Source organism: Schistocerca americana, chromosome 2 (assembly GCF_021461395.2).
Source record: "Schistocerca americana isolate TAMUIC-IGC-003095 chromosome 2, iqSchAmer2.1, whole genome shotgun sequence".
Classification (NCBI taxonomy): Eukaryota; Metazoa; Arthropoda; class Insecta; order Orthoptera; family Acrididae; genus Schistocerca; species Schistocerca americana.
Window position 1 is genome coordinate 523,297,906 of NC_060120.1, and position 51,491 is coordinate 523,349,396.

The 51,491-nt window shown below is 42.0% G+C and overlaps 1 protein-coding gene across 1 annotated transcript; it reads left to right on the plus strand.

Annotated features, from left to right (window-relative positions):
* Nucleotides 1-12,373: 12,373 nt before the first annotated feature.
* On the plus strand, nt 12,374-40,643 carry LOC124595006. Its single transcript, XM_047133554.1, has 3 exons — nt 12,374-12,518; nt 27,766-27,990; nt 40,369-40,643. Exons 1-3 carry the CDS (start codon nt 12,491-12,493, stop codon nt 40,428-40,430), a joined length of 315 nt encoding a protein of 104 aa, XP_046989510.1. The 5' UTR covers nt 12,374-12,490; the 3' UTR covers nt 40,431-40,643.
* The last annotated feature ends 10,848 nt before the right edge of the window (nt 40,644-51,491 follow it).

Below are 51,491 nucleotides of genomic sequence, written 5' to 3' on the forward strand. Positions count from 1 at the left end.
GATACCTGTACGTCCACAGACTGCAACGGACTGCGGCGCTTGCGTTAACAAGTGGGCCACGCGAACGTGACATTGAAGCGTGTCATCTAGTACCGCAGGTACAACTTGGCTACTTAACATTCAAATGTAGACAGGCCAAAATTATAATGAATATTTTTCGGTACATAATGCTAAAGAATACTAAATTGGTGATCCCTTGATGCCTCAGAACATGTCCTACCAACCGATCCCTTCTTCTGGTCAAGTTGTGCCACAAACTCCTCTTCTCCCCAATTCTGTTCAATACCTCCTCATTACTTATGTGATCTACCCATCTAATCTTCAGCATTCTTCTGCAGCACATTTCTAGAGCTTCTATTCTCTACTTGTCTAAACTATTTATCGTCCATGTTTCACTTCCATACATGGCTACACTCCATACAAATACTTTCAGAAACGACTTCCTAACAATTAAATCAATACTCGATGTTAACAAATTTCTCTTCTTCAGAAACGCTTTCCTTGCCATTGCCAGTCTACATTTTATATCCTCTCTACTTCGACCATCATCAGTTATTTTGCTCCCCAAATAGCAAAACCCCTTTACTATTTTAAGTGTCTCATTTCCTAATCTAATTCCTTCGGCATCAGCCGACTTAATTCTACTACATTCCATTATCCTCGTTTTGCTTTCGTTGATGCTCATCTTATAGCCTCCTTTCAAGATACTGTCCATTCATACTGTCCATTCCGTTCAACTGCTCTTCCAGGACCTTTGCTGTCGCTGACAGAATTACAGTGTCATCGGAAAACATCAAAGTTTTTATTGCTACTCCATGGATTTTAATTCATACTCCAGTTTTTTCTTTTGTTTCCTTTACTTCTTGCTCAATATGCAGATTGAACAACATCGGGGACATTCTACAACCCTATCTCACTCCCTTCCCAACCACTGCTTCCCTTTCATGTCCCTCCACTCTTATAACTGCCATCTGGTTTCTGTACAAATAGTATATAGCCTTTCGTTCCCCGTATTTTACCCCTCGACCTTCAGAATTTGAAAGAGAGTATTCCAGTCAACATTGTCAAAAGGTTTCTCTAAGTCTACAATCACTCCGAGTTAACACAAATTTATTAAAATAATACTATAAATACCTTTCTTCTTTAAAAGCCACGATTTTACGCACTGTTTCACTGTTCAGACCTATGACTGTAGTAGCACTTGTTCATCAGGTACAGACTGAAACGTACTCAACCGATACAACGCTACTCCTTATATGCCCGATTCACATCTTATTAGCATCGCAAAACAATTCAAGGTCAGCCGCTTTCCCACCGACTGATTACTTGCCAACGACCCCCAGCCACCCGCCGACCCTCGGCCGTGACGTTACGGCCGCCACATAGTGCTACTTTGTGCCTTTGGCAGCGGCGGCCGTGACGTCACGGCCGAGGGTCGGCGGGTGGCTGGGGGTCGTTGGCAAGATTTACCTTTACTTAATATGTCTTCTAAGATAAGTAGTAGGGTCAGTGTTCCAACATTTCTACGGAATCCAAACTGATCTTCCCCAAGGTCGGCTTCTACCAGTTTTTCCATTCGTCTGTAAAGCATTCGCGTTAGTATTTTGCAGCCGTGAATAATTAAACTGATAGTTCCGTTCCTTTCTCATCTGTCAACACCTGCTTTCTTTGGGATTGGAATTATTATATTCTTCTTAAAGTCTGAGGGAATTTCGTCTGTCTCATACATCTTGCTCACCATATGGTAGAGTTTTGTCAGGACTGGATCTCCCAAGGCTGTCAGTAGTTCCAATGGAATGTTGCCTACTCCCGGGGCCTTGTTTCGACTCAGGTCTTTCAGTGCTCTGTCAAACTCTTCACGCAGTATCGTATCTCCCATTTCATCTTCATCTACATCCTCTTTCATTTCCATAATTTTGTCCTCAAGTATATTGCCCTTGTATAGACCCTCTATATACTCTATCCAACTTTTTGCTTTCCATTCTTTGCTTAGAACTGGGTTTCCATCTGAGCTCTATATATTCATACAAGTGCTTCTCTTTTCTCCAAAGGTCTCTTTAATATTCCTGTGGGCAGTATCTGTCATACCCCTAGTGATATGCGCCTCTACATCTTTAAATTTTGTTCTCTAGCCATCCCTGCTTAGCCATTTTGCACTTCCTGTCGATCTCATTTTTGAGACGTTAGTATTCCTTTTTTCTGCTTCATTTACTGCATTTTTACATTTTCACCTTTCGTCGGTGAAATTAAATATGTCTTCTGTTACCCAAGGATATCTACTAGCCCTCGTCTTTTTACCTACTTGATCCGCTGCTGCCTTCACTATTTCATCCCGCAAAGCCACCTATTCTTCTTCTACTGTAATTCTTTCCCCCATTCCTGTCAATCGTTCCCTAATGCTCTCCCTGAAACTCTCTACAATCTCTATGTCTTTCAGTTTATCCAGGTCCCATCTCCTGTAATTCACCTTCTTGCAGTTTCTTCAATCTACAGAACCAGTAGATTGTGGTCAGAGTTCACCTGGAAATGTCTTACAATTTAAAACCTGGTTCCTAAATCTCTGTCTTATACCATTATATAATCTATTTGGAACCTTCCAGCATCTCCAGACCTTTTCCATGTATACAAACTTCTTTCATGGTTCGTGAACCAAGTGTTAACTATGATTAAGTTACGCTCTGTGCAAAATTCTACCCGGCGGCTTCCTCTTTCATTTCTCACACCCACTCCATATTCACCTACTACGTTTCCTTCTCTTCCTTTCCCTACTACGGAATTACAGTCACACATGACTATTAAATTTTCGCCTCCCTTCTCTATCTGAAGAAATTCTTTTATCTCATCACACATTCCATCAATCTCTTCGTCATCTGCAGAGCTAGTTTTCATATAAACTAGTACTACTGTGGTAGGCGTGGGCTTCGTGTTTATCTTGGCCACAGTAATGCGTTCACTATGCCGTTTGTAGTAGCTTACCCGTACTCCTAATTTTTTATTCATTATTAAATCTACTCTTGCATTACTTCTATTTAATTTCGTATTTATATCCCAATATTCACCTGACCAGAACTCTTGTTCTTCCTGTTAGCGAACTTCCCTAATTTCGACTTCATCAGACTTTAACCTATCCATTTCCCTTTTTAAAATTACTAACCTACCTTCCCGATTAAGAGATCGGTTATTCCACACTCCGATCCGTAGAACGGCAGTTTTCTTTCCCCTGAATACTACGTCCTCCTGAGTAGTCCACGCCGAGAGATTCCAATGGGGAACTATTTTACCTCCGTAATGGTTCAAATGGCTCTGAGCACTATGGCACTTAACTTCTGAGGCCATCAGTCCCCTAGAACTTAGAACTACTTAAACGAAACTAACCTAAGGACATCACACACATCCACGCCCGAGGCTGGATTGGAAACTGCGACCGTATCGGTCGCGTGGCTCCCGACTGTAACACCTACAAGCGCTCGGCCACTCCGGCCGGCTTATCTCAGTAATATTTTATCCGAGAGGACGCCATCATCATTTAACCATACAGTAAAGCTGCATGCACACGGGAAAAATTATGGCTGTAGTTTCCCCTTGCTTTCAGCCGTTCGCAGTACCAGAACAGCAAGGCCATTTTCGTTAGTGTTACAAGGCCAGATCTGTCAATCATCCCGACTGTTGCCCTTGCAACTACTGAAAAGGCTGCTGCCCCTCTTCAGGAACCACACGTTTCTCTGGCCTCTCAAGAGATACCGCTACGTTGTGGTTGCACTTCTGGTACACCTATCTGCGTCGCTGAGGCACGCAAGCCTCCCCTCCAACGGCACGGTCCATGGTTAATGGGGGGCTATAAATTATATAAATATAAATTATATAAGAATAACTTGAAAAGGAATTCATAATTTACTGCGATACCTGCTCTTCTTACTACATAGGACAAACAGGACATGCCTTTACTACCAGATATAAAGAACACCTTACTTCAAAAAATGGCATTGGCCCCAAAATTTCGTCTTTTGCTGACAATCTTCTGATTACTGGTCACACGCCTAGAGCTATTTCTGATATCAACATCTTGCACACCGTGAGGAAAGGGCGTAGATTAGATATACTTGGAGAATTGGAGATTTTTAACATATTTCTCATAATGATAGCCACATTCTCAAAGAGCAGCTGCCGTTGCGTAACAAAAATTTCTTTAACAGTATGAAGTCGTTACTTGAGATTTAATTTCGTTTCTCCTCGTGCAGTTCACTGAAATGTTTTTTTTTTTTCGTAAACGTCATCTCATATGTTTTCATGTATTAGAAGGTTTATTGCTGTATTTCATGTTATATAGTTTTCTACAGGCTGTGTCATCCAGCCCATTCTGTATTTTCTATAATGACGTTTTTATGCTGCAAACTGTATATCTATGATCTGTGTATACAAAATGTTACTTTACGTGTCACAGTTGAACAAAATATTGCCTTTTGCATTATGTACTGAACAATATTCATTATAATTTTGGCCTGTCTGCATTTGAACGTTAAGTAGCCAAGTTGTACCTGCGGCTACTAGATGGCGCTCTCGCTGCAATGTCATGTTCACCTGCCGTACTTGTTAACGCAAGCGCCTGAGTCCGTTGCAGCCTGTGGCTGTACAAGTATTTTAAATATTTTGTGGCTAAAGCCCTTGTGGCCTGTTATTTATTTTTTACGAGACATGTAAGTACTGTCTCTATCATATGTTAGTCAGTACTTACACATTTTCATATAAAAATTTTATTTTCCCAAAAATTGTTATTATGTTATACACCACATTAAATGCTTAAATTCTGACGAAGGCACTCTTAGAAGTGTTGAAACCTGGTTAGTAAGACTAAAAAATTGTGATCGACGGCTCATTTGTTTCAATTTTAATTTTAAACGGTCACTGAACCAAGCAGCCATGTTCAAAACATTACGATTTTTGCCAGCCCAGGCATCCTAGTCTGCTTCTAAATACAAAGATCTAAAGAAGAAACTACTAAGTAAAAGTATGGCCATTCAGTTTAATAAGCAATGTGAAAAAAGCGGACTAGTCCCTAATTACGCGAATGCCTTTGTTAATTTTGCTACTTGTAAGAAAGATCCCAAGTGCTTCAGATCTATCACTATAAATCTCATTTCTGATAATGTTTAAATGCTATATACTATAAACGATCTTCTTAATGAAGAAGCTTATTACCTGTATTTAATACTAACAAATATTTTTCGTATTAATTATAACTTCAACAGTGTCGATTTCTGGATACAGTTTAATGCACATTTGGAAATTTGTAAAGAAGGCATAATGCGTAAACACGAAGAGAAACTCAGTAAGCTTTTTAGTCTGTTTCCTGGTGAAAAATGTGCACTAATCACATTTAGAAGAAAACAGTCATGTCTCGTTATAAAAGAATTCTAAATAAAACAAACAGTTCTTCTACAGAGAACTAAACTGTCTTAGTGGTAAAAGGGCTGAAGTACAATGTCATGCCCAACTTGTCCGACAAAAAGGCGACTGAAAAAATGCTTGGCGATCTAAAAATTGGTCTTAATTGTAAAAAAAAGATAATGCGTGTTAAACTAGATTTGCACATGATGTAGCTAACTAACATTCTTACCAAAAACGCAGCCTTTCTTCATAACGTCACGCATAAAGATAGAAAATTGGTTAATTCCATTAATAACTTACTTAAAGTAGCAGATGCTCTTATAGCTAAGTCTGGCAAAGATTGCTTTAGTTATTGCTTAAAATTCTGAATAGATTTCGAATACCTTAGCTTTTTCTAGCGATAATAATATTTCGGAACTCCATGAGGAACCTACTCCTGAATTAGAAAAATAAGTCAGGTCAGCTATCAATAACGCCAAATTTATAATCAAACCTTTTCAGAAGAAATTGCTTATTAATATGAACCCTCAGTCCCAAAAACTTCAGTCTAAACTTAAAATTCATAAACCTAACCATCTGATACGCCCGTTATCTAATAGTACGAATAGCGCATACCATGATTTGGCCAGATTTCTACATGAAACTCTGAAAAAATCATTAGTTTTCAAGATCAATTATTGCATTCCCAATACTCATGCCTTAGTCAATAAAATGAAAGATTTAGACACAGTTCTGACACCAACCCGTTTTCATTACACATCAAAAATCTTTGTACCAATGTCCCTGTACAGAAACGCTTACAATCCTAGAAAACAATTTACGCCATTTCAAAAAATATTTGTCAGACAAACAAATCACTGATTTCATGGATCTCATCACAGTCGTCGTCAAGTACAATTATTTTGAATTTAATGAACAAATGTACCAACAATCCGACGGTCATGCTATGGGAAATCCTTTAGGTGGTATTCTTGCCTATATTTTCGCAAACCTCTGGAAGAAAAGGTTTTTAACTGTTTTTCAGCTACATCACTAGGCATTCTCTCATATCTAAGATACGACGAGGATATTTTAGTCATCTACAAGGGCGCTGCTGATGGCATTCACCATATTTATAATCTCCTCAATGTACTTCGTGAGAAAATATCTTTCACCAAAGAACTAGAAAACGAGGCCCCCCGTTAAACTTCCTGGACTTGACGATTGCAATAGAAGAAAATAAAATCTAGTTCAATATCTTTCGTAAACAACCATATAGTGATCAGATCTCTCCCTGCGTCTTCTTTCTATCCACAGTCTCATAAAAACGCATTCTTTCACTACTATTCGCCAAGATACTTCCATACCACTTTCGAAAGAAAAGTTATGCGACGAAATCAATTTACTCCAAACGATAGCAGTTTATAAATAGTATAAACCTGGCATAGTAGATGACATCCTCAGAAAGGAAACTGTTAAAAGAGTTACTACCCTCGGCACCTCTATCATTAAATCCTACCCAAAAAAATATTTTCGTATTGCTTTCTTGGGCCCCATCTCCTATCAGGTCCAACGTCTTCTGCGTAATAAATGCAATTGCAACGTTGCCTTTTCTATAGTTAATAACTCGAAAACATAAAAAATTCATTCATAATTTAAAATCGATTTGTTCCCCTTTAGAAAGTTCTGGAGTCAAAGATTTTCTGCGGTACTCGCTCTCTTTGCTACAATGGACAAACAGGACGTGCCTTTGCAACTAGATATAAGGAACAGGTTTTAGGAAAAAAATTGCAGTAGCTCCCAAAATTTGTCTTTTGCCGACTATCTTCTGATAACAGGTCACACGCCTAAGTCTATTTCCGATATCAACATCTTGCACACCGAGAAGAAAGTAATTAGTGATTATTAGTAATAAGATACTGTAAACAAACTGAACAACATAAATCATGTCAATATAAAACACTTTTTTAGCATACTTAACTTCGTCTGTCCATCTTCCAAAGCACAGGTGAACTTGAAACGTCTTATAACAAATAAAAGAATAAGAACTGCTAAAGTCATATTGCTTAAACAACCTCGTGAAATTTAAGTCACTCTGCAACACATTAAAACCTCTACCCTAAAAGCACTGCGATGGAGGACGCAGAGGGGCAAAGAACAAGGGCTAAAACTTAGATCAAATGATAAAACCCACCCTCACGGATAAAACATAAAACTAAATCAGCCGATGATGCGTCATCAGATAAAATTAGCGACAGCGAGTCTGGAAACTGAAGATCTCGTCGCAGGGCAGTCAAAGTGGGACAGTGCACCAGAATATGGGCCACTGTCAACCAGGTGCCATATCGACACTGAGGCGGGTCTTCGCGATGCAGGAGGTAGCCGTGGGTCACCGAAGCGTGGCAAATGCGGAGCCGGCAGAGAACCACAGAGTCCCTGCGAGAGGCCCGCATGGAGAACTGCCATACATTCGTAGTCTCCTTAGTGGCATGCAGTTTGTTGTGCATACTGAGCCTATACCATTCCGTCTCCCAAAGCCGAAAAACCTGGCGGCGTAAATACGAACGTAGGTCAGTTATTGGAATTCCAGTCTCCATAGGCGGTTTCCGTGTAGCCTGTTTGGTCAGCCTGTCAGCAAGTTCATTGCCTGGGATTCCGACGAGTCCGGGGGTCCACACAAACACCATTGAACCACCGGACCGTTCCAGGGCATACATGGATTCCTGGATGGTCGCTACCAAAGGATGGCGAGTGTAGCACTGGTCGATAGCTCGTAGGCTGCTCAAGGAGTCAGTACAAAGAAGGAACGACTCCCCAGCGCGTGAACAGATGTGCTCAAGAGCACGAGATATAGCCACCTGCTGTGAAGTGAGATCACTGCAGCCATCGGGCAAGGAATGCTGTTCAGTATGTCCTCCATAGACATACGCAAAGCCGACGTGACCATCAGCCACCGAGGCGTCGGTGTAAACCAGTTCAAGACCTCAGCACATGTCAAGAATCGAGATGATGTGGCAGCAGAGAGCCGCAGGGTGAACTGAATCCTTTGGGCCACGTGAAAGGTCCAGGCGAAGCCACGGAGTGGCTATACACCATGGAGGAGTACGCAAATGGGCCTTGAGTATGGGTGGTAAAGGCAAGGACTCCAGTTCAGATAGAAGGGATAGGACGCGAACTGCAATTGTGTGCCCTGACCTGGGCCACCGATGCTGGACATGAACCGCCGTTGGTGGGAAAAGTAGACGGTAATTTGGATGCGACGGAGAACTACGAACGTGTGCAACGTAGCTGGTGAGCAGTTGTGCACGCCTGACCTGCAGTGGAGGGACTCCAGCCTCCGACAGTACGCTGGTCACCGGACTCGTCCTTCAAACTCCCGACGCTAGTTGAACGCCACAGTGGTGCACTTCGTTTGATAAGCTGGCGAACGCGGGCACAGAGCCGTTTAAAGGCTATCAGGTGCTCCAGGGACGGGTGCCGCTTATGCCGCTGAAGAGCTCGCTGACGCTCCTTAATTTCCTCTGCGACTTCCGGCGACCAGCAAGCGACTGTCTCTCGCCACGGGCACCCTAAGGAACGAGGGATCGCGTTTTCTGCCTCAGAAACGATCGTCGTAGTTATCTGTTCAACCACCACATCGATGTTACCATGTGACGGAAATTCAACAGTGACAGCAGAGGTGAAAGCTTCCCAGTCTGCCTAGTTTAAAGTCCATCTGGGCAGGCGTCCATGGGCAAAACGCCAGGGCAGTGACAGGAAGATGGCGAGGTGGTCACTACCAAAAAGGTCGTCATGTGCTCCATTCAAATTTTGTTTCATTTTTATATGTATGTACGTCGATATTTTGAGTTGTTGAACTCGATATAATATCTAGTGTGAATGTCTTTGCACTTATTGTTATCTTTGATGCTGGTTTGTGACTGTTGGGGCGGAAGCGTACAGAGTAGTCAAGTTTTTTTTGTTGAATATGGACTGTCTGGCCTTATTGTTGGGAATGAAAAGATGAGTCTGAGTTGTGGACAATGAAAAATGTTGTGAGTTTTATTAAGAGCAGTAACAGCTGCGAAATTGTATGATGAAGAAATGTTTTGAACATGCGAAAGTATAAAAAGTTGAATAAATGTGAATTTTTGTGAAAAAGTGAGTGTCAAGAATTATTTTCAAGTGACCATTGCTTAAAAAAGTATGAAGCACATTGCAATGAAAGACATAAATCATCTAATTAATCCTGAAAGATTGTCTTCGTAAGTTCTCCAAGTCGGCGTAATTAACATCCGAGTGCCTTTCGCACCAACAGCGACAGTCATGCTACCTAGACAACATTTTTAATTACGAGCCAAAGCCAGAGCGAGATAGTCGTTGGATTGCAAATTCAAGATAAGTTATATTATTGTTAATTTTCTTCAGTCACTCTTAATCAATTGATGTAGCAATACCTGCCACATTAAAGACCTTTCAGTTGCGCAATAAAAATATCATACTTTGAGTGCGCGACGTGATAATTTTTCAAGTAATTAACTGGTAGTGGAGGTATTGTTACAGTATAAAGAAAGAAGTCCCCATCAGTTCTGCTACAGACTAAAAATCGAGGTGAATATGGCTCTCTCCGTTCTGTAACCCTACGTTCCTACCCTGGTGTAGTGTGGGAGGGAAACGATTTAGGGTCATAACTGTCAGCATTGTATTCGATCTTGCCCTTCTTACAGATTGCTGGTGCCGTACGGTCACCAGCAAGAGAGGACTTAGTCCGTTTCATTGCAGGTCATCTACCCTGATGCCACCCACTCCGATTAGTGGGTCTCCCTACGCGCGCCACCCAGCCACAGCAAAGGGCAATCGGCATGATGAACGTTGCCTGGAGTCCTGATGCCCCAGGAAGACAGGCATCTACTCCTTGGCGTACATTGGGAGTTTAGAGCTCAGGCATCAGCAGTGCGATACCTGTGCTGTCAGGGGACTACCACCAAATGGGTACATGAGGGCCCCACCACAACGGACTGGCTACCGTGCTGGATACTGCTCGCAGAGAAATCCAATATTATCATGGGGGCAAAGAGGACAGGAGACTACAGAAGAAGATGACATACCCGGGAAACTGTCCTCGCCCAAACAGTTAAAACGCAAGTGGAGATGCTAAGCTACGACAAGAGATACAGGAGATCGAATCTAAGGGCACTATAGATAACTTGTGCACCACATAAGGCGTCCTTCCCCATGCGGCCCGCACTTCTGTAGAATTTTGAAAGTGGCAGCTCAAACCATAGAATGGGACCTGAACTCATAGCGTCGAAAAGTGTGGGACTCCTATTAGTCGCCTCTTACGACAGGCACGAGTACCTCGGGCCTATTCTAACCCCCGGGCCCGCAGAGGGAGAAGAGAGGAGAGAACGGTCGAGTTATTCGTTATGATGATTTGTCGTCAGTACCAGTAAACAAAATGTTGTCTGTGCCATGGATACTTCCACATAACAGTCAGAATGTAAACAAACGGTTATATTTAGTCAATTTTTAATATGATTACTTTTGTCTTCTTTTTGAAGTCACTGAAAATAAATTAACTTACTTATGGAGAAAATATCTCCAAATATCGTTCTCAGACAACCGATAAAAGGATACTAGTATATAAGAATTCCAAAGAAGCGGTAGGAAAGTAAATAGTAGGAGGATACGTGAAACCATACAGTGATAACGGAGATTACTACTGCTTGCAAGATCCGAACGCTGTGAAGTGATGTGGATTGTTCTTAATATTTCTTCCCTAGTTATATGGTTGGTTCGCCTTTGGGGAAGTGCAGCGCAACTGAAAATGATCATGGACTTAGCTCTGTATGGGCCACAAGATTAAAGGCCATTAAAAATTATTTTAGTTTCTTTTTCTAAAGACATAATTTACTTCCTCGTGAAAGAATTTACTTCATATATAACTGAAACGCCATTTATACTAAAAACCAAACCAAATAAAAATTGGTCGTGTTACGTGCGTATACCTCTAGCGAGCAAGCTGTTAGATGTGAATCATCGGCACTATATCTGAAAGCCGTTCCTTGTGTGGCTTCCGCTCTATGTAATTGATAGCGGACAGGATTGTAATTCGAAAAAAAAATTACACAATTACTCTTCTAGCCAGCTGGATATTTTGTGTTTAAAATACTTCCTTATTTCTTATCCACTTTTTATGTGCTACAGTCTTTTTCTGAATTACAAAATTTGCTCCGTCAGGTTAAGGTTTTCTTATTTTCCAACTCACAACACGCTCTTCTGTTAAATTATTACTTATTATGGCGCACGACCGACGCAGTATTTCATACGTTATACCGGATGTCTCTCCTAAGCGTCGTTACCTGCTCTTTCTCTAGAGTTACAGAAGATATCAGCAATTTCCGTTTTGCATTGTGTACCTGGACTCAATCCTAACAAATGATGCTCGGCTGGTCTTTCATATGACGGCTAGTGTCTACAGTAGGCGTGGGTTTGTTACCCTTTACAAGCAGAATTATTTTTAAACGAACGATAGAACGATCCCAAATTTAGTCCAGTGCGATATATGTCTATATTATACACGACTTAAACGTGTAGAACGCGAAACAATTATAACTGCAGCACAAAACAGAACCTTGCGTCTACAAACAATAAAAAATTCAGAATTGAGTTTTATTAATACTAAACAGCATTATTAGCAATTTCCAGAAACTCACTTTAGCAAAAATTTCTCTTCTCACTGCGGACATGGCGAGTGCTGCCCCTAACACGTGTATGAAATATCAACTCAATTGTGTTGCTGAGCCGTGGCAGTTGATTTCCGTGGACACGTGCCTTTTCGTTTGCTCGTCTCTACTACAGCGATACGTAGGTCAAAAGAAAGGAAAAAGAGCAAAAACACGACCAGTATGTTCATCAGTGTTTCTGACCCCTGTTAATGTAGTGGTGATAATTTTGACACAGCGAACGATAACAGACCCTTTCAAGTACAAGGAAAGTCAATGTGCTGCTAGTTGCTGCAACCACAGTTCATGGAACGGAAAATCAGAAGGGAACTTACGATAACAATCGATGATGCCATCGGGTGCTTAAACATATATAAATGAAAATATAACGCAGAGAGCAGTTATAGCTCTTGTCGAGTACAATGAAGGCTGCTCTGTTGCTTGTTGCTGGTAAGTATCGGCAGAATTTATAAACTTTCGATCAACGTAAACCTCTTTTCTCTTACCTACATTTTACATAATCTAAGGTGTATTAATCCACTTGAAAAAACTTCTACAGTCGACAAAGAACAGTTAATTGCCGTAATTCACGAAGTAAAGTTCAGAATGCAAGACAGCTTAGAGTGTTGAGAGTGCTCCAGGAAGATTTTTCATTTCCTTGCGCTCGCGAACAATGGTAGTTCACAGATACGTGACGAAAGGTGTTCGTGTTGTCTATTTGAAAATTTCAGTGGTTGAGAGTAAGACCCAAGCAGTTACAAGTGTTAAGGTTCGCTGACTAGTTTTTATATACCCATGAGAAGCAAACTGGGAATTCTAGTGAGCAATCGAAGCGAAGATTTGTAGTGCCACTTGCAGATGAAAATAATGCGAAGCATACTACAAAGGATGGTGGATTTTACAAGTTCGCAAACGAAGAGGGTAACGAAAGTTAGGAAGGGATGAAAAATGTCAAACCAGTGGAATGACTGACCCGTGAATATGGAATATAACTACGACTATTAGACAATGTGAGTAGTATTCTCTTATTGTATGCTGAGGGATTAGTAGTTTGTAACAAAGAATACCTGTAGATAATATACTATTGACATAAACAATTCGCTTTCTGGAAGAACTAGCACCTTGCCTTAAAAACTGGTAAGCAGAAAGCAGTTGTGGAAAACGAAACTGTCTGGAACCACGTGGCGGCTACGGCCGCAGGATCGAATCCTGCCTCGGGCATGGATGTGTGTGATGTCTTTAGGCTAGTTAGGTTTAAGTAGTTCTAAGTCTAGGGTACTGATGACCTCAGATGTTAAATCCCATAGTGCGTAGAGCCATTTGAATCATTTTTGGAAAACGAAACGCATCATATATTATAACAATGTTTTATCTTACACTGTAAATGAGAAGTTCCAGTAAGCCCAGACTCTTCCTTGCATGATGTTATAGGCTCTGCAAAACCTGATGGCCCGTTTCTAGTGATTATGTATTATTTACCTAATGGTGTATTTTTCCGTTCAGTGTTTCACATAATTTCTTCGTTGAAAGTAAGTTAGTAAGGTGTGTTAGCCCCTCCGTAGGATGTTACATTTTTCTTAGATCAGCTAGATGGTTCTTAACAGGCCTCCCAACAGGGCAACAGACGTCTTTCATAGCCGACCACTTTGGTAACAGACGCTGCTCATTTTTGCAGCCGTCGTCAGCATGTAGAGAGTCGCTGACTACGTTGCCGCTTGTTACAAGTCAAGCACGACGTGAATTTTTTCTGCTTGGTGGGTTGCCTGTTCCGCTAGATCCGCCGTACTGAGGTATGTCCGCTCCAGTTTTACTAACGTTGAGGTGTCACTGTCGGTGAAAATGACACGTCCGCCTTTTTTTTGCCCTTGAGAACAACATCTTCATTCGCCCCAGAAACCGCTGACTATCTTCACCTCAGCTCCCACGTTGCTGACGAATTGGGTGCCTCTATCCTATTACCAAGCGACCAGCTATTAGAATTGGACTGTACTGCATTTGTAGTCTGGATCTTTGAATGATGAGCCCCACTCCAGGTCAAGGCATAATTGTTGGGGGCACAGACAATGTTCCTAACAATGGAAGAAGATGATATCGGCAATACCACCAGACAATTAAAAAATGGCTCTAACAAAGGAACCTCCCCATCGCACCTCCCCCCCCCCCCCCCTCCCGTCCCAGATTTAGTTATAAGTTGGCACAGTGGATACACCTTGAAAACTGAACACAGATCAATCGAGAAAACAGGAAGAAGTTGTGTGGAACTATGAAAAAAATAGCAAAATATACCATCTGAGTTGTCTATGACCAAGATGGGCAACATCAAGGATAGTGAGAGCTGAGGAGCGCCGTGGTCCTGCGGTTAGCGTGAGTAGCTGCGAAATGAGAGGTCCTTGGTTCCAGTCTTCTCTCGAGTGAAGAGTTTAATTTTTTGTTTTCAGACAGTTATTACCTGTCCGTCCGTCCGTCTCCAAAATTCCAGGACATGTTCAGATTTGCTTGGACATATGCAGGATGTGACGGTCTACACACTGAAAAATTTGAAAACGTTAAAAACATATGTTTTGACAGAGCACAGGGAAAACTGCGCGACTGTGAAACTGATGCATTCATTTGTTGCAGTTTATGTGACACTCTTATGTTTTCATCACTTTTTGGAGAGTGATTATCACATCCACAAGAAAACCTAAATCGGGCAAGGTAGAAGAATCTTTTTACCCATTCACCAAGTGTACAAGTTAGGTGGGTCGACAACATATTTCTGTCATGTGACGCACATGCTGTCACCAGCGTCGTATAGATTATATCAGACGTGTTTTCCTGTGGAGGAATCGGTTGACCTATGACCTTGCGATCTAATGTTTTCGGTTCCCATTTGAGAGGAACGTCCTTTCGTCCATTAATCGCGCGGATTTGTGGTGCGGTCGCAAAACACAGAAACTAAACTTATTACAGTCAACAGAGACGTCAATGAACGAACGGACAGATGATAACTTTGCGAAAATAAAGAAAGTACACTTTTCACTGGGGTGAAGACTTGAACCAAGGACCTCTCATCCCGCAGCTGCTCAAGCTAACCACGGGACCACGGCGCTCCTGAGTACAGATTATCCTTGATGTTGCCTATCTTGTGCATGGACTACTCAGTTTGTATATTTTGCTTACTTTTTTCATAGTTCCACACAACTTTTTCTCGATTGATCTGTGTTCAGTTTTTCAAGGCCTATCCACTGTGCCAACTGATATCTAAATCTGAAGGGGGTGCGATTGGGAGGTTCCCTTGTAAGCACTATGGGACTTAACATCTGAGGTCATCAGTCTCCTAGACTTCAAACTACGTAAACCTAACTAACCTAAGGGCCGCACACACATCCATGCCCGAGGCAGGATTCAAACCTGCGAACGTAGCAGCAGCGTGTTTCCGGACTGAAGCGCCTAGAACCGCTCGGCCACATGGGCGGCCCAAACAGTTACTCAGACAGACAGACACACACAGACACAACTTCGGTAGTGAAATTTGTAGAATTAACACAGGAGTCCGGCAAGACGATGGTTTCTCACAGATTGACTTCAGTCTGGTCTTAGACAAGGTATCAGGGAGTGGGATTAAGAACGGCAAGAGAAAAACATGGAAGGAGTCCATCTAGGACATGTCAGAGAAAGTTTTGAGATTAAATATCTCTCTTTTGCTGACGATGTTTCAAAGGAGAAAACAGATGCAAAGATAATGAGGGAAACACTTCACAAAATTGCAGATTATACCTGGTAACTAATATCGTATCAGAAAACGGAGTACATTGAACATAGACACAGCATAGAAAAATAAGTACAAACACAACACGGAAACATCAAAGTAGCTGATATGTTTCAGTATTTGTGAGAATGGACACAATCGAATGGGTCGGTAAGACAAAAGGTAAAGGAAGATTAAAGAAAATGGAGTTTGCGTACATTCACCCAAAACTGGTATCATAAAAGATCAGTATCATTCCAGGCAAAAATTAAAAGCTACGCTACATCAATTATACTGTAAGAACTTTACGAATCTGAATGCCGGATATGAACAGAGAGAAATCTTTTAGGAACACGCAAGAACAAGGATAACAACCGGACGAAGACGATAAGATGAATACAGAAACATTGAAACATTCACACATACACTCCTGGAAATTGAAATAAGAACACCGTGAATTCATTGTCCCAGGAAGGGGAAATTTTATTGACACATTCCTGGGGTCAGATACATCACATGATCACACTGACAGAACCACAGGCACATAGACACAGGTAACAGAGCATGCACAATGTCGGCACTAGTACAGTGTATATCCACCTTTCGCAGCAATGCAGGCTGCTATTCTCCCATGGAGACGATCGTAGAGATGCTGGATGTAGTCCTGTGGAACGGCTTGCCATGCCATTTCCACCTGGCGCCTCAGTTGGACCAGCGTTCGTGCTGGACGTGCAGACCGCGTGAGACGACGCTTCATCCAGTCCCAAACATGCTCAATGGGGGACAGATCCGGAGATCTTGCTGGCCAGGGTAGTGGACTTACACCTTCTAGAGCACGTTGGGTGGCACGGGATACATGCGGACGTGCATTGTCCTGTTGGAACAGCAAGTTCCCTTGCCGGTCTAGGAATGGTAGAACGATGGGTTCGATGACGGTTTGGATCTACCGTGCACTATTCAGTGTCCCCTCGACGATCACCAGTGGTGTACGGCCAGTGTAGGAGATCGCTCCCCACACCATGATGCCGGGTGTTGGCCCTGTGTGCCTCGGTCGTATGCAGTCCTGATTGTGGCGCTCACCTGCACGGCGCCAATCACGCAGACGACCATCATTGGCACCAAGGCAGAAGCGACTCTCATCGCTGAAGACTACACGTCTCCATTCGTCCCTCCATTCACGCCTGTCGCGACACCACTGGAGGCGGGCTGCACGATGTTGGGGCGTGAGCGGAAGACGGCCTAACGGTGTGCGGGACCGTAGCCGAGCTTCATGGAGACGGTTGCGAATGGTCCTCGCCGATACCCCAGGAGCAACAGTGTCCCTAATTTGCTGGGAAGTGGCGGTGCGGTCCCCTACGGCACTGCGTAGGATCCTACGGTCTTGGCGTGCATCCGCGCGTCGCTGCGGTCCGGTCCCAGGACGACGGGCACGTGCACCTTCCGCCGACCACTGGCGACAACATCGATGTACTGTGGAGACCTCACGCCCCACGTGTTGAGCAATTCGGCGGTACGTCCACCCGGCCTCCCGCATGCCCACTATACGCCCTCGCTCAAAGTCCGTCAACTGCACATACGGTTCACGTCCACGCTGTCGCGGCTTGCTACCAGTGTTAAAGACTGCGATGGAGCTCCGTATGCCACGGCAAACTGGCTGGCACTGATGGCGGCGGTGCACAGATGCTGCGCAGCTAGCGCCATTCGACGGCCAACACCGCGGTTCCTGGTGTGTCCGCTGTGCCGTGCGTGTGATCATTGCTTGTACAGCCCTCTCGCAGTGTCCGGAGCAAGTATGGTGGGTCTGACACACCGGTGTCAATGTGTTCTTTTTTCCATTTCCAGGAGTGTACAATAAGAAGACGGAGATCAGGGCCGTAATGAACGCGCACGCTGAGCAGCGCATGCGCAATGTCACCTCAGAAGGCTTCAAATAGCGGAGCTCAGCGCGTACTCGCCAGTACTACTACAGTGGCATTCACCTGAAGATGACCAGAAGACTCTGCGCCGAAATATCGTGGCAGAACGTTACTGATATCCGGCAGTTCTCCCGTGTTTTTATGGAAAAGGAGATTAAAGTCTTGCGATCATATTTAGAGAATGAATGAAAATACGATAGCGAAAAAGGCTTTTATTTCATTTACAAATTAAAAGACACCACAAGATGGTTGGAGGAGATAAGAAAGGTCTCTAGAAGTTACCATACAGACTACGGAAAGTTCCAGACTCCTAATCAATACTGCAAAATATCCTGTCCAACGACGAAATTCACTACCTCAAAGGATCATGTCAAATAAACAGAGGCAGGACATCATCGAATGCACGAAGAAGTTCTGGGGACATAAAAAGACAAAGATTTTACCCTCGACTTGGGTTCTAAACGGTCTATAATTCACCAAACTTCAATAAAAAAAATATATCAGTGTTAGGCACAGCCGTAGCAATTTTGTTACTGTTGCTAAATATTGATTTGACGATAAGCAGGCTGATCTCGTCCAGCACCTTCGTAAAACTCTCGCATCTCACTGAACAAAAGGAACACTCTTCATTGTAATTTCTCTATCTTCTCAGTCTGGCGGGCGAGCAGTACACAGGAACCTACAGAATATTAGCCATCTCTTTCATGGACGAATTTTATTCCTTAGGAACTTTCCAATAAATCTCAAGACTTGCAACTGCTTATCCTGCAGTCTGTTTTGTGCAGTTGTTCCACTTATCGCTTCGGACAATTACTCCTTGGTATTTCCTCGTTCCAGTGAATCTTCGCCAACAGTTTAACTTGACTGTTGTGGTTTTCCTCACGTGTTTAAGCGCAGTGCTTTGTAATTAATTACGTTCAGGGTAGACTTCCAGCACCCCCACCTATCAACGATCCTCTGCAGATTTCCAATTTCCTACAGTCTTCTGACGTAGCAACCTCGCTACAGACAACAGTGTCGTCCGCGATATATCTTATGGACCTTCCGTCGCCATCACAAGATCATCTATATACAGAGTGTTAAAGAAAGTATTCCATGTTTTGAGAAACTATTGTATGGTTCGAAACAAAGAAAGGAAAAGATACCGTAACTATCTAAAATGCATACCTCATTAGGAATGAACACTTGTTCATCTCCGCTATTCTGAAGCTTATCTCGTCTACTGTAAGCTGTTTGTTAAATCGCATCATTCACAGAATGCAGTAAACATTTGGGTAAACAAATGGGACCACCTTACATTGTTGTTGAGTAACAACACACAACTGACATATACTCACCTATGTGTAATAACTGTTCCACAATTAACAGGAACAAGACATCTAATGCGAAGACTAATGCATACCGATAACGCATACCGATAGAATTTAGACAGTTACAGACCAATTGTTACCGGACTAATGTCTACTGTGTCCAATAACGATAGAAATGAAAAAAAAATGGCGAAAAGTTATAGTCTTACTATAGTTAGCAGTAATTATGTATCCCAGAATTGTTTCAATGAATGTAGAAATCAGAAGAAAAGTTTCTCCTACTCCAAAAGGAGTGAAAGTTACATTTGGTAAATAGCTAATGTCACTGAATTCACACAAATACTCGACATGAAAGTTAATGCGGTAAATAAACAAAATACACTTGCGCGAACTTAGATGTAGAAAACACCCGTAAAGTGAACACTAAAGACGTTCATTTGTGGCGCAATTATTTTAATAGTAAACTTAATTAGGACTTGCAACACTTCATAGAAACTATACTGTGTCACGGCAATGCTGTCTATCTGAAAATGTGGTGAACAGAAGTGATTATTACTGTTTGTCAGTTACTGTTACAATAAGTATTTGCGAATACTGATGTTACGGAGAGTTACGTCATTAGAGAAAACCAAATAAAATCATAAAATTTCATTGGCTGCAAGATGGCCAGGCAAGCATACTTTCGTCACCGAAACATGTATTGCACTTGTATCACTTTTAGTTTGAACTGAGTGTCTGCGTTACCATAGCAGTGCTGCATTATATGGACAACTATAGTTACTACAGCTTTCTATTACAATATTACTTGATTGAAAATGAGTTGTTAATTTAACGGGTTCTTTTTTCATTTCACTATATTTTTCGCTTATGACTTTCTCGGAAGTTACGGTGAGGGGATAGGACGACTTTGATGGTTAATGGGTTGGATCAATAGGGTTTGCTTTGACTAGACCAGTCTAATGTTCCAAAAAAAACTATTACAATGGCATGCCTATCACACTACAATAAAAATACTGTCCAGATCTTACTTTGCTATGAGCTGCTTGTGGCACGATGTAATTCTTATAATGAATATCAGTATTGACGGTAGGCTCTTCTTGATTAGCGATGAGCATGGATAAACGTGGGCCACACTACTCTCTTCATTAATTCTAAAAGCCCTCTTGCGTCCATGTACTATGCTTGTACATGTCCTCGCTCACTTATTATAACGCTATTTACACCACAATATGCATTTGCCATTTGCGCGCCAACACACGCGTCTGCAACACAGGACAGATGCTTCACAAGTGATCTCTGCCGGCTCTCTCATCCAACGATATTATTGTTACATGAAATGTATGCCTTGTTTCGTGCAAATATAATATCCCTGATATTGCCAAGTATATACTACAACGACTTGACATAATTATTTCTTATTTATTCTTCCAACATGTATTACATTTCCATACCATCTGATTTATGATAAAATACATAAACACATATTGTTTCAGAAATGGTTTTTCAAGTCATGAAATAAAGTAGCTGCCAAATACGTGAGGCAATGTGTTGTAGTTTGTCAAGCTATTACGTACGACCTGCATTAGTGTCCCATCTATAAAGGAGGTGATTAGAACGAAGTTTGGTATTTTCCTTGTGAAATAGTAGGCTTCCATTCTCTCGCTGATGCACCTACCCTAAAATGTGTATTCGGCTTATAGTGTCAAGAAGTGGTCGAGCTGAAAGTATACTTCTTAGAGCCCATGTCTTCCGGACATTTTGCTTACGTTTTCATGCAAACTATTACCTCCCAGAGTATGGAATCCTAATTTTACATCGTGTATATTGTGAACAGATACAGGCTCGCTGTGGTTCCCTTGAAGTTATCTTCCTGACTATAAATTTTCTTTTATTGAGAGAGATGTGTTGAGTTATATCGGCAGTGAATTAGCGAATAAAATCATAAATCTGGTCCGATACACAGTATTCTCGTAAATTATCCGCTAAATGCCATTTCGGAACCGTATCGAATTACGTTCGGAATAATTCATGGAACAAGGCATCGATGTGGGCTACATTGGGCACACTATGATTCAGAGCTGATGAGTATCGCAAGATTTCTGTTTGCAGAATCCATTTGGTTTTTAGTGGATGAGACGTTCCTCCTTTAAAAATGTCATCATCCGTGTGTATAAAGGGGGTTCATTTATTCTGCAAAGTCAACGAGCAGGCTTTCAATCATGTGTGCTATTTTTTTTAAATCGTCTTCAATGCTTCGTCGCTACTTTGACCTACAATTAACTACTGCTAGAAGGGGAGAAAGACAGGAACTTATCGACATCTTCTCGAATCCAGATACCTTTCAACTACTGAATAATTTTAGTTTACATTGTTCTGCCAGTTACATCAATGTCGACCAGCTGGGTATTCTGAAACAACTGAGCGAAACATCCTACCGTGGTGAAACAGTTTCGCAAAGCTATATCAGTAATTCGACCTTCTCTCCATGATCTGTCTTGATGGTGCCAGTGCGGTGAATGAGTGACTGAATAAGTGTTATAGATTTATATACTGTACCAATAAATGTTACGATTTTTGGTAAGATCGGCTAGTGATTGTAATCTCATGGCTCCTTTTATCTCTTGTTTTTTAACAAGGCACCGAAGTCACATAAATGTGTATCGAAGCTCTTATTGTATTGACAGAAACTTAGTGACATTTCACTCGAACCATGACGGGTCTTTGCATTTCACTGAAACCTTACTCGGCACGTACAGTTCTACGATACCGTTTCCAATGGTTGTAGAGTTGACCATTTTGTGTCTTACATCTCTGTAAATAGTGAAGCTGAATATTCGATCTTGAGAGCCGAAACACTCTGCAGTTTATTTCCTGATATTATTGCTCCAGTAACGTTCTTTTGAAACCAATTTTCATTGAATTAGTAACAGCCGTATGTTCACTGATCTTCTCTTCCATGTTAACCGATTCGCGAACTTTAGGTCTGTTACCAGATCATGTAAGAATTTCCCTATGAATCGCTTCTGTTAACTAAACTGCTGGAGGTATTTCTCAGAAACGTCGTCCAGAACAGTCTCATGCAAACCCTGCCTGTAGCAACTGTTTTAATCGCATGACTCAACCATTTAATAGCCATATGAATTTTGATAGTTAGTGACCGGCGTTGCAATTCTTTTACACTTGAGAAGTATGTAAAAATTGCGCTGAGTGATACACACTGAGACGCGAACGCTACACCTCTTGTAGAATTGGTAAAAAGAGTAATCCCGCTTTAATTACTATGAATAAAGTTACTACACCAATTACGTTTTGCTGACGTAGCACTACATATTTCGGGATTTTTTTCCGCCTTAGGCTGTTGTAGGAAGGAACGTAAGTTTTCGATCATCTGTCTTCGTGTGTGTTATTCTGTGGCTTTTCCCATGCGGTCGTCTTTTTATGTCTACATTGCAATCAAATAATTTTCGAATGTATGGTCTGCGGTTCTAGATTAATGTTTTCGGAATATCTTCTTATGCATATCATGTCACATTCAAAATCCAGAGATTGAAACGTACCTAACTCTGCATTCACAGTGTTTGTGTAACTTAAATAGTAACATAAGACTACGAGTTCTTCGTTGCCACTATGAAATGTTTTGATGTGTTGATTGACAAATTTTTTTATGTGTTACGCTTCACATGTTTTTTAAAAACTATAAGAGTCACTTAGAAACGTAATAGGTACTGCAATAATGAATAATGCATTTCAAGTCACTAAATAAAGTGCTTCCAAAAGAATTAAAGAAATGCGGAGATAACCGCAGGCAGGACCATACAAAACTATGATAAACAATAAGTAGCATAAACGAAAGGACTAAGGAGAATCATGCAACAATTACAAAGTCAAATGCAGACCACATAATAGACGCTGTGGTAGAAAGCGAGCACAATGAAAAAACTGTTATATATATTACAGAATACAACGTAATGTAATTGACAATAAGTATTGAAAGAAACAGTTGCGAAATAAAATCAAGCTGCATTTACGCGGAACACATTTCTTGATCACAGTGTATAAAGAGACGTACATGAGCCCTAAAGCTACCATATTAAGTTCTCATCGCAAAAAACACGAGGATTCATGTCCAGTCGTATCAAGAACAAGCTACAGATCCAACCGTGAAAGGTTGCATTGCCTTTTTGGTAGACGCTATCATGCCAAAGAGGAATAAAATGTGTGGAGGGGTGGACATGGTCGCCAAGCAACAAAACATGCTAGTGCTGATAATTATTCCTTCCAGAATGACGAAATCACCCATGAGAATACATTTCCCAGACCATAACGCTCCCTCACTCTCGTAGCAGGGTGTTGGCTTTGAGACGTCCCACGCCGTACACGCCAAGTGCCATATAACCGATGGAACATAAAACGTCATTAATCTGAAACGGCCGCTCAAAGTAGGTCAGGTTACGGTACTGGAGCGCAAATTCAAGCCTTCGTCGCCGATGCCTTAGTGAGCGCAGGAATTAGGCACCTACTGAGGACGATGATACATAGCAACTTTCACTGGATGATCGTTGAGCAGACACTGTTGGTAGCCCCTTGGTTCATCTGAGCGGTCAGTTGCTCAACAGTTGCATGTCTGTTCACCCATACACATCTCCATAGCTGTCGTTCACATCCACTATCCTCCGCGTCTCCCTGGCACACTTTATAGAGCCTCCACGGCTATACTGAGCCCTACCGTCTGTGGGTGGTTATCAGACGTTGGCCCGAACGGCGGCGGTCACATTAATGTGATGGAATCGTGTATGTACTAGCATCATCGACTTAACCTAGGTAGTGAAATAACTCTGTCTCCATCGTATAATATGTGGAAGATCATAACAAATAAGTGGGGCTGTCCACGCAAGGCTGTTACTACTTTGCCCCTAACTATTGTATGAAATATATCAGAAAACCAAACAAATAATAATGGTACCTATAAATCTTTTCACGCATGTGATTTTCAGAGGACGTTACAGGAACTGTGTTATAATAGGTTCCGTTCTTTACCTTGACGAGGAGGGAAAAACTGCTACAGATTCATCCAATTGGAGGTATTAGTTCTTTTCAGTCAAATACCAGTTACATGATCATAAGGAGAAGGGCTTACAGATTTTTCAATACTTTCATTTTCTACTACAAAGGAGAGAGCGGTCTGTTTGCTGTCAGAACCAAAGAAGAGCCTAACTTTTTCAGCCAAATATCTGGCTAGGTTTTAGTGGGGAAGAGACAATCGCAACTACATATTTCTAGGAGACAATTTACATCTCCGTCATTTGACTTGCTAGAAGGGAACCCCTTCAAAAACACGAGTGAGGAAAGAGTAAATATTTTCCATTTAACTGTGAGATACCAGCAATCCAACAAGAACTGAAGAGGGTACTGTATTTGCTTATTTATCCAGGAAGTTAATATCGAAAACTTGCCCGACATGATCAAACAGTGCTTGTCGGTGTTGATGCTCTCTTTTTTATTTTCAGGGAATTGCTGACTGTTCAAGTGGTGATCCATTTTTGTCATGTACAGCATTACCAATTACCAGACGAGATGTTAGGCGGGCGGATGGAGTTCGAATAACGAGCATTTGGGGGGTGATTTCCAGTTCCAGCATTTGAATTAAGCCAAGAAGCTTACGAAAGATTTTCTCTACTGGTGAGGAAGTGTCGTTTGTTGCTAGTTCAGGCGATGCAGGCCGTAATTCGCTTGAGATTCACACTCCCAGTCGCAGTGACAAGAGTATTCTACTTTCGTCGAACGGATTTCATCTGCGAGATTCGCCTTGGCCATGGGGACTCTGTGGTGCACGCCACTATTGTATGATAGGTCAAGTTAATGACGACTAGAGTGACGTACCGTGTGATCAAAAAGTCAGTATAAATTTGAAAACTTAATAAACCACCGAATAATGTAGATAGAGAGGTAAAAATTGACACACGTGCTTGGAATGATATGGGGTTTTATTAGAACAAAAAAAAAAAGACACCTCATATTGCTAGAGATCTCTTGCGCGTGTCGTTTGGTGATGCTCGTCTGCTCAGCCGCCACTTTCGTCATGCTTGACCTCCCAGGTCCCCAGACCTCAGTCCGTGCGATTATTGGCTCTGGGGTTACCTGAAGTTGCAAGGGTATCGTGATCGACCGACATATCTAGGGATGCTGAAAGACAACATCCGACGCCATTGCCTCACGATAACTGCGGACATGCTTTACAGTGATGTTCAAAACATTATTCCTCGACTACAGCTATTGTTGAGGAATGATGGTGGACATATTGAGCATTTCCTGTAAAGAACATCATCTTTGCTTTGTCTTACTTTGTTGCGGTAAATATTGCTATTCTGATCAGATGAAGCGTCATCTGTCGGACATTTTTTGAACGTTTGTATTTTTTTGGTTCTAATAAAACCCCATGTCATTCCAAGCATGTGTGTCAATTTGAACCTCTCTATCCACATTATTCCGTGATTTATTCAGTTTTAAAATTTATACTGACTTTTTGATCACCCAGAAAATGCTCCGATGTAATGGTTCTAATTCCCTGTAATTAAAATAACCCATGAGATTCGATTAGACAGTGAACAAGTTTGGAATATTGGGTCGATATTCTAGGGTCGAGCCGTACATCCTTAATTTTTTACCATTAGCTAAGCTCCATAAAAAATATATTTGCGAAATTTACCTATGCATCACTGATTAACGTGAATTTAAAACAAATACAAAATGTATTAAAATAAATATTTAAACATGGTGAAAGAACGTTAGTCTCCTGAATAACTGATGTAGCAAACATAAAAACGCTTATACTACAACGAAATGATAATTTATTCGGTCAGTTAAATAGCTACACGGGGATCCTTCAAGTAGTGCTTAACCATGAAACCAAATTACAAACATTATCCAATCCCCAAAAGTTTGCATGGTTCTGTACTTTAGAGTTCGTAAATTCCTATTTATTTATTAAAGGGCAATGGTCAGTGGAACACATAGTCTCCTGTCATCGACTAAACACAAAATACTCCTCAGTTCGTAAATAATTATAGTTCACTACAGAGTTCAACATATCAGAATTCATGTAATAATGAGTAGATGTGATAATATTAATAATAATTAATAATAATTACAAATTAGTTGTGATGCAATACCAGTTATATCCCACTTTTCACATCATCTACGTCATCAGTATCGGGGACCATATAATTTTTGACACACTGCGCCACCCGTCACCCAGAAGAAAGGGATGATTTGTGAGCGCCCCTTCAGCACTTGTCACCTCAGCAATAGATGCTCAAAGAGCTTCTCACCCTCTCCTCTGAATCATACCAAGCTACACCTCTGGGCAAGGATTATTTGACTCTTATCGGACATTTTACGATCCCATGATTACATTCCCCTACCCTGTCCATCTACAGTCAATGAAAGTCAAGAGTAGTTATCCTCCGGGTTCACTCAGGTACATGAAGTCCAGTATGGCCAACACTATGGCATCATAACCTAAAATTGTAGATCCAATAAGGCGAACTCATTCACATCACAAATTCAGTGGAACTAACTGTCGAAGTCGACAATATCACAATAGGTCCAAGCGTCGTAGCTGTGATGTCACAACAAGTTCCCCTTCTGCCAGAAAGAAACCCTGCACCTAATGACTACATACATTATACAGTTGTGAGAGATGTGGTCTGGTTTACAAGACCACATATACACGATCAGTGTGCGATTCATATTACGTATGTCACCAGTTTACCGAAGGTAAGGCATGGAGAACGTCATCCTGCAGTCATGTACGGTGTAGGTGCGGAGAATATGGTGATCTGGCAGGTTTACATAAATGAAAATATGTAAAACATTGTAATTTTTCTTCAGTGTTAAAGATACATAGAGATAGTGATTTTACAGGTAATATCGCCTGCCTTTCGCATAATTTAGCTCTCAGCTCACCCGTTCCACGCATGGAAGAAAACCACCGATATCCTGTCACTAGCCGCTAGCTCGCCGGCAGCCAAGTGGCTACCGAATGTGGCTTAGTCGCATGTACAAGTGTCGGCCTCTCAGCGAAGTCAAAGCGTTCAACTCCCAGGTTAAAATGACTTTGGGTGGCTGAGAAGCTCGCCAGCATATGCGCTATGTGACACTGCGAATGAATTAGACGAACGAATATACTAGAGATGAAGCAGGTAACAGATTTTCTTATACGTACTTTCAATGATATCCTGCTGCTTGAGAACAATTCACTGGGCAAAAGAAGTCTAACCAAGGCAGTCAATTGATTTTATTATTCACTGCTTCAGTTAGCCTGGCTCTGTAATTCTTTTCATAACTAAGTCTGTGTTATTTGCACCAAAGCGTGCATGCTGTTCGTGTTGCGGTACAGTACGTCTTCAGATATTCTATATAAATGGAACAAAGATCCGTTATTCTCTTACTGTAACTTCCCTGATTGTAGTGGGGTGGTTTTCATGTACGTCTTAAAGAACATCATTCTCAGATTCACACTACCAGACAACATCAGTATCTTTACCACACAATGGAGATATGTTAGCAAGTGGCATAGTTCGTGCTACGTGTCAGAAGAGTTGCACTACACCTCAGTATAGTTATTCTAGCAGCTGGTACATACATAGCATACTGTAGTGTTTCAGTGCTAAGTGGTAGAGTAGCACTAACAGCCATTTGACGAAATAGCGGCCTGTAATTATGTTCATCGATTTTTACAGCGCTGGTAGCAGTGGCGGAGGTCCACGGGCAACCAGAAGAGTCTACCACCGTCACCATTTCGAGCGACAATCTAACCACCAGCAACATCACAGCGGAGAGAACATTTTTGGCGAAGTCATCGTACACGGGAGATGACGATACCATTTGTGTAGAGTCAGACAACAAGTTCTACTTGTATGTTAATGTGTTGAAGCTCTATTCTTGCTACAACCAGCTACGGAAAGGTAAATAACTTTAAACAACACGGTGCACTCTATTCAAAATTGACAAGTTAAAATCAGATTGTTGAGTATAACATTACGCGAAGGGTTCAACAGTGAATGTGAAAATACGAGTGAAATCAAATAATCAAGGATGAGTGGCTACCCTTACATCACAGTGCGCAAAGCAAGAATCTCCACTTCACGAAATTACAACTGTTCATGAATCTTGTGTCGAGTCAGACAACAAGTTCTACTTGTATGTTAATGTGTTGAAGCTCTATTCTTGCTACCACCAGCTACGAAAAGGTAAATTACTTTAAACAACACGCAGTTCTCCATTGAAAATTGATAAGTTAAAATCAGATTGTTGAGTATAACATTTCGCGAAGGGTTCCACAGTGAATGTGAAAATATGAGTGAAATCAAATCATCAAGGAAGAGTGGCTACCCTTACGTCACAGTGCGCAACGCAAGAATCTCCACTTCACGAAAGTGCAACTCCTCATGAATCTCCACCAAAACCATTCACAGCAATGTGCTGCGCGTATTTAATTCACTTTTTGGAGTAATCTGCGTTCCCCTTTAATCTGCTGCATTAATTATATCTTACACACTTCTACACACCTTTGAATTCATTTATGAGTGTTATGTTGTGTAACGCGACGTCAAGTTTCAAAATTTAAACCAACATATTTTAACAGGCGACGGAAGTTGCCACGAGTGACGTGGTACATAGCGTTTGGTTAATTTCCACAGTGAATATGTTTGCAGCATTGTACACAAACCTATACTAGGTTAAACACTCTAAAATTGTAGGCAAGGCACCCTTTTCGTCGTACCCTGTAGAAGGCCGACAACGCAATTAGTGTATATAAACAATACCCGTCACACGCTTAGGGACAAGTAGAAACAGGCTTACAATATTAGTAAAGTTTTAAATTTAGCGATGCGTTGACGTTGAGACGAAGAATTAGATGAATTGGGGAATGGTAAGTGAACGTACTGGTTTACACCTTGTCGGAAAGATCATGTTGGCATTAAATTAGTGCACTCACTCATTCACTGTCCTAGTGACAGACATCTACAATCTACCATCAGACCGAAATGTATGCTACTTACAGACGATGATACACCGTACTAGTAATCAACCGTATAAGCAATGCAAAAATTATCCCAAATCTGAGGCGTTTATACATAGCAATATGTCTCACATTTTAATTAGGAGCCCGTGAAGGTTGAATAAAGAACGTCGTAAAAGCACGTTTGTTACGCCAGACCAAAACATCGAGAAAGAAGGAGGGGGAAGTAGCGTAGTCTTCATACTAGTTCATACTTCATACTAGACTTCATACTTCACTTTTACATAAAAGATAAAAATTTTAAGTATATCCTTCTAATGGCTTTCTGATTACCTGTTGTAGTAAGTTCAGAAGAAGGCTTTAGCTCAAGCGTACCGTCCTTCAAAGTTGTGTGGTGTATTTAAACCGTGCAAAACGTGTTAATAATACAAGCAACTTGCTAAATAAGTCTAAAACATTTCTGTAAAAGCGTGGTAGACAGCACACGAAGACAAACAAAAAAAGTGTGCAATTGTGCAGCTTTATCATCGTCTTAACGTTAATGATGTAGTTGTAGCAATAATGAATATGTAGATAGACACGTTTACAAAACAAACCGTAAAATCTACATGTATAGTAAATTTGTTAATACACAACGACGATATTATTGCGCTTTGCTTTTCGTGGCCACTGTTGGAAGCAAGCTGAGACATTGCATTTATCAGGTACAGTGGTTAAGGAAAACGCACCTGCCATCGAAGCTTTCAGGTCACCTATGCTTATACTATCAAGCTGTTCATGGTGTTCCCGCGAAGTATCACGATAAAAACTGGTGACTAGCCGACAGAAATGCCCCCACTCAGAGATACAATAATATTTGGCCGATTAACAAACACAAGGTAGCGTCGTATCTCGCACAGAGGTGAAGTCATTAACTTCGACAGGGATCGTAAAGCGTAACACTGGCTCAATTTCAAGAAAATAATTCTTCAAACTCTAACAAAATGTGAATCTTCTAGAGTTGGGGAAAATGAAAGGAATCACCACTAAAAACTTTTGGTCTCTGTCAAAACCATTGACATTTTGGTCATCTTGCTCTCTTCACCCTTGGCATTCTCAGTCATGGATAAAGGTACCGGATTCATTCGGTGTATGCACAGGGTGATTTTTTCCACCGCGTACGAACTTCAGGGATTGATCGATGAGCGGATACTGAACAAAAAAGGTCTAACGAACTTTGATCCGGCAGTGGTTTCGTTGCTAATGATCTTTTATTCATATATTGTTACTGAACTGCGGTCTAAAACGCGCTGTACCATGCAGCCACTGATACAGTATTGGTGAACATTGTATCCATGTGCCATTAACGCATGCATGTACGCGCCACAGCATGTTCTGTCTCACACGTTGACATCGTCCAGACTGCATCCAAACAGTGTCAAAGGCACCATGAATACGCTGTTCCAGAGTCTCCGCGTCTGGAAGGGGCTCTGCATGCACAATACTTTTCAGATGGTCCCATAACCAGAAATCGCACTGGTTGGTATCCGGTGAACGGGCAGGCCATGCACCAGGAACACTTCGACCGATCCATCGACCAGGGAAGACACGACTGAGATGCGTCCAGAGGTTAACGGTTAAGTGAGCTGGAACGCGATCATGTGGCAGCCACATAACGCTTCTTATCATCAAAGGAAATTCTTCCAGCAAAGGGGGGTGAAGTGACCCACAAGAAAAGACGATTGCTCCGGCCTATTGGGCGCCAGTTATCCCGGCCAGCAAATCTCAGCTGCATCGATGCTGATGATTCGCTATCACTATTCCATGGGGGTTATGCATACAGCCCAACGGATGACTATTATGGAAGTTGAACATACCACTCCGTGTAAAGGTAGCCTCATCTGTGAACAGGATGCATGACACAAATACCGGAATCGTTGTTGCCTGGTGAAGGAACCAGTTACAAAACAGTCCCCCCGATGTGGAATGTCTGCTGTTAGTAAGCCCTGCACACGCTGTACGTTTTAATAGTAACAGTTGTTATGGCTTGTGCTGTACTGGGGGGCCCACTGCCTGGTACTGACACGGCGGTCACCCTTCATGGTGTTAACCACATTTTCCTCCAAGTCTGATATCCGTAAATTTCTGGAACGTCTTTCATGATTTCGTGCTTCCTGAAACGACCCTGTCTCAGACTAACGGCGAAACACTTTTGCAAACACAGAATACTGTGCTTGTTGTCGGCAGGAATAGGTCTCATGATTCTACCTTTCTGCCCGCCGGCCGTTGTTACTTGCCTTTCCGTTAGTAAATACCAAGTCGGCATGTTCTCGATTCGAGTAAGAAGCCATTGTGTCCAACGCTGTATCACGTCAACTATAAGGTGAGTCAGCAACAGAAGTAAATCGGGCACAGAATTACCAATTACTATGACAGGAGAGTGTCCTAAGACATGACGTATGAGGAACCGTACCAGCGCCGGCCGCTGTGGCCGAACGGTTCTAGGCGCTTCAGTCGGGAACCGCGCTGCTGCTACGGTCGCAATTCGAATCCTGCCTCGGGCATTGATGTGTGTGATGTCCTTAGGTTAGTTAGGTTTAAGTAGTTCTAAGATGTAGGTGACTGATGACCTCAGAAGTTAAGTCCCATAGTACTGAGGTCCATTTCAACCATGCATACTGTAAGTGTGGCTACGTGTTACAACGAGTATTAGACCGCAGTCTCTGTAACAATATATGATTGAATTAATGGTCTTTATCATGGGAACCATGCATCACCGAAAATAAGTTAATTAGACCTTTTCGGTCCGTATACTCTCACCGATCAATCCCAAGAGTTTGCACACGGTGGAAAAAAAAATACCCTATGTAATTCTGAGGACTTGTAATGTAACTGAACAACAGGCTAACACCGACACCACAGGTTTCGATTATTACTTGTAACATAACAGCATAATACAGCTGATGTCTGTCTTAAAGAGCTCAAATGCGCTGCTAGTGCCCTTCATAAAGACATCTATGTTGTTTTTAACGAGACGACGTCTTTCTAGTGACAAAGTACTACGGACACAGAGGCGACTTTTAAAAGAGTGTCTGCCAATGTCAACAGCTAGGAGAATGTGTGAGGCCGTCTAATGGCGCAAGATCTACTGGCAAACTGCCCGTCCAACCACTCAGCGATGCATTTCCTAGCTTGGACTCAGACTATTTTTTCTCGAACTCCATCAACTTCTACCATTACAAGGCGTAAATACACCTTATAGTCATTCTTTCTGCGATAAAATTAGGTTGTGTGTACCTCGCAGTACACGCCGCACGTGGTTAAGTGAATATCTCCGTCTCTTGTGTCACAAAATGTGCCACCTCTGCAGCCCAATGTTTGTGGTTGAAGCACACACAGAAAATACAGCAACTGATGACTGGCGATGATTGCTAGCACCCATCTCGTGAACCCTCGGATACCCACGCCCACACCCCGATATTATTGGTTCAAGCACCGATGGAAAGAGTCGGATTTTGACTTGCAGCACAGAAAGACATGGAGCATACACTGTGACAACCACATAGGCTCATTTTGGACACACATTATTACTTTGAATAGAATACGAGGGCCACAAACCTCACAGAATCTTTGAAATTTTCAACTGTGTCAGTTAATTGCTACTTATGTAAGTTACGAAACGATGGAAACTCTTAGCATCAAAACACACACACACACGCACACAGACACACACACACACACACACACACACACACACACACACACACACACACACACCTGTGTATTTCAGTGTCGAATATAATAACTACGCCTGAAGTACTCACGTCATTAACAATCAATTTTTCCTGAAATTGTAACAAATTTCTCATTAAATTACCCTCTTTATTGTCTCGTCATTTAATTTTCCTCATTAAATTCATGTCACGCATGTATTTGTTCACACTCTTCTAGCTATTGACTGTCGCCTCTCACATCTTTTTGCGAAAATGTTTAACTATTCCCTGTTTCTTGTTTTTCGTCAATACTCACAGACACACGTGGGACATAATGCATCATCACCCTCTACTAAGTGCTAAGTGAGTACCATTGCCATACGTAGCTACCATTCCCCTAGGAGGTCGCCATTCTCCCTTTGGGATGGCACTACTCCCTCAAAGTAGAAGAATCAGCCCTTCAAGATATGTGTCTTACGTCACGAATCTGGCAGTCCTGCTCCATCTTCCCTTTAACATAATGTAGCTGTGTAACTGAAGACAAAACTACTACCATTTTTAGCGATATGCAAAGCGAGTAAAACATACATGATCAAAAACGGATAGCAGTATGAGAACTCTCAAGTGAGAGAAGCAGAAAGTTTTTTTTTATAAGCAAGACCCTAACAGATAATGCTTTCTCTGTAAGTGGTATTAATATTCAATGCGACGCTTCTTGAAATACCAGGACACTTCAGCTTATTTGCTTATCGATCTCAGTAACCTCCGTCGTAAAGCACTCACAGCTACAGACACAAAACACTGGACAGACAGTCGCAACGTATTAAGGGCATTGAGCAGGTACCGTTCGTGATCAAATACAACTATGGAAGACGAAATCGTAAAAAAAAGTACTATGGCACCGTACAAATTGTACATAAACGTTATCGTGTTTGAAAATGTGCGTGGCCGAGCGGTTCTAGGCGCTACAGTCTGGAAACGCGCGACCGCTGCGGTCGCAGGTTCGAATCCTGCCTCGGGCATGGATGTGTGTGGTGTCCTTAGGTTAGTTAGGTTTAAGTCGTTCTAAGTTCTAGAGGACTGATGACCACAGAAGTTAAGTCACATAGTGCTCAAAGCCATTTGAACCATTTTTGAAAATGTGCAATAGCGTACAAGTGTTCAGATGAGTCAAGCAGTGTGGCAATGGTTATACGACAGTCTGGCATTCACTGAAGGCAAGCTCACCACCGAATGTAATTTACACTTACTGTGTAGGACATGTCGGTGATCCGTACTGGAGATTGTAGTCCAGGTGTAAATTTCCGCCGGCCGAAATGGTCGTGCAGTTAAAGGCGCTGCTGTCTGGAGCCGCAAGACCGCTACGGTCGCAGGTTCGAATCCTGCCTCGGGCATGGATGTTTGTGATGTCCTTAGGTTAGTTAGGTTTAACTAGTTCTAAGTTCTAGGGGACTAATGACCTCAGCAGTTGTGTCCCATAATGCTCAGAGCCATTTTTTTTGGAAATTTCCGTCACACAGCCTCTTTGCTCAAGTGGTCAACATCTTCATTGCCAGCGATCCCACAGTGTTATTTCAGCCAAGCGAGAGCTCATATATTCCAACACTTCGATAATCATTTATACATGGTGTTACAAAAAGGTTCAGCCAAACTTTCAGGAAACATTCCTCACACACAAAGAAAGAAAATATGTTATGTGGACATGTGTCCGGAAACGCTTACTTTCCATGTTAGAGTTCATTTTATTTCTTCTCTTCAAATCACAATTATCATGGAATGGAAACACATAGCACCAGAACGTACCAGCGTGACTTCAAACACTTTGTTACAGGAAATGTTCAAAATGTCCTCCGTTAGCGAGGATACATGCATCCACCCTCCGTCGCATGGAATCCCTGATGCAGCCCTGGAGAATGGCGTATTGTATCACAGCCGTCCACAATACGAGCACGAAGAGTCTCTACATTTGGTACCGGGGTTGCGTAGACAAGAGCTTTCAATTGCCCCCGTAAATGAAAGTCAAGAGGGTTGAGGTCAGGAGAGCGGGGAGGCCATGGAATTGGTCCGCCTCAACCAATCCATCGGTCACCGAATCTGTTGTTGAGAAGCGTACAAACACTTCGACTGGAATGTGCAGGAGCTCCATCGTGCATGAACCACATGTTGTATCGTACTTGTAAAGGCACATGTTCTAGCAGCACAGGTAGAGTATCCCGTACGAAATCATGGTAACGTGCTCCATTGATCGTAGGTGAAGAATATGGGCCCAATCAAGACATCATCAACATAGTGGAAAAATCGTGTCTACTGCCGGATGTTTGTGTCGCTCTGGCACAATATTTCGGCCACGTAACTCGTTGCCTTCTTCAGGTGCTACCTGAGACTGCCGTGTTGGAGGATCTTGTCCAGTATTTATGTCCAGAGGGCGCTGGGTGCTCTCTTTGCCGTCCGCGCCCGCCTGGCACTGCTTGTAATGTGTTGTTCCTTCGGACGTCCGCGCCCGACGTGGGCGCCATCTATGGCAGCTCTCTGAGACCTGTCCTGTGTCGGGCGTTCCATTCGCGGTCCGCGCCCGCCAGGAGCTGCTCCTGAGGTTTTAACCCCTCCCTGGTGCTCCCACGGACGTCCGCGCCCGGCTCGTCCACCATCTGTGATCGTGGCAGTTGTCTGGGGCCAGACCCGCATGTGGCGTTCCGTTCATTGACCACGCCCGCTTGGCGCTGCTCCCAAGGTGTTGGCACTTCCCTGGTGCGCCGACGGACGTCCGCGCCCGCCTAGTCCACCATCTGCAGTTGTGGCAGCTGTATGAGGCCCGTCTAGCGTCGGGGGCTCTGTTCGCAGTCGCGCCCGCCTGGCGCTGCTTGTAAGGTGTTGTTTCTTCCCCGGTGCTCCCTCAGACGTCCGCACCCGACTTGGTCTCCAACTGTGGCAGCTCTCTGAGGCCTGTCCTTTGTTGGGCGCTCCATTCGCGGTCCGCGCCCGCCTGGCGCTGATCCTGCGGTGTTGACACTTCCCTGGTGCTCCGACGGTCGTCCATGCTCGGCTCGTCCATCATCTGCGATCGTGGCGGCTGTTAGAGACCCGTCCTGCGTCGGGAGTTGCGTTCGCGGTCTGCACCCGCCTGGCGCTACTCCTGCAGTGTTACTACTTCTTGAGGAGCTTGTTGGTTCATTATGTTGAGCCCTAATAAGCTCCAGAGCCGGACTCCACGCCGAGCTAACCTGGTAACCGCTGTCTCGGTTTATTAGGTTGTCAGGGACCTTGATCTCGATGGCCTCCTTTATGACACTGCCCCAAAATCTTGGCATCTGTGTCACAATTTTGGTGTTGTTGTAGTCCATTGAGTGGCCGAGCTCCAGACAGTGCTCCGCTATGGCATATTTTGCTGCCTGTCTGAGTCTGGTGTGCCTCTGGTGTTCTTTGCACCTGACGTCGACCATCCTCGTTGTCTGGCCAATGTATGACTTTCCACACTGGCACGGGATGTTGTAAAAGCCTGGTTTACGTAGCCCCAGGTCGTCCTTCACACTCCCTAGCATGGTCCCAATTTTGGAGGGTGGACAGAAGATACTCTTTATATCATATTTTGAAAGAATTCTGCTGATCTTTGCAGAAATAGGTCCAGTATATGGCAGGTATGCCACCTTCTTCGCCTCCTCTGTCCCCTCTTGTGTACCCTGTGGTTGATTGGTAGTACGAAGTGCCCTTTGGATATCTGTGGAGGAGTATCCATTTCTGCGGAACACCAGCTGTAGATGTTCTACCTCTGTGGCCAGACTTTCCGTATCTGACAGAGCTCGAGCCCTGTGAACTAACGTTTTCAAGACTCCATTCATCTGTGCCGGGTGGTGGCAGCTACTGGCTTGAAGCTTGCGATACACACTGTGCCCCAAAGTGCCATCTGCCTTCCTCTTGACCAAGACATCCAAGAATGGGAGTTGTCCATTCTTCTCTAGCTCCATAGTAAATCTTATACTTGGGTGGCTTGAATTTAGATGTTCCAAAAAGTCATCTAGCTTCTCCCTACCATGGGGCCAAATGACAAAAGTGTCATCGATATACCTGAGAAAGCACTTGGGTTGGTAAGTAGCTGTTGCAAGTGCCTCCTCTTCGTACCTTTCCATGAAAAGGTTGGCTACCACTGGTGATAAAGGGCTGCCCATTGCCACTCCTTCCGCTTGCTCTTAAAATTGACCCCCATAAAGAAAATATGTTGAGGTCAGTACATGTTTGAACAGGTCGAGCAGAGCACCATCGAACTTCTCTCCAATGATATTGATTGAATTGGTGAGTGGCACTCATGTAAAGAGCGACACTACATCGAAACTGACCATGATGTCAGAGTCCACGATGTGTAGCTGCCTTAGCCGTAGTAGGAATTCCTCCGAGTTCCGAATGTGGTGTGCACATTTGCCCACATATGGTGCCAATATCTTCTTCAGGTATTGTGCAGTGAGGTATGTCGCTGCAGGTCACAAAGAAGCTTCATCCCAAAGCACCTGTTCCACCCAGACTCTATGGACTCCCCAAGGTCCACAAAGAGGGGGTCGCTCTTCGACCTGTTGTCAGTAACATTGGATTCCCCACAGACGACCTGCACGCCGCAGCCGAAATCCCACTCCTGAGAGAGCGTTTCATGGATCTGGCAAGGGCCTTCTATGAAGGTTCCTCCAGATCCGGAAATGCACTCATCCACTCCCTAGGTCGGTGCGACATGTCCCACGATAAGCACAAGCGCCCTATGACGATCTTTGACGATTAAGTCGAAGAGAAAATCCCAATACCCAACCCCTAGTCCAGATCCTTCCCATATAACACCAATCATCTCGCCTACCTCAGGCAAGTACCAGATACATTCACAACAATTCATCACATATCACAGACACCAAAAATATATAGAAAAATCACACACACGTGTACACAGGAGAGTAAAAGCCGAAAGGCTACAAACTCCCCCTCACACTTCCCCAAAGAGGGGAAAGTAACAGATGAAAGCAGCAGGTGAAGAAGGCAACGAGTTACGTGGCCAAAATATTGTGCCAGAGTGACACAAACATCCGGCAGTAGACCCGATTTTTCCACATGTCAAGATATCGCCGGGAAAGCCTGAAGACTTACATCACCAACAATGCCTGCCCAAACGTTCACAGAAAATCTGTGTTGATGACGTGATTGCACAATTGAGTACGGATTCTCATCAGCCCACACATGTTGATTGTGAAAATTTACAATTAGGTCACATTGGAATGAAGCCTCATACGTAAAGAGAACGTTTGCACTGAAATGAGGATTGACACATTATTGGATGAACCATTCACAGAAGTGTACCAGTGGACGCCAATCAGCTGCTGTTAGTGCCTGCACACGCTGTACATGGTACGGAAACAACTGGTTCTCCCGAAGCACTCTCCATACAGTGACGTGGTCAACGTTACCTTGTACAGCAGCAACTTCTCTGACACTGACATTAGGGTTATCGTCAACTGCACGAAGAATTGCCTCGTCCATAACAGGTGTCCTCGTCGTTCTAGGTGTTCCCCAGTCGCGAGTCATAGGCTGGAATGTTCTGTGCTCCCTAAGAGGCCGATCAAATGCTTCGAACGTCTTCCTGTCGGGACACCTTCGTTCTGGGAATCTGTCTCGATACAAACGTACCGCGCCACGGCTATTGCCCCGTGCTAATCCATACATCAAATGGGCATCTGCCAACTCCGCATTTGTAAACATTGCACGGACTGCAAAACCACGTTCGTGATGAACACTAACCTGTTGTTGCTAGGTACTGATGTTCTTGATGCTAGTACTGTAGAGCAATGAGTCGCATGTCAACACAAGCACCGAAGTCAACATTACCTTCCTTCAATTGGGCCAACTGGCGGTGAATCGAGGAAATACAGTACATACTGACGAAACTAAAATGGGCTCTAACATGGAAATTAAGCGTATCCGGACACATATCCACATAACATCTTTTCTTTATTTGTGTGTGAGGAATGTTTCCTGAAAGTTTGGCCGTACCTTTTGATAACACCCTGTATAAATGGTTTACGGGTCAACAGGTTCAAAAGTTTTAGTACTGTAAGAGGCGATAAAGAATCACTGAGCAGGAAACATAGAGAAGCTTTCACCCTGAAACAGAACGAAATGCTGGTAGTATTGTAAGAAGTTCTGTGGTCGTGTCACTTGCCACTGCTGGTAATCTGAATGTACCTGACTTCTGCTAACATGGTATGCAGTACTTGCTTCCCACAAAGTCACTGGTTTTGGAGCAGTTAGAGTGATACATTTTTAAGCAGATACTGTCTTAAAACAGCATCGAAGTTTTATTTATAATGAGAGTCTAAGGTAGCTCCAGTTATTAAGTTCACCTTTGACAGTTTCATTGGGAAAGGAACTTTATATCTGTTTAGCTTATGTGCTCTAATGATCATTCCTGATATCTCCTGAGTATCTAAATACACATGGAATAGAGGGGGAAGCACTACAGTGATGCAGAAGCGTTCATTTCTACAGTTTATGGTGTCACTGGAGTCTATCGATCTCGGGTTGTTGTATTCATATTAAATGCTTCTAAGAAGAAATTTGGTGGATGGGTAGGAGGCGGTAAGTGGGTAGTCTTTACTTGTGTGTGTGTTATATTAATTACAAACCTGGGAATGTGAACTGAGATGTTAAATGTGCTATGGAGCTCAAAGCAAGATAACTTACATGAAATTAATAGTATCCTCGGTGTGAAAACCGATTTTATTCATAACCAAATGAATAAGCAAACTAAGAAATTCACGCAAAACAGTAATATCCAAATATATAATACTGGGTTCACAACTTTGCCGCCGAGACTGTTTCTTCAGTACGTGTTTTGAATGTGCGGTTGCTGGGGGCCGGCAGTGCTCACCAATCCCCAAATCACAAACTCAGAGATCGCCAGATCAGTTTCCAGCATACGAAACTGAGGGACCTGAGGTTATCGTCATTTGGCATGTTACAGGATACATGTGTTGCTTATTGAATGCTTCGCACTCCAGGAGCATTACCCTCCTAGAGGAACTTGGTTCTAGTGACATCATCAAACTCGCGAAATGCGCCAGGCGTCATGTGTACTTCCAACTGTCTGCTATAGTGCAAGTAAGGACAAGAATCCGGTAACATAGCACGCTGATCAGCAATTACGGCGGTTACGCCATTATTAGGGCACTCCCTATTAGCCGGCCCTTGTGACCGAGCGGTTCTAGGCGCGTCAGTCTGGAACCGCGCGACCGCTACGGTCGCAGGTTCGAACCCTGCCTCGGGCATGGATGTGTGTGATGTCCTTAGGTTAATTAGGTTTAAGTAGTTCTAAGTTCTATGGGACTGATGACCTCAGAAGTTAAGTCCCATAGTGGTCAGAGCCATTTGAACCACTCGTAATAACATTCACCGCCTATTAAGCATGTATTTGTAAAATGTAGGACCGAGAAAAATACTGGCGGAACCCCATATTATCACTGTTATACGATCATAACATTATCTTGTCACATGCTATGTAAACGGGCGAAGACTTACCGTTGTCGCATGACTAGTAATTTTAAACGTGCTACGTTATTTTCATACATGCTACTGTTAATAATACATATCTCCATTCTTTGCAGTTTACGTGGTGAAACCAAGGAGTCAGTGTGAACCACACCTGTCGGATTGTCCCAGGCACTAGGAGTATTGCAACTCTGTGGCCTCAGCTTGAAGGGACTATTTCGTCTGCGAGAGACTGAGATCTAAATGGCTGTCCTGCTGACTGAAGACAACTTCTGTTTCCAGAGGAGCTAAGAAACTGCAAGAGCGTCAGAACTTAGCTAGTTTACTCAAACATCTTTCTCTTGTTTCTGTAATAGTTGTATACTGACGCAATAAATGTGTAGTTTCATGACGTCAACTGTTATATTCAAACTGCAGAAGATATTCCCTATCTATAGGCTTATTATTAATAACATCAAATCCATTACATCCTTTACTCACACTGACCTCCTATAATCCCAAGATTCAGTTCCAGCCTTAACACATTGACTGCCACGAGGACACCGGCGGCCACAGGTAAGACTTACGACTGACGCCCTGGCTTGTCCTTCCCTCGCCTGGTTAATACCTGAATCATCCGTAATCCAGAGCAAACTGTGGCATATCTGACTATAGTGTCTGGCAAGTAATAAGGCAAAGTGGACTGTCAAATATCACGCCAAGATGCGGGTTAACATTGTCGATGTAGTATAAGTGACCCTGTACCGTCTCAGTTACTAGCCCTTCTGGATTGAAACTTAAATACAAGGGCGTGCCGAAATGTAATGTCTTCGAATTATTGTATGTGGAAACTTAAAAATCTTTTTAATTAAAATAAATTTTAAGTAACATTCTACACCCTTATTATTTATGTGTATATGTTTATTTCTGATCATAGGCACCTTGTTTATACCAACGCGATAACAGTTTCTTAATATCGTCAGTGTAGAATGTCTGACTTAGCTGAAAAGGCTGTCATCTTGCTTCTACTTTCGCCGCTTCTAGGGGAGTGATAACCTCAGATGTTAAGTCCCATAGTGTTTAGAGCCATTAGAACCATTCTCAGCTGCTTCATCACTATCAAAGGGAAATTCTCGAAAGTTTCCTTCGAGTTTGGAACTCGATGAAGGGCGGATGAGGCCAAATCGGAACTGAATGGGAGATGATCTATGACCTAGTATACAAGGTTTCGGGTAGTAACACATGTTGCACAATAATTGTTAATTCCATTTGATGACATGATTTTCCAATTAACAGACACTAACATTTAGATTTCAGTTATTAACGGCATATATTCAATGAAAATATACGTACGCATTTTACCACCCTAGTACCACTGAAGTCAATATTACCCCGTAAGCAACTGGAAACAAATATCCCTAGTTTTCAAAACTATTATTTCTAAACCATATACCGAGCGAGGTGGCGCAGTGGTTAGTACACTGGACTCGCATTCGGGAGGACGACGGTTCAATTCCGCGTCCGGCCATCCTGATATAGGTTTTCCCTGATTTCCCTAAATCGTTCCAGGCAAATGCCGCGATGGTTCCTTTGAAAGGGCACGGCCGACTCCCTTCCCATCCTTCCCTAATCCGATGAGACCGATGACCTCGCTGTTTGGTCTCTTCCCCCCAACAACCCAACCCAACCTTCTAAACCACATGACTTTCTCCCTCTAAGTAAGTTTAATCCAGGAAAGTTTTGTTCAGTTTTATATTTACAGTACATCAAAATTTATGTGTAGTTTCTGAACTGAGGACCGCTGAGGTCAATACGAGCCCAGTCTGTAATTTTCTTCGTTCCTTGAATGTAGCATTTCTGCAATTAGAACGACTACTTATGCTGGAACAGTTGAAATTAATGTTTCCACGTTAGTTGATTACAATACTGTCAGTTTATTCATTGTAAATTACATGGATTCTTGAGGACCCGACGGGCAGTCAGTGAAACAAAAAATATTAATATTAGCGGGAGTCGAGGTGATTAAGCCACAGAAAGAAACTAAAAAAAAAAATGTGAATTAAAAATGACCAAATTTTCGATTTTAAATTTTATAACAATCGGGTGGAGGCGAAGAACGACAGAGAGTTGAAATTACGCATGCATAGCACTAACGGAATTGTATACGATCGCTAACAGAGATGAACGTCATCGTTTATCGCGCTAAAACGTAACCATGTATTGACAGAAATTGTTTACCAGGTAAGTAAGGCTGTCGAAATTGTGATTCTACTCTCTACATTACAGGTAATGTCTTCCTTTCTTTCTTTTTCTTTCAGATTACCAAATTATGTTTTCTATTTCATGTCAGAGGGAATATTAATCATCTTTCACTGATACAGGAATGTGGGGATAAGATTATAGTTGAATTAGGACCTGGTTGGTGTTTTTCTTTATGCGTACATCAACACTGAGTATCGGCATAATTTACAATATTATGACATGAAACAGAATTTTTTAACAGATAGTATTACGAGGACGGCTATATTACGGCAGGAGAGCGGTCCATCTTCCCTCTCTCCTGACAAAGGTATGCGCATTGTGGTATGTAGTGGTGAACGGCAAATTCACGAACCGTCAACGACTGTACTCTATTCATCTGGCCGACAAGCCAATATGCCCCCCTGTACGGTCGTCGATTCCGACGAGCACCGTTTGGTTTGTTGCACGGCAGTCGAATGTTGGCTTTCAACGAGTAAAATGCTGGCCCTATTACTGCGTACGAATCTGACGACCTACTGTTCCTGGACAAAGTATACTTTCCCACCGCCAGGACAAACGCCGTAAACTGGGTATAGGGAATGGTGACGTATTATTTGTGTCGCACCGATGACAACAACGTCATAGACTTCTGGTACGTAGTGCAAGAGCAACTTGAAATCTTGCGGCTACACGTGAAATACTCGTAGAACATGTTTTTCCCATTACTTGGGTTCGCTGTTCACGGACCTTGGGGTGTTCCAGGTATCCAGGTATGAGAAGTGAAATGAGGAGATAGCTCAACGTTCAGGAAATAACGTTCATGAATAATGCATTCAGGGGATAATATATAGATTTGACTTAACGAGAAGCCGATTTGCATACACGCCAACAGGGCCGTTGCAGGGTCATGTTTCATTTGCTTTCTTTTTCTAGTGAATTCTTTAAATCTAGACGGCGTTAGGAGCGGTTTTTTAACGTTTGGATGTGTTGAACGGCATCTTTAGCTCCTTTATATCGTGTTTAGCACCTATGAAATACAGTAACAATCAACGGACACATATCAAAGAAACCTTAAAAAGTAAACAAACAAAAAAGTGGTCAGCGCGACAGAATGTCAATCCTAAGGGCCATGGTTCGCTTCCCGGCTGGGTCGGAGATTTTCTCCGCTCTGGGACTGGGTGTTGTGTTGCACTAGTCAGCGTCATTTCATGCCCATCGACGCGCAAGTTGCCGAAGTGGCGTTAAATCGAAGGACTTGGACCTTGCGAACGGTCTACCCGACGGGAGGCCCTAGCCACACGACATTTATATTTTTATTTGGTGAAGTTCCAAAGGAAACCAGAGAAAATCCGTCCAATCTGAGGAGATGTTTAATCGACTACGTTGATGTTATTCACTTAGATGAAAGTTCTATGCTGTATTAGTAACCACTGTTTTACACTTCGATGGTTTTTTTAAATTTAGTATTTGGAAAATAGTTATTAACTTTCTACCATTATTATTGGAAAAACGTTATTTAATAAAATCGTTACGCCTTACTTCATCATTGAATTACAAACTTCGCAGTTTTCTTTTTTTTCAACTGTAGCTATTATGTCGTGAAAGTCAACATAGGATTCTTTTTATTAGTTACATTTTGGTATACATCGCAATTTACTGTAGAACTTTAGATGATGCTTTACTTTGCTAAAGAAATCATTTGTCAATAGAAATTACTTTGCTTTGTCACACACATAATTACAAAACTATTTTTACTATTACATACCATTACTCTACTATTTGCATTTCTTAACAGATTCGTTTACCTGTATTTCGTTGTCCGTATTTATCTGTTACTTGACCATCTCCCTTGAGATAGATTTCACGTTTTTCAAACATTTCTTACGAGCCGAGAGAGAATTATTCATCAATTTTCCACCTTTTCACCGAATTTCCCAGCCTACTGATTTCGTTGCTCTTATTTCTCTCCCTTTTCCATTATACACTTATTTCGACGCTTCTTTCCGCGTTTTATTTCCATCAGCCTACTGACTTTATTATTTGTATATATTTTGGTGTGATTCTTACAGCACTTCCACAAATCTGTTTTAATTAATAATAAAACGCTTTAGGCTGCCTCTTGTGGCTCCATTTCATTCACCTTTCCCATTTTCAGACAGCCTTACTCCCAACTGAAAATAGTTAATGTATGCAGAGTGTATTATTTCAGAAATTTTCAACTTCAATTACTTCATTTATCGCAAAATATTCCGTATGTTAGAGCTACTAATCCATTTTAGAGGATGTAATTTATGATTTATTTACTTGAGCCATCATTTTTCTGTCATAGGTGCTTAAAAGTCAGCCACTGTATTTTGACATAATTAACATTGCAAACTATCTTTCATATTCTCTCTTAAGTCATTATTTGGGTATAGTCATTTTCTGAAATGATTCTTGCTCACTAGGAAGTCATTACAAACTAATAGCATATTTACAACATGAACACGTTGATTCCTTTGTTACTGTGATAGGACGGAGGAAGAGAATGAAATCTGAAATGTAAATAAATTTGCATCCAGTTAGGACCCACAGAACGCAAAAACTGTTTACCTCCCAGAGAGTGCAGTCTCCCTAGAGAAACTAGTTGCTGTCGCTTCTGAATCACTTCAAATCTACCATGTTTCGTAGAGCATGTTCTTTCTTACTTTTCGGGTGTTTAGAACGGTATGCGTTTGCATGAGGGATATCCATTATCCTCAATGGCCCTTGTAAACAATCACAAACGTCTTTGTTTCTGCTTAAGTTTTCTTTGATTTTTCTATAGCTTTGAGTTACACTAAATTGACAATTCAATAACTAGCGGTAGAAGCTTTTTGCGTCATGCCTTCTTTTTCTATCCAACGCTCTTTTACATATGTTTGTCCTAGCCGGTGCCTTCTTCCCATCCATGGAGCTCTGAGGCAGAACTCGAAAATAAACCACGCTTGAAAGCAATTTGCTGAATTCCTGAGTAAACATCAGTTCACAAGGAGCAAAGCCTTTGGCATCAAACATAAGATTGTTGATGATTTCTTCAAAGTTTTTTATATGAACGGCCCAAGTCGAATGCTTCCGGTCACAATAAGTCCTATACAGTTCTGTTTAGGTCACAAATAACCCGCTCGCTCAAATTTCTCTGTGGAAAATACGCTGAGAGCATTATCTATGGCGAATTCCGACCTTTTTTACACACGCTTCAAATGTTTCTGATACACATTCTGGACTATTATCCGATAAGGCTTCGCAGTCTTTACGACACTGACCTTTTCCAGCTTGTCTACCAGCAATTAGGCATTTTCTCTCTTTGTTGGATATAGTTTGACGTACTATCTAAGACCATCACCGCAAAAGCATGAGTACACATTCCTTTTGATGTCCGGAGAGGACTAAAACGATCGGCTGCACGTAATTTCAGAGGTCCACTTGGTTTTACATTGTACATTGTACATTGTACAGTTGTATTTACTGCTTGTACCTTCTGACAAACAACACAGGCTGCTAGCCTTCTTGATACTCCACGATGCATGTTATCGAAAAAGACTTTCTCAGTTAATTTGGAAATGCATTTGTTGGCCAAATATTGGCCGTATCGTAAATGTACTTAATCTATCAGCAGATGGACAAGTTGTGAAGGAAAACATGTTTTCCATTCTGGAGAATCTAAGTTTCTTCTTCGGAATAAAGTTCTTTGATGTAGGCAAAAATACTGCGCTTTTTTAGAATAATTATGGACTCTTAAATGGATTTTCACGACCTGCAGCTGATAATCTTCATTTTGCTCTCTTTTTATGTTTTTGCATACTTCCTTCAAGGTAGTTTCTCACTTGAGCTCATGTAGGGACAACGTGCTCACTTCATTCCTATCCACTAACGCAACTTCTGATTCCTGCGTAATCTAGCATTTCTTGATAGCCGATCTGCAACCACATTGTTCTTCCTTTGTATGTATTTAATATCAAGATCAAACTCCTGAAGATACATAGTCCACTTTTTTGTCTTGGATGTCCAGTTTACAGGAATTTAAAAACGTAAGTGATGTTTGATCATTACAGGTTATCACCATGTGCCGGAAAGAATTTTGCTCAATCGTTTGTGTGCGAAAACGATGACGAGTGCCTCTAATTACGAATTTTCATAATTGCCCTCAGCAGATTGCAGGGAACAACTCGCAAACGCGATTGTTTTATGTACCTCTTGGTCGCCTTCTCTTTCCATCTGAAACACCTCTACTGCAATATTATAACCACTTGCGTCAACTGACTTGCAAAAGGGATTCGAAGAATCTGGATGATGCAAAAGTGGACTATTCATCAAACAGCTTCTTAATACTTCAAAAGCGGAGTGTCATTCCTTAGTCCAAAACCGAAGGCGTGCTCTTCATCAACAAGTGGGGTGAACAAGATGCCTGTAACAAGTGATCTTTAAGAAAACGGCTGTAGATTCCAAATAAACCGAACGTTGACCTGAGCTACTTTTTTCAATTTCACAGAATTTGAAAGAATGAGAAATGTTTTTCCCCTGCTAATTTCATCACCCACGAATTTTGCACAGCTTCTAGTAGCGCTCAGTCTAGTAGACTGATATGTTCTTTCCATGTAGGAGTTCCAAAGAGTACATCATATACACAAATAGTCACCTTATCTAACAACTCTTGCCCCAGTACGTGAGCCATTATTCTTAGAAAGGCACACACGGAAATATTTAATCCAAATGCGACTACTTTATGTCGGTACGACACACCTCCATACAAAAAGGCTGTACATTTTCGTGATTCTTTCACTAGAGGCAAATTTCAGTATCCATAAGTTATGTCCGTTGATTTAAGATACCTATACGTGCCCAGGCTTTACATTCAAACGGCATTCATATCCATTACTTTACCTTACGTATTCGGAAATACATTATGATGAGTGGTTAATACTTCCCTAAATTCTGCTCTCTATTTATCCGAAATTTGATTTTTTGACTGTACCTTTGGCTTCTGTCCCTTCTAGTATATAGTTCCCTTTAGCTTTAGCATCTAGCATATTTATCGGTATCCTCCTCAAATAACCCTTATTCCTAGTTACTCTAACAGGCAGATCACGTGCTTCATTATTACTGCCTATAAAATTTCTATGAACTTACTTACTTACTTACTTACACACTGGTCATACCGGACTCGAGAGTCCATTACCGCAGCAACATGTTTTCGCCATCTGTCCCTGTCTTGACTATTTCCTTCCATTCCCCTTCAATACCTAAGCTCCTCAAATCAGCCTTCACATTGTCCTCCCATCTCCGCCTCGGTCTCCCCACAGGACGTTTTCCCTCTAGGTGCCCTACCAGTACTCTGCGCGCTGCCCTGCCCTCATCCATTCGAGTTACGTGACCCACCCATCGCAGCCTACGTGATTTAATAATACTGATTATGTCAGGGCTTGAATAGAGTTCGTGAGCCTCTTCGTTGTGCAGTTTTCGCCACTCTCCGCTAATGTCATCATTTTTGCTCTGACAATTTTCCTCAAAATTTTATTTTCAAATACTCGAAACGGCTTTTCATTTTGCACAGTGAGAGACCAAGTCTCACACCCATACAGCATAACTGGTAGTATAATAGTTTTGTATATTCTAATCTTTAAATTCCTAGACAATATCCGTGATGAAAGTAATCTATTCAGTGAGAAGTAGCACGCATTTCCCGCCCGTAATCTCTTCTTCAGTTCAGAATCAATCTCATTTCTCGAAGTGATGTCCACGCCTAGATACTTAAATGTGTTCACTTTTTCAAACTACATGTCTCCAACTCTTAACATTTCCTGATCTACTGCTGTTGGCATTCTAGTAGTAACCAGGTATTTAGTTTTGTCTTCACTTATCCTTAGACCTACATCTTCACTAGCCTTGATTAACGCATTCGCATTTGCTGTTACAGATTCTTTCTTATCGCTAAAGAGTTTAGATCATCTGCATACCCCAGTATCTTAATATTTCCATTTAACTCCACACCCTCTGAATTTTCTGCTGCCATTCGTACAATATATTCTAGTACTAAATTAAAAAGTAGCGGAGACAGGGCATCTCCCTGCTGAAGTCCGTTCTTCATTACAAATTCTTCTGACTACAATTTCCCAACGCGTACTCTACCTTTTGTGTTTTTAAAACTCACTTCTATATGTATAACATACTTCTTTGGGATTCCTAGTTCCAAAAGAATTCTGTACAATTTTGATTGCAATGTTGAATCATATGCTTTTGTAAAATCTATGAAAAGATTATGAACTGGTTTATTGTACTCCCATTTCTTTTCCAAAATTTGACGCAGGATGAATATTTGGTCTACAGTTGATCTGTTCCTCCGAAAGCCGGCTTGGTAATCCCCCACAGTCGTGCTTCGGTATCTCAGATGGTAGAGCACTTGCCCACGAAAGGCAAAGGTCCCGAGTTCGAGTCTCGGTCGGGCACACAGTTTTAATCTGCCAGGATTTCCATATCAGCGCACACTCCGCTGCAGAGTGAAAATCTCATTCTGGAAACATCCCCCAGGCTGTGGCTAAGCCATGTCTCCGCTATATCCTTTCTTTCAGGAGTGCTAGTTCTGCAAGGTTTGCAGAAGAGCTTCTGTAAAGTTTGGAAGGTAGGAGACAAGATACTGGCAGAAGTAAAAGCTGTGAGTACCGGGCGTGAGTCGTGCTTCGGTAGCTCAGATGGTAGAGCACTTGCCCGCGAAAGGCAAAGGCCCCGAGTTCGAGTCTCGGTCGGGCACACAGTTTTAATCTGCCAGGAAGTTTCAGATAGAGAGTAGTTTAGCTGAAGTGCAGCAAACGAAAGTAGAGGCAGTCATCAAGTGCTTTTATTTAAAATCGGTGAACAGGTTGGAAAAGCAGCTGAGAATGCAGAGACTAATGACCCCGTGAATCTAAGTGTGAATGTACTTGCAACTGAACAAAACTACTTTTGCTGGAAGCAAATTGAATAAGATTTATTAGAAGATGTTTGTGAGTAACCTGTGCAGACAAGAATAATACACCCTATTAAAAATCTAAATCTCAAGAGTAACAGTGAGTTCTCCTCTTGATAGCGCTAGTAAAGGAACTGGTTTGTCCCAAGAATTCTTTGATTCTATTCCAAATAAGAGAGATTTAATTGTCGTGAAAGTAAGTGGTTTAAGAATAATAGGTGCTACTGGAAAACATTGTAAATCAGTAGAGCACGAAGCTTTGATTTCATTTGATATAGGTGACATAATAATAGATCATCCTTGTTTAATCATGTTCGGTTTAAGTGTTGAGATATTAATAGGCACAGTTATCTTAACAAATTATCAGGAAAGAACGGATTATGATCAGAAACAGTTAGTGTTAACGTTGACTGATTCTCAGGTAATTAAAGAATCTTTCATAGAAACTATGTAGGCAGTCCTATATAAGCATGGAATCTGCCTGTTAGAGTAATGAGGAATAAGGGATGATTGAGGAAGATATTGAATTCGGTAATAGTGTGCATGATGCTAATGCGGAAAGGGACTATATCCTAGAAGGGACAGAAGCAAAAGGTACAGTCAACAAATAAAATTCCTGATAAACAGAGATCAAAATTAAGGAAAGTATTAAGCACTCATCATAATGTATTTTCGAATACGCCTGGTGAAGTTAAAGGATATGAATGCCGCAGGAATGTAAAACCTGGGCATGCGTAAGTATCTTACATCTATGGACATAACTTGTGGATACTGCAATTTGCCTCTGGTGAAAGAATCACGTAAATATATAGCCTTTTTATATGAAGGAGTGTCGTACCGATACAAAGTAATCGCATTTCGATTAAATATTTTCATGTGTGCCTTTCTAAGAATAACAGATCACGTATTGGGGTAGGAGTTGTTATATGAGGAGACTATTCATGTATATGTTATACTGTTAGCAACTCCCGCATGGAAAGAACGTATCAATCTACGAGACAGTGTGCTAGAAGCTATGGAGAAAATGGAAGAGACCAATCAAAATTCTTGGGTCCTGAAATTAGCAGCAGAACTACATTTCTCATCAAAAATCTCTGGTACTGAAAAGTTTTAAGCGATCAGAAATGAAAATCAGCTGATGTCAACGTTCGGTTTGTTCGGAATCTACCGCCGTTTTGTTACAGATCACTTGTTTCATGCAACTTGTTTACCCCATTTCAAGAATAGCAGCGTTTGGGTTTGGACTAAAGAATGATATCGCGTTTGAAGAATTAAGAAACTGTTTGATGAGTAGTCCGCTTTTGCATCATCCAGATTTTCCGAATTCCTTTTGCAAGTCAGTTGACGCGAGTGGTCATAATATTGCGGTAGAGGTGTTTCAGATGGAAAGAGAAGGCGACCAAGAGGTGCATAAAACAATCGTGTTTGCGAGTCGTTCACTGAAACCTGGTGAGCGCAGTTACGGAATTTCGAAATTAGACGCACTCGCCATCGTGTTTGCTGCAGAAAAGTTTGCGCATTATTTTTACGGCACATGGTGTTCATCTGTAGTGATCAAACGGCACTTACTTTATTAAAAACTTTCAAACTGATACATCCAAGACAAACCTGGTGGGCTTTGTACCTTCAGGAGTTCAATCTTGAGATTAAATACGTACAAGGGAGCAATATGGTAGCAGATGGGCTATCAAGGTTACGCAGGAATCAGAAATTGCGTTAGCTCAAGTGGGATACTGCATTGAAGAAAGTATGCTAAAACATAAAAAGGGAGGAAAATGAAGATTATCAGCTGAGGTTAGTCAAAAGCTTTTTAGGAGTCCCCGATTATCCTAAAATAGCGCAGTATTTTTGCCTACATTAATTAATTTTATTCCGAAGAACAAAATTAGATTCGCCAAAATGGAAACTATTTCTTCCTTCAACACATGTCGATATCCTGATAGATTACATACATCTACGATATGGCCAATATTTGGCCGACAAATGCATTGCTAAATTAAGCGAGAAAGTCTTTTTCGATAACATGCATCGTAGAGTAGCTTGTCAGAAGGTACATTC

What these genes read in the sequence shown, in the direction of transcription:
- LOC124595006 (XM_047133554.1), top strand. Translation starts at nt 12,491, where the DNA reads ATGAAGGCTGCTCTGTTGCTTGTTGCTG. An exon ending in TGCTCTGTTGCTTGTTGCTG is followed by an intron (nt 12,519 to 27,765) that starts GTAAGTATCGGC and finishes CGATTTTTACAG; the next exon opens with CGCTGGTAGCAGTGGCGGAG. An exon ending in CTACAACCAGCTACGGAAAG is followed by an intron (nt 27,991 to 40,368) that starts GTAAATAACTTT and finishes CATTCTTTGCAG; the next exon opens with TTTACGTGGTGAAACCAAGG.